Below are 69,765 nucleotides of genomic sequence, written 5' to 3' on the forward strand. Positions count from 1 at the left end.
CTCCAAATATTTACCACTGATCTATTTTGTATCATTTATCATAGAGACATTAAAATGGTGGAGAACAAGATTCATGGAATACACTTCATTTATCTTACATTGTGAGGAAGTTAGATTTTCCACATAAAATGATTTTGCAGAAAACTGAGGCTTACCACTTTTTATGCTCACACACTTCTAATATTGTCAATTATACATTTATTTAGTGTTAATTTTGAAGCATTCTGAAACATATATTTTCTGTTTTCTCAAAACCAAAATTTTTTCAATATGCTTGAACTTACGTATAAAGTTTTAAAAATTCAACCTCATTTCTTTCTTTATTTTACTTTTAAGGAAAAATTGTGCATATTTAAGGTGTACAGCATGGTGATTGGATACACCTGTACATAGTAAAATAATTGCTACAGCCAAGCTGACATATTCATCTTACCTTAGGTTTTTTAGGTGGAGCCTTTTGAAAATCTCCCTGCCCCCCTCAAATCTCATGGTGAAGGACCATGTGTGTCCACCAGGGTCAGGGTGTCCATCCTGGGACAAGAGAGAGTCACAGCATGATTATGGGGCTCCCTGTTTATAGATTCCCTACAGACCATTTCCCAAATTCTGTTACATATGCCTTCCACAGGAATACTCCTTCCGTATTCCGTTATGTCATATTTGCGTGACATACTGAAGTTAATTCTTATGGGGTCTAACTGCCAGGACTTGCTCTGCTGAGCCCCCCACTCCAGTCGACCTGATTGGGCCAGAAGATTAGAAGTCTGGGTTTCAGGAAAGCCTCAGAGTCCTCATCCGGGGTTGTGAGGAGTTAGACCGGACGATCTGCATGGCATCTTCTGCGTCTCAGGTGGGAAGGGGTGTCTTGGGACGGCTGTGCTGTTGAAATGTGGTGATCCCGCCCTGGTGGAATAATGGACGGAGGGTCTTAGGTGATGCTCATCAAAGGCACTTGAGGGACACAGATCCACCTCCGCCGTTGTCACACTTGCCAAAAAAGACTGAAGCCGAATGTGATCAAGACTCTAGATCCAACAGACCAATTTACAGAAAAGAGAGATGACAGGGAACACGTTAGATGTTACCACAGGGAGATATAACTGCAAGATCCAGACCATGGGACAAAGGAACCAAATTCCTCAACAACAGACGGTAACCCCCTCAACCCTTGCAGGAGAAAAGAGAAAAAAATGAGGGAGAAATCATAGATTAAAAACCTGGGAAGATACAAATCAACCATTGCAATATATAGAACTTTGGGGAAAAAACAACCTATTAAAATTTCTGTACGATAATCAAAGATATTCATTATATTATGGATCAGACGTTTGATGATATCAAGACATTATTATTACTACCTTGATGGGACAATATCATAGTTTTGTTCTAAAGCAATTGTGCTTATAACTTAGAAATACCTACTGAAATATTATGGATGAAATGATATATTAGCTGGGATTTGCTTCAACGTATTTGGAAGGGAAGAAAGTGGGTGAGGATATGAGTGAACACAGTTGACCACAAGTTGATAATTACTGGATCTGGGTAATGGGTATACAGGGGTTCATTATATAGATTCTCTCTACTGTTGTATAAATCTGAAAATTTCCATAATTAATGATAAGAGGAAGGTCATTTATTATACCAAAATGCTCACTTCCAAGATTTCCTTTTTTTAAAAAAAATATTGAAGTATAGTTGACTTCCAATGTTGTGTTAGTTTCTGCTGTACAGCAAAGTGATTCCATTATATATATACATATATATATATATGTATATATATATACTAGATTTCCTTTAATGAGTGGCCCCAGTGCTTGCAACTTTCAAAAAGTCCAGCACTCACCTTTGCAGGAATATAGCTCTTTGAAGGAAACCTCTGCTCACGAACACAGAATCACTAGGGCACAGCACAGGTGGATCGCTCTCTCGCTTTCTCTCACCTCTTTTTTCTCCATCATATTATTTGCCTCCCAGGGACCAGAGATTACCCATAAGCTACATGTAACCCACTGACTATTCAAGTCTGGCTCTCACTGTATGGTGGCGTTTTCTGAATTAAATTGCTGTATCAAGGTGATTTCTGCAGCAAAGTGTGACCCGTCCAGAAAATGCCTCAACTAGTGAGGGTGGTCATCGCCTCGGACGCCAAGGGGTCTGCAGAGGGAGGCTGTGCTGTGGCTCATTCTGTTGCTCAGTGAGGCAACCAAGGGCATCTTCTTTCCATCATTCTGCTCGGCCCCCAGAGCGTTGGTCCCGTCTCTTTACTGGCCTCAGCGTAGCTGCAGCAGTGCCAGGCATCCTATATAACTGTGTCCAGCGGTGAAGAGGGGAGTTTCCTCTTGGATGTCTCCTTCATGTTCACCTTGAAGACTTTCCCAGGAGTGTCCAGCAGCCTTTCCCACAGGTCCTGTCCTCTAGGACAGAGTCATGTGTCGTGCTTATATTGGTGCTGGCAGGGAGAATGAGACCCCCAGGAGTGACGTAGACGCAGCATGATTCAGCCTCTGATCCAAGGAAGGTGGGCCCTTCCTGTGTACCTGGCCATGCTGACACCTGGGCAGAAAGGGGGCTCTGCCTGCTACCACAGAGGGGGGGCAGCAGGGCCAAAGGACTTGAGTGGGCAACCAGCAGCACCTGCCTACAGGTTGACATTTCAAAACAGGACATTTCAGGCTCACGTCTGCATTTCCAGTTTCCTGTGAGAAAGGCCATCCCTGGTACCTTGGGTGAGTCCTGTATTCCTGCCAGCTGGAGAGCAGCATCTGTGGTCCTTTACGGCAGGCAGGTGCTCTCCAGGGCCCCTCGTTCCCACCATTCCTCATTCATGTCACTCTGGGGCCCTAATTATTCCCTTCATAGCATCCCATGACCCTTGAAATGTGACTTCAGCTCTTCTATCAAGGGGTGAAGGCTACTTTTCCACCCCTTAAATCTTGCCAAGGCCTTGTCACCTGCTCGGGCTCATAGAGTTGGGAGGAAGTGAAGGCATGCCAGTCTGGCCTCGTGCATGCCCGTTTGCTTTCTTGAAATCCTATTCAGCCACCCAGAGAATGAGCTGGGGCCAGCCTGAGAGGTAATGAGAGACACATGGGCCAGTCAACCCTGGTGTGCCAACTGCTACCCAGCCAACTGCCAGCCCTGTGCGTGTGGCCACTCTAGGTCAGCCAGCCTTTGGGGTACCCTCTAGCTGACTGAAGCACCTAAGTCACCTTAAGCCAATTTCAGCCGTGTCTGACCCAGATCAGCAGAACCACTCAGCTGGTCCACAGACTTGTGAGCTATACCAAACACTTATTTTAAGCTACTGAGTTTGGGGGTGGTTTGTTACTCAGCAGTAGCTAACACACACACACACACACACACACACACACTGATTTTTTTGTCAGTTACTTATATTACCTAGTCAGTTCCTGTGAGCAATTGAGTTTGGAAATCTTGGATTAGGCAGAGGTTTTCCAGCTTTACTGTGCTTAAGAATTGTTCAGGGAATTTACTTAAAATACTGATTCCTGGGTTTCACTTCTAGAAAGTTTCAGTAGATTGGATGAGCCCCAGATCCCTGCATTTTAACCAGCATGTCTGATTCTGGTACAGAAAGCCCATGAAACACACTTTGGAAACCATTTGTTCGTGAGAACACTAAAACCATAATGTAATCTCAAATATCACCTCTCCTTTAATATCAGGAGAGCGAGAGAAGAGTGGGTTTTGGCCAAAAAGGGTAAATGTTGGGCTTACTGTGAAAATTGATAAGCAAAGAGAAAGACCTCCCCTGCCCAGAGTCTCAGAGACTGCATTTTGCCCTCAGTGTTGTTTCTTGATTTACATAAAGTAATATACTGCTTCTAATTTACATAAAAGATTTCTGATCAAATGCATAAATATCAAAATCTGGATATAATTACAAGAAGTTGACTGGTGGCTGATGAATCAAACTAAGGGGGATTAGCTAGAGGCAAAGGCAGAGTGGGAGGTCATGGGGGGGAGGTTGAAATGTTGAAAACAAGTAAACAACGACAACCCGTGTACTAGTTCCTGGAAGCTCGGCAAGGCAACTTCCTGCTTTCATTCCCATTGGGTCGGTTAGGTGAACATTGGTCACCCCACCAGCGTTCACTGAGGACCTGTAATGTGCCAGACACCGTCCTTGAGTTGGCACCCAGCAGGGAAAAGGACAGATAAAAATTCTTCTCCTTGTGGAGCTTATATTCCAATGGGGTGAGGGGACACAGACGACAAACACGGTAAACAAAATTTAGATTAGATGGTATAGCGGGTTGAATTGTGTCCGCCCCCCCCCCCACCAAAAAAAAAAAGAGATACGTTCAAGCTCTAACCCTGGGTACCAGTAGAATGTAACTGTATTTGGAAATAGGGTCTTTGCAGATGTAGTCAAGTTAAGATGAAGTCAACAGCGTGAGTCCCAACCCAATGTAAATGGTATCTTTATAGGAAGAGAAGAGACACACACACGGGGAAAACTCCATGCACCGATGGAGGCAGAGATTGGAGTGATGTACCTACCAGCCGAGGAACACCAAGAATTGCTGGCAACACCAGAAGTTAAGAGTAAGGTTCTCCCACAGAGCCCTCAGAGAAAGCATGGCCCTGGCAACACCTTGATTTCAGACTTTCAGCCTCCAGGATTGTGAAGGAATAAATTTCTGTTGTTTTAAGCCATCTGGTTTGTGGTATTTTGTTATGTGGCCCTAGGAAACTAACGGAGATGAATGCTAAGAAAAATAATGCAGGGTAGGGTAGCAGGGAGTGTTGAAGGCTAGCTTTGTAGTTTAAACAGAGCCACTTGGAAGTCCTCACTAAGACCTGAGAGTGGGGAGGGACATCTCGGGGAAGAGCATCCCAGGCAGATGTAACAGCAAGTGCAAAGGCCCTGAGGTAGGAGTGTGCCCACTGGCTTGTGACTTGATCAGGCTAGGATAGGGCACCAGACAATGCAGGGACTTGTAGATCACAGTAAGGTTGAGTGAGAAAGAAAGCCACCAGAGGGTTTTGAGCAGAAAAGTGGCATGATCTTATTATTATTATTTTTTAAGTCCACATTCGTTTTTTAAAGGATCACTCAAGTGGCTGTAGGGAGACAATGCCAAAGGGCTAAGAATGGAATAGGGGAAACCAGCTAGAAGGCACTGTCTAAAATAGGCTAAAAATATTGGTGGCTTGAAGGGGGGTGTAGGTAGGGGGTAGGGTGGACTGAGGGTAGCTGTAGGGCTTTGGCTGTTTCCGAAGGTGAAGCCAAGAGGGCGTATTGGTTATGGAGACAGAGGAGGCTGGGATGACTCCAGGGGTTTTGGCCTGAGGCACTGGGAGCAAGGAGTTCCAGAATGGCGCCTAACTTGCTTGTGTGCGATTTTCTGTAGTTTATTTAACTGGACATGTTCTAATACTTGATCATAATTTCCACATGTACAATATACAGGTACTGAAAAACGTCTGAACTCAAAGAGCCACTTTTATCATCTGGCAAAAAACCTTAGTATGCAACACACGGACTTTTCATGTCGGTACAAGGTTTGAGGCGTCAAGCACTTGGTAATGTCGACTCACCTCTGACACAGACGAGGAACAGACCATTTGAAATTCGCCTCGTTCCCACATATTTAACAGGAATGGCGCCCAGGCGCTGTGGGAGTGAGGCACACAGCCTCAGGTCCCTGGCTCGGTGCCGTGAAGTCGCCTGGCCCGGGAACGCATTCCCCGGACTCAGACCAGGACGCGCGGGGGCGGGGGGGGGGGGCGCGGTCCGCGGGGTCCGGCAGGCAGTCTGGGCTGCCATGGCAAAGGCAGGCTTGCTTTGGATCTCACAGACTGCGTGGTTAGCTTTGTATTCCAAACAATACTATTGTCAGACCCGGCTCAGAGCATCCTCTGGACACGGGGAACTCAAAGAGCAGACAGCTGGGCAATTCTCCAATGCATCCTGCGAACCCGTGCCAGCTCGAACAGCCAAGGCCACGCGTCCGACACCCACGTACACGGGCTGTTTCTCTGATGGGCAGCACTGCCAAGCTTGCCTCGGGAAATCGCTCCAGTGAGCTAAGCTGAAAGTTTTAACACCCGTTTCTGCATAGAAAGTCATTTTTAAATGAAACTAAAAAAGCCTGTGAGGAAACAGGCAGATTAGGGCTCTGCCAGGGCACCCCTGGGCCCCGCTCCTGGCAGCCGCTCAGGGGCCAGTGCCGGCCGGGCGCAGGGTGTAAGACCTGCTCCTCCGGGAGGACGCCGGCGAGCACTTGTGAGGGCGCCGACACGAGGGACCGCAGCGTGACCGGCGGCACGCAGGACCCTGATGGACGGGAGGGGGCTTCGGGCATCTCTGTCCTTTCCCTGGAGCAGCGACGGGACCGCAGTGGGGGCTGTCAGTTCCCTACGCAGGTCTGGAAGGTCGGCCAGCGGAGGGCGAGGACCCCGCACGGGGGTGCAGAACGTCCACCGGCAGCGCCGGCCTCCCGTCCCTGCGCACGCGCGGCGCGGCTAGGCGGCTGCCGGTACCCCAAGGCCAGCGCGCATGTCTCCACGCCTCAGCCTTGCGCGGCGGAGGGAGGTGGGGCTGTCGGCCGCTGCCGGGCCGAGGACTGCGCGCCGCCTCGCGGCTTCTCCGTGTCCCACCGCAGACCAGTTTGGTCTAGAAAGGCCCACGAAACCGCCGCCGTCGCCGCCCCCCTCCAGCCCCTCCCTGTCGCGTATCCTTCCGTCGCGGTGCCCCCCGCGCTCCCCCGCTGCCCCCCGGCCCTCGCCGAGGAGAACCCCAGTACGCAGGCGCGGTAACCAAGGCGGCGGTGTCTAGTGAGGATTTGAAATCGGCAGCGCGTGCGCACTGGCGTTCCGGTCCCGGCAAGGGCGGCCGCGCTTCCTCCCCGCCAGCCCCCGCCCCGCTCCCTCCCCGCCCCTCATTGGAGCGGAGGCGGCGGCGCCCCCTCCTTCCCCCGCGCCCTGTCGCCGCTGAGAGTGTCTTTTCGCCGCCGCCGCCGCCGCTGCAGGAACGCGGAGCAAGCGGCGCAAGCGTGACCGAGGGCCGGGCGCACGGCGGCGGCCCTCCCGCGGGTCCCGGGCTGCGCGGCGCCTGGGCCCGCCCCCTCGGCCCTGCCGCCCGCCCCCTCCGATGGCCTCTCCCGCCGGCCCGAGTGGAACGCCGCCGCCGCGGCCCCCGCGCCCGCCCCGCGCCGCGTGAAGGGAGCCCGACAGGCCTGAGCAGCCCGCCGCGGCCTGCCCGGGCCCCTCCAGGTCGCCGCGAGCCGGGACCCCGACGGGAGCCGCCGCCCGCGAGCCGGCCTGAGCCGCGGCGCAGGCCCGCCCGCCCGTCCGTCCGCCCGGCCGCGCGCGGCCCGTCCGTCCGTCCGTGCGCGGCGCGGCCGGGGCTCGGGGCGCGGCGGGGGCGGGGCCGGGGCGGACGGGCGCGCGGGCCCGCGGGGCGGCGCGTGGATGGATCCGCGCGTGGCCTGGATCCAGCCCGAGCAGAAGGGGCCAGCCAATGCCCTGTGGATGCAGATCTGGGAGACCTCGCAGGGCGTGGGCCGCGGCGGCTCGGGCTTCGCGTCCTACTTCTGCCTCAACTCGCCGGCACTGGACACGGCAGCCGCGGCGGGGACGGCCGGGCTGGGCGGCGGCGGCCTGGCGGGGCCCGCGGTGCCCGCCGCGTCGCCCCCGCCGCCCGCGCCTGGCCCCGCCGCGCTGCCCCCCGCACTGCTGACGGCGCTCGGGCCCGCGGCTGAGGGCGCCCGGCGCCTGCACAAGTCGCCGTCTCTGTCGTCGTCGTCGTCGTCCTCGTCCAACGCCGAGTCGGGCACGGAGAGCCCCGGCTGCTCCTCGTCGTCCTCCAGCAGCGCCTCGCTCGGCCGGGCGGGAGGAGGCCGCGGCGGCGCCTTCTTCCACTTCGCCGACGGTCCTTCGACCGGCCCCGGCGCGGCCAACGGGCACCCCGGGCCGCGCGGCCCCGCGCCCGCCGGCTCCCCGCCGCAGCATCAGTTCCACCCGGGCCGCCGGAAACGCGAGAACAAGGCCAGCACGTACGGCCTCAACTACCTGCTGTCCGGCAGCCGCGCGGCCGCGCTGAGCGGAGGAGGCGGCCCCGGGCCCCAGGCGCCGCGGCCCGGCACGCCGTGGAAGAGCCGCGCGTACAGCCCGGGTATCCAGGGGTGAGTGCGCGCGGGGCGGCGCGGGGACCGGGGGCGGGGGGGGGGGGCGGCGCCCGCCCGTGGGAATCCCGGCCCGGCCGGGCGCGCCACCCTGCCGCGCGGCTCCCCGGGCAGCACCGCGGGAGCTCGGAGGTCCCCATCCGGGCTCCCGAGGGTGGATGTTGGAGGCCAACGTCCGACTCCCTGGGAGGTTGTTATTTCCATTTTAAACTTCTCTTAACAAACGAGTGAAATGTCCGGATTCTTGCACTAACAGTGTAGGAGAGGGACCGTTGAGTCCGATTTGTGCAGATGTTTTCCTTTTCTCCCTGGCGAAACTGGAAAGGAGGTCGCCTAACTTTCTCTCCATCTCCTCCCACCCCACCCCGACAGGTTAGGGACCTTTTGTCAAAGTGGGGTGCAGATAGGTGTGGAGTTTGTTACCTTGCAGAGAATTATAGTATTGCCAGGAATTTGAATTAAGTGGAAGGTAAACATTGGTTAAATGTTAACTTTGTTTCTCCGCGGAAATACATTTGAAAGAGGATTAGGTTTTTTGTAACGATACAATTTAACCAACAGCGAATTTAAAAATTACATTTTCGGGAGGGGGTTTCAATGTTACGGTTTAATTTTGTGCCGAAAGTGACAAATAGCATCATCTGCATTTTTTTTAAAACAAGTTAGTATCATTCAAAGAAAGTAAAAAAACGTTTGTAGCAAATACTTATTCTCTGGAAAGCGTCACTTCTGCTTTACGTATTTCCACATCAGCCTAAAGGGGATTAGAAGTTCCTTTTAGGGTTAGTGCAATTACAGACGCAAGGACTGGTTAAAAAGAGGGGTGTGTGTGTGTGTGTGTGTGTGTGTGTGTGTGTGTGTGTGTGTGTGTGTGTGTGTGTGTGTGTGTGTGTGTGGTGTGTGTGTTGTGTGTTGTGTGTGAGCTGTCCCAGGTGACGCTGCTCAGGTGTGAGTGCTACTTACCCAGCCCTCTTACCTTCCTGTGCTTTTCTGAGCACTGGAAACAAGATATCTGTATGTAGGTTTTATGTTGGTATTTCAGGATTTAAATCATAAACTCTCCTTGTACAATCTCATGCTGACTTAAAGGGCATCTAATGATTTTCCTGGGTGTTAGGGTTGGAAAACATTAGAGGCTTAGAAATTCCTCAATTGCTTGGTATTGAAATTATCTCTTCAAGTAACTTTTTCTTTTCATAGGTCTGTTTATTCTGCTTTGAAATGTGTTGTAAAACACTTAAGTTGATACTACTTTAGAGAGTGTATGCTACACAGTAATAGCTGCGTTCTGCAACTTGTTTCACCTGGTGTGGGTTGGAAGCATTACTTTCTTAAATTCCTTGCAGCATTGAGCATGCACTCAGCCCCAGGGAGGAGCCCAGACTCCTCTTCCCTCTCTTTCTACAGTTCTTACTTGTAGAACTTTCTAAGAAGAGGTGGTGGGGACACAGTTTCTTCCTTTCTTCTTTTCTTTCTTTCATTTATTTATTTTTTGGGCTGCATTGGGTCTTCATTGCTACACGTGGGCTTTCTCTAGTTGTGGCGAGCGGGGGCTACTCTTCGTTGTGGTGCGCGGGCTTCTCATTGCAGTGGCTCCTCTTGTTGTGGAGCACGGGCTCTAGGCACGCGGGCTTCAGTAGTTGCAGCACGCTGGCTCAGTAGTTGTGGCTCGCGGGCTCTAGAGCGCAGGCTCAGTAGTTGGTGGCGCACGGGCTTAGTTGCTCCGCGGCATGTGGGAGCTTCCCCGACCAGGGCTCAAACCCCCGTCCCCTGCATTGGCAGGCGGATTCTTAACCACTGTGCCACCAGGGAAGTCCCGGACACAGTTTCTTGATGTATGGCGTTAAACGTAAGAGTTCTTTGGGGGACCTGTAGGTTTCCAGCCTGTCTTGTAACTGGAATTGACTCTGTGTCTTAGCACTTGGAAAACAGAAGGCGCGTGGTCTTTGCTTGTAGAGCATTTTTGGGCCCAGACCGTCTGGAGTCCCGCTTCTTCCTCTCATGAGCTGCCAGCAGTGCCAGTGTGATACCCCTGTGCAAACTCCTCAGGCTCTGGAAGCTGTTTCCTCACCCATAGTTTCTAGTACGCCTCAGTACATAGGTTGCTGTCGCTTTCCTTAATAAATGAGCCTACTACCTGCCAGGTGCTGCCCTGGGATCTGGGGATGGGGTCGGCATGGGAGACACAGCCTCAGGACCCTGACTTGGAAACCTGAGTCCGGGTTGCCCGCACCTAGGGCCCATGAGCCCTGCCTGTCCAGTCTCTCTCTGCCTGTCCTCCTCACTGTCACGTGGCCTGTCGTCGTCTCTAGTGAGGTTGCTCATGAACCCCGAGGTGGTCATCACGCCTTCTTGCCCCCCTTGGACCGTTCCCGGCACGGCCAGTGGGCTTTTCTCCTCTGGCAGCAGCCTGGGTCAGGTCCCACCCCCGGGCACCTCCCTCGCCCCCCTTAGGTTAGAGGCAAAGCCTGATACCCGGCCTGCTTCCCGGGTGCTGCCCCTCTGGGCCCTGCCTGGGGTCTCCACTCCCTGTCAGGGTCCCCCGCCTCCACCCCCATCAGCCTGTTAGAAGTCAGCTCCAAGTCGTGTAGGGCTGAAGAGTGGGCTCCGAAGCGGCCAGGAGTTCTGTGTTTCGGCCCACCTAAATAGGCGGGCTGTGTTGGCCGCCCTTCCTTGCCCGCCTCTATGGGTGGCCCTGGGCCTGTCCACTCTCTACCATCCCTGCCTAGAGGAGGAGTCTGCTAGGATTGCCTGTCACTTGCCTGGAAGGGTGAATACCCTACGCTTGGTTCACTGCTCTGAATCCTAGCGGACTGCCCATCTAGAAGGGCGGAGCGGAGGAAGAGTGCCCCGGAGGGAGGCGTCGTCCTTCGTGAAAAGACATTGCCATGGGCCTGCTGGGCTTCTCCAACTGACTTTTTGGTATCAAGAGATAGCTGTGTCTGGAACTTTCTTTAGGCTTCCAGCCTACCCAGAGTGATGAGGAAGGCCACCAGAAGGTCCCTCACTTGTGGCTTAGACAGGGAAAGAACTGAGGATAAGAGATCGCCTAGGCCAGCCAGCAGAAAAAAATCTTGTTGATGAGACGTTGCTCAGCCCATCTAGTCTCAGGACAGCATTTCTGGAAAGACAGTGTCTGCAGTCCTCAAGAAAGGGTAAGCAGTTGCTGGGGGGGTGAGTAGCGTCAGCTGAACCCCACTGGGCCTTTGCCTGGTAGCCCATGTCGCAACTGGCACCATCCCTTCCTTCTTGGGGGGGTTTCTGCCCTTGGGAGCTTTGCCTGGCAGCCGCCTTGTAAGGTGGCCAACCTGTTTGCATCCTAAGACGAAGAAAAAGCAGGTGAAAGTGCACAGGAATTAGTGCGAGAACCTTCAGAGTGGAGAAGGTCAAATTCTTGTTTTGGAGCTGCCGCTGGTTCTAGTTCTTAGTCAGTTTCTTTGGTTGAGCTCTCAGTCTTGAGACTGACCCTGAGCATGTGTCCCGGCCTCTGGCTGCCGCCACTCTCTCTGGCCCTTGTCTCCTGACCCAGCAGTACTTTGTGACTTTGCCTGGGTCAGTCTCAACAGCTTCAGAAACCTTCCCAGATCAAAGGTAAAGAGAAGTCCTGCATAAGTGAGAGTGGGAGCGTGGACCTCAGATACTCTGCCGCATCCTTCCTGGTGCCTGCAGGCCCCCAGGAAGGAGATCCTGGAATGGGAGAGAACCCAGCGCCCCGGCGGATGCCTGCAGTCCGGGCCCTGCCCTGGCTTAGGTTCAGCGTTTGTCCTCTGAGGCCTGCCCGCAGTGTGCAGAGTCACACGCAGCACCCTCCCTGCAGGTCCCTTGACAGTATTTCATTTTTTTAACATCTTCTGTTCCTTCAGAGAAAATTCACTTAGCCTGAAGTTTGTGAGAAGCCGACAGATGTTGTTTTGGGGAGAGGCCAGCGTGCCCTGCTGGGCCCCGGCCTGGGTTCTTTCTAACTCCACACATGTTCTCTTTTCCCCTTTCTCCCGAGTCAGTGCCTGGAGAAGATTCAGGATCCCTCCTCTCTCCCTCTGTGCCTCCAGCCTGACGTGGCACTACCTACAGTCCAACGAATGGTCTCCCACGGCCCGTCCTTAGGGGACCAGTGGGAGGGCACAGGTGAAGGGCCAGCAGGACCCGCCATGGACCATGGCTGTCACCACTCTTGTTGCCTTTGTCTCATTCTCATGTCTTCCTGCAGACGTCCGGGGATGCACAGGAATGGTTATTGTGAGATGGTGGCACACGTGGGCCTTGTTTTCTGAGTGTTTAATCCTTGGAGGGCCCGAGGGTGACGCGCTGGGCACGAGTTTGCTGCTGCACTGACCGTTCATGAAATTAGCTCCTGCTCGGACACTCCTCCCTGTGTGAAAGTTGCATCCTTGTCCCTGCCCCTCACGCCACGGCCAGTCTCTCTGCAAAGTGAAATTGAAAATCCAGCACAAGATGGTGGCTGTGACAGTCGGGGAAAGTGATGCCTGGGTGCTGGTAAAGGAGGATGGGCAAAGCTAGCACAGCTGACGCTCGGAGACGGGGCTGCCCAGGAGGGGGAGGGGGAGGGGCGGGACGGAGCTCTGGAAGTGGAGGGTCAGGATATGAGGAGTCCTCTGAAAAGTGGGCTCTCGAATGATCTTGTGAAGAATGGCCTCCCGACTGCTCCTGCTGTGGAGGTCAGGGTGGGATAAAGCAGACGTCCTGCTGCTGTGAGCTCTGGTTGGAAAAGCAGTGCCAAGGCAGTGCCATTGTGGCCTCTTAGATGTGACACGTGGTTGTGACTTGATTGCTCCTAAACGTATTTTTAAGTGTTTTAAAGTAAACAAGTTTTTCAGAATTTAAGATCTGTTTTTCAAAGTAAAGTCTCAGACCTTCTTTTGGTTGCTGTTTAATATGAAATTTTGGCCCCCATTTTAAATGGATTCATGTAAATAGAAGGAGAGATAACAGTCATCCTTGGAAAATAAGGATTTGTGCGCCACGGTTAGGTCATTATGGTTTAAGATTTGGGTTTTGGGTTGTGAAGTAGAAGAGGGTTGTAGTAAACAAACAAAAACCTGTGATGTTCAGATTTAGAAACTTGATTTTGATGGTACAGCCAGAAGGCAGGGTCACCGGGGAGGGGTGACTGAATCTCTCACTGGAGTCATAGGAGGTTGTCATAAGCCACGGCGTCACCTGGAAATTGCCACTGGCCAGCACAGCTGTGCAGAGGCCTGCCTAGAAGACTCTGGTCAGCTTGTCAGGGATTTCTCCTCTCAGAAGGGTGCTGAGTGGGTGTGGCACCCGAGGAAGGGCAGGTGGGTGGTCTCCGTAGTCGAGACAGGTGCCCCAGACATCTGCCCCCAGTATGAACGAGCCTCCCAGTGAGGTGCTCACAGGTGCCTCTCCCCAGTGACTTGGGATTTGCACTAAAAAGGAAATATCTTATGCTAGGATTTCCATGCTGCACTGGTTTGCTGCTGCTGTGTAACCAATGTCCACAGGCTCCGTGGCTTTACAGCAGCACTCACTGATGTCTCACAGGTTCTGTGGGTCAGAGGCTGGCACTGGGGGCTGGGTTCTCTGCACAGGCACCCCGCTGGCTGAAGTCTCGGGGCTGCCCACTGTGTTCTCTGCCGGGGCTCAGGGTCCTCCTGTGAGCTCACTCCTGTTATTGGCATGATTCCATTCCTTGCAGTTATAGGACTGAGGCCCCTGACTTCTTGCTGGATGCCCGCTGGGGCCTCTCTCAGCTCCTTTAAGCCACCTGCATCCTTTGGCTCGAGGCCCTTCCATCTTCAAACCCACCTCAGGGCTTTGAATCTCTAGATGGCGCTGCCAGCTGAAGGAAGCCTTCTGCATTAAGGACTCATGGAGTTGGGTCAGGTCCACCCAAGTGACTGTCTGTGTTTAGGGCACGTAGTCATACAGCATAATCACAGGAGCAGTGACAATTTCATCACGGCCGCAGGTGCCGGGGGTCCGGGTACAGAATCTTCTGGGGGCTGCCTGCTGCGCGTGCAGGTGTTCTCTCATACGTAGACTTCTGTGCTGTGGGAACACAGGTTGTGTTTTTCTTTTCCAACACTTCTCTCCTCTGACTGGACTCCAGCCCATCACGATGACTCTTGCAGATTGTCTGTCCTCTGGCCTGGTTGTCACCCCTGAACTCAGGGACAGCCAGAGTGATCATAGCTGCGAGTGCCTTTCTGTGCCTTTCTCACGTGGACTGTTCTTAAAATATGTCATCTGAGAAGAGGTTATGTGAAAGCCATGGGGATGAACATACGGAAATTACAGTGATTGAAAAGTCCCGTTTGTGAGGTATCCTGCACTGGTCAGCTTAGGAAAGGTGCCGTTCCTGTGCTGGGGGAGGAAGGTCGGTGACTCACCCAAGTCGCCTCCGTAGTCAGTACATGGATCCCCACAGTCCATCCTTGCTTTGCAGAAGACCCTGAAGCGCAGGTTAATGGGAGTGGTGTCCTGCCCAGAAGCCCCGCCTCAGAGCTCTGTCCCTTTCTGTGGAGTCACCACTACTCTTAAAAACTGACCCCTGCTCTGCTGGGTCTCTTCGGGGGAGGATAGGCTGCGGCCTAGCCTGCATTCCCAGTGCCAAGCATGCACCAAGCCGCTGCTGAGTAAGTGTCTGGTGAGTGAGTGAATGAAAGAAGGAAAGGAAGAGAGAAGGACGCTGGCAGCTTAGAGGGGCAAGTGAGGTGCGGCCAGTCTGCAGAGTTTAAATAAACCAAATGCTAAAAATAACTTTTGCTGTTTGTCTTAGAATTTCTGCAGACTTGATTGCCAACTCTGAAGTTATTTAAATGCAGAATGAAGTGAAATCTCTTGCAGTGTATCTGCCTGCCTTCCTGAAGAGTGCGGTTAAATCAGTTTTATGCCTTGTGACAGAATGTAAAAACAAAACATTCAACAAAAATTCTATTCTCCGTTAGAAAGGCATCTCCGTTTAGTTCCAACTGGTCTTTTTCTTACTATAAAATTAATACCTGACATGAAAAGTTAGAAAACTTGGTACCTGGTGAGCGTCCTGTCATCTGTTCACACGCACGTGGCCTGGGCTTCCAAGGCCTGTGTTCCCTTTGCTGGTGGGAGGGGACGGAGGCTGGGCCCCGCCCTGGCCAGCGAGGCTCGGCTCTGAAGTTTGTCCTTCTCTGCACCGACAGGGTGGACTTGACTGAGGGCTCTGAGGTTCCCCCTGGCGGGGAGTGGCTTTGATGATCAGCACCGTGCCTTTTTATTGTGGGTTTGTGCTCTTTTTTAGTTCCCAAATCAGCTGCTCCGAACAATCATTTAAGCTCTCTGTGGTTTGAGATCAGAGTTAATTTCCTGAGTGATAACATGTGGATGTAGGTAGTTTCTATCTTTTCATGTTTGAAAGAGATTTCAGGTGATCTTAACGTTTCTGGAATCCTGGGAATCTGAAGGAATGGCTAGAATGCTAGTAGTTAAAGGGAAATGAAAAATCAAACTACTTGTGCGTTTGTTTTTCTTCCATCCCTTTAGCATCAGGAAGCATGTGCGAGGCCTTGAGCTTGCCGGCTAGCCTGCATCTCGGGTAGCCTGGCTCCTGGGTCTGGACATGGCTGTCTTCATCGAGGGTTCTCACTTCTGAGCCTCAGCGTCCCACCCGTGGAGCAGGGCCTGCCCCATTGCCCTTGCAGGGCTTATTAGAGAAAGGAGACGTGGGCTCGCTGTGTGAGTGGTCACGTGGGGGAATTAGGAGGGCTGCTCCTTTCCTTTTCTCCTCTCTTCTCTAAAGAAATGGAAACCAAACTTCTTGTTGCCAACCGGATACGGAGAACTTTTCCTCTCAGGCCAAAACTTTTCTCTTGGAGAGACTGCTGAAGACTTGCAGTTGGTGTCCTCAGGGCAGGCAGCGCGCACAGCTGGAGACAGACCCACCTGATGCGTGGAAATGCTTTCTCCTTTTGAGCCAAGGCAAACTTTTCTATTTTTAAAAATTTAAACAATGCCTGAGGCGTGTGTCCTCTAGATTTTTAAGTAAGAATCTTGTCTTCCCAGAGCTTTCAGGGTTTTCCTGATGTGTTTATCAGGTATGTGTGTGCTGCCCTGTGTAACTTGCTTAGAGTTGTTTGGGATTTTGGTCTTGTTCTCTGCAGAGTGGGAGGAGTGGATGTTATCCTATTTCTCTGAGCTCTTTGCAGCTTTTAGCACATGTTCTGTGTATAGTGCAGGAAGCAAAAGTGAGGGCCTGGGAAGGTCAGAACTAGAACAGCACCATCTGTGGAACATTCTGTGAGGATGGGGGGGGGCTCTAGTTCTGTGCTGCCCAGTATAGTAGTCGTTGGCCACGTGTGACCACTGAGCACTTGAAATGTGACTGATGGGACTGAGGAACTGGAGTTTAATTGTTTTTAATTTTAGTTGAAATTTAAATGGTCTTATGTTTGGACAGCACCGAACTGCAGTAACTTTAGATTCCTTACTTGACTCAGTCAAACTCCAACAGCAGCGAAAGCTGCACTACTCAGCGAGTCACCACTGCAAAGCTCCAGAAATTGTTTCTGCGTTTCTAGTGTAAATCCTTCTCAGAGGGCTGCTGTTTCAGTAACACATGAAGTATAAGATGGGTTCCTACGGCTCGGGGTGTCTGGTCCAGCAGGCAGGTGGTGGTTCTCTGCACCTGTGCACACGGGCTGATGACATAATCCAGCCTCTTCCCACCGGGCAGTGTCCTTGGGCAGCAGCAGCAGAGCACAGGGACTCCAGCATGGGGTCGGCCCTCTGCACGAGGTTCCTCCCTGAGTTCTCAGAGCAGGCCCATGAAACGGGTAGTTTTTCTCTTGCTTTGGAGACAGAAAAGCAAAGCCTAGACAGGCTAATGTGATCTGGCCAAAGGTGCTGCATGTGGAAATGTCAGTCTAGCTCTGACATTGGGGAGCTGCAAATAGTTCTTAAATGAAGAGCTTAAACGAAGTTCCTGAAACGAAGGAGCCGCCCCCAAGACGCGGGAATGGAAACTAGCAGCTTGCTCTGCAGACCTGGCTTTCGTGTGTCTGCTGAGGGCCATTTGCTTTTCTGCCTTCCTAGAGAGAGCAGACTGGGGGAGGGGGCCCAGGTCCTCCCATAAGGACTTTGCCAGTCAGGTGACCAATGACAGAGATGCGGGAGATGGGTGGGGGAGCGCTGGGGGACCAGAAGCCCATCCTGGTGCTGTAGTACAAGGAGTTCCTGCTTCCCCCAGACGTCCGAAGCTGCCTGGGGGCAGTCGTGGTGGAGGCAGCAGGGCTCCTGCCATCTGGGTTATTCTTAGAAGTTACACTTTATGAAAAACGAAGCATCCGATGAATCGTTGGCTTGTGTTTTTCTGGAAGACAGTGGAAAGGCCGAGAAACAGGACTGGCGAGCGTTTGCCGACTGCCTCCTTGGTGTCAGGCGCTGCCTTCGCTGCAGATCCTGCTTTCTCCCAATTCCCCCGGCCAGTAACTCGTTTTAAGTCTTGGTAGATGAAGAAGCATCTCGCCCAGGGTGCTACTAGAAGGTAAAAGAACGGGCGCCTCAGCGCAGGCCTGCTTGACAAGAAAGCCCCTGTGTTCACTGGTGCCTCCCAGGAAGGGGTTGGTGCCCCCAGAGAAAAGAGCCAGAAGCAGGAACTTGGTGAACTGGTGCGGGGGCGGGGGGCTTAGCGCCACGCAGTAAGGAGGATTTTGGTTACTGGCGTCTTTTCTAAACGTAAGCAAACGGATCAAAAAATTGAAGTATAACTCTGAAATGACTGAAATAGAAAAGAGGCTTGTGAAATGCAAAGAAATTCTGAAGTGTTGTTAGAAATTATCTCCTGTAAAAACGTGGGTGAGGAATCTGTCTAAAGAATCGGTGCCTCTCTCGAAGACTGCCTCACAAGAGACAGACGAACAAAACCTGCGTACAATATGATGGATAGAAATAAGAGTATAGAACTGAGACCAAATTCCAAAGAATGGGGACCTGTGAGAATTGTCATAGGCTAAGGCCTGGAATGAAGGGAAGCTTGCAAAATTGGTAAGAGTAAAAAGGGCCTCTTGGGATCAGAGTAAGCCCCTAGGAAGTAAGTAAAAAGCTGGGCTGGGAAGACGGCTCAGTGTTCCGGAGCCTTCCGTAGCAGCTGGATGCTTCACCTTTTCCTCTGCTCCCATCAGGTGAATGGTCCTCAGTACCTGTCATGGTGTTAATCGTCGCTGGCCCTACTGAGCCCTCGCCCCTCCCAGGAGAGGGAGGGGCTCTTGTCTCCTTACTGTGTAGCAGGGGGTGGTGTGGGAGAGGGTGTGAGGCTCACACTGCCCATAGGTGCAGAGCTGGCATGGGAGCACAGGCAGTCTGATGCCACAGCCCGTCTTCTTAACTGCTGGACCCTCGGAGCAAAGAGGGGATTGTCCAAAGAGGAATAACAATAGGAAGAAAACACTTGCTTACGTTGAGTTCCAGTCTCTAGGTCAAGAGAAATGACTACTGGCTTCTCAGGAGGGGTAGCACACGACATCATGAAGCTCCGCCCCATCCCTGTACATCTCTCGGGCACCCCGCAGATGGACCGAAGAGGAATCTGAGTAGCTTCCTGCAGAGCCAGTAGCAGGCCCTGGTCTATCACCCTGCGGCTCTCCAGTGGCTCCTTTATGAACCGGTGACAGCACGGCTCTGCGTGACACCGTGCCTCTATGGTTCTGTTTGCTTGTTGCTTTAAAATGAGAGACTGATTTGGGCTGTGCTTTATGCTGATTTTTAAATAATGATATTGTTTTTATAAAACAGATTTGTATGTATTTTTTGGTAAAAAGCAGAAAGCTTTAAAAATCACTCAACCCCACCACCCAGAAATAACCATGGACCCATTAGGTGACTGCCATTGTAGGCATCTCTCTAAGCCCTGTATGGACGGACACATGCATTGATCAACAGAAATACTTGTATTACAATTTATGTTCTCCTTAAATACAATTTACTAAATTATTAATTTTGCTTGAAAGCAAAAGTAGTGTTCAACTTCAAAAAGAAATAATAGTTTCTAAGAGATGTTGCTGAGACTAAGAATATAAAGAAGATTAAAAACCTTATGTGGCTAAGTGCAAAGAAAAGTTAAAGTTTTAATGAAATCACTTCAGTTTGTCTGCTGCCATGTAGGTTAGCGATGTTAGCCCTTGCTATGGACTGAGTTGTCTCCACTCAGATCGTAGGTTGAAGCCACAATGTGGTGGCATTAGGAGGTGCGGCCTTTGGGAGGTGATGGGTTTAGATGAGGTCATGGGTGGGGCCTCATCATGGGATTAGTGCCCTTATGAGAAAGACCAGAGAGTTCACTCGTTCTCTCTCCACCATGTGAGGCCACATTGAGAAGTCGGCAGTCTGTGAGCCAGGAAGAGGGCCCTCCCCATAACCCGGCCTTGCTGGCACCTGGATCTTGAACTTCCAGCTTCCAGAACTGTGAGACATAAATGTCTGTTGTTTAAGGCGCCCAGTCTGTGGTATCCCTTTGCAGCAGCCCAAGCAGACTAAGACAACCCTTTATGTAGCCTCCCAGCTCCTGATTTGCATTATGTTGTTTGTCTGCCACCATGAGTTAGGCATTTGTATTTTGTTCTGCAATTATGATCACTACCATTTGTTGAGCTCTTACTGAGTGCTAGACCCCATTCTAAATACTTTGTTTGTATTCATTAAATCCTCCTGACAGTGCCACGTGAGGGGGCGCCATCAGCATCCTCATGTTTCACATGAGGAGACTGAAGCCCAGAGCAGCTGAGGGTCCCGCAGGGTTTCGTAGCGGATCCTGCCATCCTGCCTTGGCCCTGAACACTACAGTTTGCAGTCGATTAGTCTGGGTTCTGTCTTTGCGTAGACTTCATGCTGTGTGCCAGGCTCTCACCGGGACGCCGGCAGCTTTCCACGTTCTGGTGGACATCTTCGGCAGGGCTCCAAGGGCCGTACTGCCTGGCCCCCCTGCGGGATGGGCTCTGTGCACAGCCCTTCACTCCACTCTGACCGGCCCGGCCTGGTAGCCCTCAGCCCGCTCCACGGGTCCATGCGGCCCTGCTGCGTTCCATCTGTGCTGCGTGCTGGGAGTCGAGTTTGTACAGGAGAGCTCATGAGCTCCGCGTTCCCCGAAGCCTGCTGGGTGCCTGGAGAACGGGGTCCCCGCTTCACGACCTTGGCATGCTCCCCGATGTCTCTGGCTGCGAATGTTGTCAGAGATCTGGGGCGAGACTGATCCCGCTTCAGGGAGGTGGTTTCTTCTGGATGCCCGCCTGGTCGCGCCTTCCTCTTGTGCTCACCTGGTCCTTTCCGCAGCGTTGGCCCTGCATCAGCCCTTCCTGGACCGCAACTGCCCTTCCACCCGCAGGCCGGGCTCTGCCTTGACCTCAGGGGCTGGTCCCCTGTCGGGCCTTTGGCGCGGCCCTGCTTTCATCTTCCACCTTTTCCACGTGGACGGCTTGACTCTCTTTTCCTCTCTGTCCGTCTTCCTTAAACGGGCCCTTCTCAGGTGTTGGCACAGTGGCTTCGCTGTCCTCTCCTGCAGCTCCTTGCCCTCTTTTCACCCTGTGTTTACGACCACGTTCTCACTGAGGTTTTCTGTAGCACGAAGCGTGGGGGTGGGTTTTCCTGATCCCGGCTGGCGTCTGCTCCCACACTGGGGTCCTTGTTCTCATGATGTCCGGGGCCCCTTTCTCTTCCTCTTTGTCTGCTGTGCCACGTTCATGGGTTGCCATCTCTGCTGATGCGACCTGAGGGTGTTCTGAGCCCGCCGACATCCCCTAAAACTTTCCCTCTCAGGTCAGGCTGCAGGTTTGAGGGGCTGCCGCGTCTTTGGCCGACCTTCTGGGACCTGTCGGCCCCCATGTGGAAAGTCGAGTCTTGGGGCGAGTCCGTGGGCCACCTTGTTGGGGGCCTGAAGTCTGTTCCCTGAATTAGTTCAGCCTCTTAGGGCCCAGCTCATCTGGCCCGGTCCTTTCATGGCCTCGGGGTCCTCAGAAGCCTGGTGTCGTGTGCTCTGAAGTCAGCCCAGGGAACAGAAGACCCTCGCTGCTGGTGTGTCAGACTCAGGCTCCCCCTGTCCTCTAGGCCCTGCTGACTTCCTCTCAGGGCCTCCAGGTTCGTCCCCTGATCTTTGCACATCTGGCTGCTTCTTGCCCTTCTGTCTTGGCTCCAGTATCAGCTCTTTGGGAGGCTGTCCCTGACCATACGATTTAAAGTAGCCATAAAGACAGCCGTGACCACCATTTGGAATCTCTGCGTAGTGTGCTTATACTTGGGGTTGATCTTGGTTATTTACTTTGCTCCCTTCTCCGTGCCTCTAACCCAGCTCAGCAAGCACGGGGGACTTACTGATTCTGTCTTGCTCACTCTATAGCCTGTGTCAGAGCACCACCTGGTCCATCGTGGCTTGGCGGTAAATAACTGTGCAGTGATGACTTGCGTCTGCCTTGTGTACTTCAATATTGACTTAAACCTTTGGATCCGTTAAGTTCTTTGCTTTGCCCTCCCTTCCTCCCTGCCTTTCTATTTTTGCTAGTTTTCCAGCACTGTTATGTTGTCCTTTTTCTTAACATTTTTTTCTGGTCATCATGGTGGGGTCTTGGGAGGTTGATGTGTGCTCTTCCTGCCATCTTGAGCCAGAACCCTGGAGCCTGGCCTGTCTCCTGAGACTTGAAGAGGTAGACACGCCTAGTTCATGCTGAGCAGAATTGGTACAAATGATTTACGGCCTCCTTTACACTGGATGGAGGCATTCCTGCTGATTGAATGAAAAGTAAACATTTGATAATTAAAAGTTATGTTTTTATTTTTCTAATACTGTAGGTCAAGCTTTGATATATATGCAAATATTGGATACAGGGACGTTTAGTAGCTTTAATTACAGCAGACGCTCAGATATGCTGACACTCGGGCGTGTGGGGAGACCTGGCGTTCGTGTGGCCATGCGCACTGGCACCTGGCGATGACGAGCGCCCACTCTGGTCACATCTGCAGGCCGCACGGGACTGGACACAGGCTTAACGAGTGCTTTGCCACTCTTGGTCACGTGGAAGGTGATTGGCATGCCCTCCGTCAGGTGCGTTACACACATGGGCTCTCCTGTCCTGAGGGTCATTGGGATGACTTATCCCGCCAGGACAGTGTCTTGGGGAGAGGCTGCGCACGTCTCGCATCACCTGGCCTCACCGTCTCGCATCATCTAGCATCACCACCGAGGGGTCAGGGCCAGGGAGGGAGCAGCTAGTGCCGTGGAAGTGGAGCTGAGGCCCCAGAAGTCTGCAGGAGGCAGATGGGAGGGGCAGTCGATGGGGTGTGGAGCTCCGGGGCGCACTCTGAGCAGCGTGAGCACAGACACACTGCAGACGTTTGTGCCAGGAAGTCTCACACCAGACGTGAGGCTCGGGCTGGTTGTCCAGCCTCTGAGCATATGTAAAACGGGAGGTGGTGGTGGTTCTCAGGATCATCCTCGTGAAGCGTGTCGTACGCTGACTGGACAGAGCAGGCAGGTGGTACGTGTCAGTTACTTATCATCATAATAGGAATACTGGTAGGATAGTACCACTGATGAATTTTAAGTTTCTAAGTCTGAATATAGCCTCAGAATCCTACTCAACACAGCTGTCTGACAGCAGTGCCGTCAATGGGCGCTGGGACAGTGGGGAAGCCCGTTAGCTGTCCCTGGTGTGGTGTGGCCAGAGAGGGTTGGGGTACTTGAGAGAACACCCCCTTCCTCACAGGTCTCTGGGTTCAGTCATCTACATCTGCAGGGGTTTTTCTGGGATTGTAGGCTAGCTTTTTCAGGAGCCCTGTCTTTTGAGGGGGGCGTGTATGCTAAACCAGTGAATTGGGGTGGCACTAGAACCAGAACTTTAGGGGTGAAGGGGCCTTTAGCCTTGCTGCACCTTGGAGCTGAGCAGAGTCACATGAGTAGTTCCTGGGCCCCCAGGGTGCCGGGCATGGGCCGAGCCAAAGGGAAAGCCCACGCGGGTTTGGCCTTAATGTAAAGGCCAAAGACAGCCAGTCTCAAAGAAGACTTAAGCACAGCGATGTCTGCCCTTTGATCTTTGGAGTAAAGTCAGTGTCAGTAAAGCTGACGTGATGACACTTTTTCTTGGCTATGATTATAAAAGCAATAAAGTACTTACTGAAGAAACTTGGAAAATACAGAAAGGAAACTACCCATAATTTTCCTGTTGTTAACACTTTTCTGTTCTTAACAAAGCATATGTCTCTCTTATTTTCAATGCTACTTTAAATGTGTCATTTTTTTTTTTTTTTTTAATGGTACACGGGCCTCTCACTGCCGTGGCCTCTCCCATTGCAGAGCACAGGCTCTGGACGCGCAGGCGCAGCGGCCATGGCTCACGGGCCCAGCCGCTCCGCGGCATGTGGGATCTTCCCGGACCGGGGCATGAACCCGCGTCCCCTGCATCGGCAGGCGGACTCTCAACCACTGCGCCACCAGGGAAGCCCTAAATGTGTCATTTTTGTTTGTTTGTTTAAATCTAACTCTAGATAAGTGATTCCTCCTGTCTTAAAAAGCTCTTTTAGGGCTTCCCTGCTGGCGCAGTGGTTGAGAGTCCGCCGGCCGAGGCAGGGGGTGCGGGTTCGTGCCCCGGTCCGGGAGGGTCCCACATGCCGCGGAGCGGCTGGGCCCGTGAGCCATGGCCGCTGAGCCTGCGCGTCCGGAGCCTGTGCTCCGCAACAGGAGAGGCCACGACAGTGAGAGGCACGCAAAAAAAAAAAAAAAACTCTTTTAAACAATTTTTACAGATGGAATTGATGTATATTACTTCCTAAATAACTAGGGAGAGATGTTTACAACTTTTCACTTTTTGTAAACAGCCCATAGTGCATATGTCTGCATGCTTCTGTATGTTGGGCCACTTCCTGAGTGTGGCTTCACAGCCCTGTGGCTGAACGTCAAGATCGAGAGCTGCACAGCTCTGGGTTTGAGTCCTGGTCGTGGAATCTTGGGCCATTTACCATCTGTCTAATGAATAGTTTTCTTAAAATCTGTAAAATCTTAAAATCTGTAAAATGGAGAAAATACTGAATAATACTTGCCTCAAGGACTATTTGGGAGACTAAGGAAAATGCTGGTAATATGGATGGTATTGTGTAGTGTCTCAGGGTAGTCATCTTTTCAGGCTCTCACACATACTGCTTCCCAAAAGATTATCCAGCTCACCTTCACGAGGGTAAGCATCTCTGGAAATTAGGACAGAGGATATAGCTGTTTTCATCTCAAAAATGATCCAGCTACTTGAGCTAGCGAGCAAGGCCAGGCCATCCTGCTTTCAGACTTGCCGGTTCCCTCCGAGCACCGTGGCCTGCAGGGGTCTGTGCTGTGGCTGTCCGGCGAGGCTGCGTGGCCGGTGGCCTGAAGCAGTGCACGGGGCCCAGCCAAGTGCCTTCTTGGCACCCCTGTGTCCCAGCGGCCCTCCCGGCCATGAGCTCCTCCAGATTGGGGGTCCTGGAGTGCACTGTGGGTTCCGTAGGACACCAGTGTTGGGGGGCTGAGGCCCACTGGTCGTTCTTGCCCATGATGGGTTGAGGATGTACCGCGTGAGTGGGGTGCTTCCCTCTAGGTTGCTCCAGCTCCCGGCTCTTTTGCGGGTCTGAGCCCTTTCTTTCCTGGGCTGGCCGTGGCCTGGGCCGGGTGCAGTAGCGCCCCCAGCCCGGCTCCCGCTGCCGCCTCTTGTCTGTCACTCAGCTCTCAGGCCCCTCCCTGTGCAGCAGCTTCTCTGAGGGCCTCCCTCTCCCCTTAACATTTTAGAGGCTCTTTAGAGGCTCTCTCCCTCTAGAGAAGGAGCTGCGCACAGGTGGGGCGCTGCAGGAGCGGAGAGAGGCTGAGGTGCAGACCCCGCGGGCAGGCTGATGGGGGCGCTGGAAGGAACGCTCTGGAAACACACAGGCTTTCTGCTTTGCAGTTTCAGTCAGCTTCCTCACACTTTTGAACTTAGATTATAAACAACCTTTGAAGGTCTGATTCAAGACTTTCTAAATAGTGGTACAGACATTAATTGGCCTGTAACATAATTAAAAATAAATAAAATGATTTATAATTAGCTCATTAACTGTGTCAGGAAATGGGAGTTTTAAAAAGGATCATCTGGGCTTCCCTGGTGGCGCAGTGGTTGAGAGTCTGCCTGCCGATGCAGGGTACGCGGGTTCGTGCCCCGGTCCAGGAAGATCCCACATGCCGCGGAGCGGCTGGGCCCGTGAGCCATGGCCGCTGAGCCTGCGTGTCCGGAGCCTGTGCTCTGCAACGGGAGAGGCCACAACAGTGAGAGGCCCGCGTACCGCAAAAAAAAAAAAAAAAAAAAAAAAAAGGATCGTCCATCCCCAAAATAGAAGTGATTCAGTCACTCGCTGCAGGTCTCACTGGTCGCTGCCCGGCAGAGCCCTTCTTTGCAGCTGGTGGAGAGGCAGCTGCTAACTCGGGCCGCCTGGTCCCCCGGGGCGCTCGGACTCCGCTGTCTTAGTGTAAGTGCATCCATGTGGGCTTGAAAATCTACCGTAAAACTCCAGTAGTTATAACTCCAAATACTTTCCCCAAGCCGTTGCTTTTGGCAAAAATGCAGACAGTGAGCACTGTGGAGCTGAGGGGAGGGAGCTCCAGCTTCTGAGAAACCGCTGGCTTTTCAAGGCTTTTGAGGGTTTTAAGAAGACTTGGAAGGAGTGGGAGAGGGAGAGAATAAATTAACAGTTGAAGTGAGTTTCTAGTGTTTTCTGTGGCATTTTACATTGTAATCAAAAAGCCTGGTTTTCCACAAGCACTTGGAGTTGAGCAGGTTCCTGGAGGGTGTGGAGGGGAGGCGTGACTCAGGGCAGCAGTAGGGCGGGGCCCTGGGGACGGTGGGCTGGGAGAGTCGGATGAGTTAATACTTGAGAGCACAGCTCTTACCTCCAGGACTGGGTGCTGACACGTCTCGTAACCACGTTGGAGGAGGTTGCGTTCATTCATCTGGCTCTTCTGTTCTTTAAAGCAGTGAATGAAATCTGACCTCTGACCATGGCTTTCCTTAGAAAAAGCTGTGGGGATTTCAGATCTAGGGGAACAGGCCACCCTCTGTGCTTCCCCCTTGCAGACCCGCGTCAGTAACTGCTTGGCTTGTTAGCTTTGCCCCTTTTCTGTCCACACTGTTTTATTTTAAATGTACTTCACTGTCCTCGCTTCTGGTCCCTTGTGTCATCGTGTCTCTTTCCTGCTGTAGTGCGTCTGCCTGTCCTCCTTGTTTGCGTACAGAGACGTCACCGTGGAACAACCTGCAGGTGGCGCTGGGCTGGGAATGGGAGAGGGAGCAGCTGTGCCTGGGGCTGGACACCGAGGCTCCCAGGCCAGGAGGCAGGGAAAAGCCGGCAGTGGGTGCCCCCTGCAGAACCAGCCAGCCTTCCCCGGCTTCCGTTCAGATTTAGACAGAGTCGGGGACCCTGCAACCCTGCCAGCCCAGCTTCTGAAATCGAATATCATCCTCCTGAAATGGGTCATCTCTTTTCATGAATAGCTTTATTAGCTATGAAAGTAGATAGTTTGGTTCTCTAACTTAACAATCCATGTTTTGCTCTTTAAAAAAGCTCATTGAGTTGGATTTCATAAATGTTCACAGCAACCATATACCAGCTGCTGAGACAGATACGGAAACATTGCTGATCTTGATAAGTTGGGACCAAAAGCAAAAATTAATTTGGGACATGTACTAAAAATTGAAAAGTCAGTCATTACCTTTTGAATGGGTTTGGCCTCTTACAAGAGAGCGATTGTAAATGAGAAATGTCTTTTTTCATTTTCAGTGAACTTTATTTTCTAGTATCTAGATTAAAAGCATGCTTGGTAATAATGTTCAGAAGTTTGTTTTCCAGTAGTTTCATGATGAAAACTAAAATGCACTGAAAACTCTGGTCTCACCATTTTCATCTTTCTTAAAATAGCCAGGAAGTGAATCAGTTCAGCGTTTGCTCCACTGCGTTGTATCAATTTGAGATTCTTCCAGATTGACTCTCAGAGTTGCGTGTGGTCTGTATGGGCCAGTAGCCAAGGCTAGAGTGTCTCAGAATCCACTGCTCGGAGACAAGGCATCAGGCGCGCGGCGCTTTCCTGCCTCCGCTGCCCGCAGGGTTCCTTTTGCACACAGACAGCAGACCTTTCCCACCGTGCCCCACCTGATGAGACCACTTGAGAGGCTCAAGCCACCACCACACAAAGCCATCCAGAGCGCCGCTCCTTGCCGGCCTTATCCCTTTAGGGCCCACGGTGGTGTGGGCACTCGGGTCCTCAGCTTAGGATGAGGGCTGCGTTGTGCGGAGGTTTCCAGAGTTCGCTCTCGGCCTCGTGGCTGCAAAGTGGCCGCACGGGCCTCACATGCCAGTGGGTCCTCTCTGTTGCTCTTGCTGCCCTCTCCCCACAAGATGCCTTGTGGTCAGCTTCTGATTCCCATATTTCTTTGGATTTGAGGTGCTATTACTTGCAAAAACCCAACCCATTCGAAGTTGTCTTTTTCTTACAGGGCAGAAATATTGGGTTGGCCAAAAAGTTCGTTCGGTATTAAGTGAGAGACGCCTTTTTCATTTTCACCAAGAACTTTATTGAACAACATATTCATTAACCGAGCGAACTTTGTGGCCAGCCCCATATAAACTTCATCTAGACAACTTCCTGCAGATCAGCCAACCTAAAGAGATGCACTGTTATGAAATGTACCATGAAGAAAGAAAAATATTTAGTTTTGCATTGATTTGATGCTCAGCCATTGATTGAAAGATGTATCCCAATTTTAGACATGTTGAAATGTTAAGGAAAAAAGAGTACATTTTCGTGATGATGAAAGAATAGCCTTGCTCAATTCCACAATTACATCAGTTACTTTGGAAAATGCTCTAATCAGGCACCATTGTTACAAACATCTTGTCGGGCTCTTAAATCCTAGTTTCGTAAATGGAGCAGTGAGTATGTGTTTAAATTATATCAAGAACTATAATGCTTGCTTTTGACAGACATGGCTCTTATTTGTCCACATTTAGCCCTAAGATTCTAAAACGTTTACTTAGAGAACCTTTGAGAGCCCCAGGACCAGGGTGTGTTTTTATCCCTTGTCTCCCATTGGAAGGTGTGTGGGCAGGGTGCACTCTCCCCAGGCCCCCAGGCGAGGCCTGTGCCCCCTGGGGAAGCCGCCCCTCATTCCTGGACGGTGGCGACTCACGGGATGGAAGGAGTGAGGGTTGCAGAGACAACGTGCGGTCCTGGGGCCGCCTGCTCTGCCTGTGTTGAGCGTAGCGTTGCTCGGCCACCGGGGTGGAGACGAGGGAGCGGAGGGTGTAGCAGCCACGCCTCAGGTGCCCGGTAGCCGCTTGCAGAACGTTGTGTTGTCACAGGAGTCCTGTCCGCAGCCTGTGCCTCCCCACTCCGCATGGATTTTAGGGCCTGGCAGAGGTGTCGGCACCAGGTACACTGAGGGGCTTGGAAACCTCGCTGCTGTTTAGGGGCGGGATGGGAAGAGTGGCGTCAGGGCTTAGAAGCCTGACCAACTTGATGTTCTTTTCTTTAAATTAAGCGATCAATATTCACTGTTAAAATTAGGAGATGAATACAAGCAAAAAGAATTTAAAAATTACAAGTAATCTTGTTATCTAGAAATATAGTTGACTTTTTTGTGTTGTATTTAATGTTTTGTTGTTTCCAAATGTTAAATATAATCACTGGTGTAATGAATATCCTCTCGGGCAGTTGTTTTCCCTCTAAAATGTATCATCTTTTCTCCTCTTCACTTTTAAATTTATGCATATGATGAGTACATTCTTGTAAAAACCCAGAATTCCAGCAGCGCCCGCGTGTGGAGTAGGAGGTGGCCATTCTCACCAGCTCATCCGTCACCTGCAGGAGGAGGCCTGGCCGCCTTGGCACGTGGCCTCTTAGACCTTCTCCTGGGTTACGTGCATGCGGGGCATGTCTGTCACCTGTCTGTCACAGAGCCTCCCCTTGCTCTTCTTGGTGGGCGGACGGCGCCCGTCCTGACCCACGGCCCTGCTGCGAGCGTGTGTGTGGGGGTCTGGAGCCCAGGTGTCCAGGCGTGGGGTTCCGGGCTCAGCGAGGGATGCCTTTCTCTTGAGATACGTTGTCAGCTGATCCCAGAGCGTGAGGTCCAGCCCGAGAGAGGCCTGGTCTTTCTGAACAAGTCCTTCCTGCTTCTGACATGTGCACTTGACGTTCGCTTTTTAATTTGTTTACACTCCGCATGTCTTTCGTTAGAATTTCTTGGTAATTATTTGACTCTCTCAGTCTTTGCGTTGCGATTGTCATTTTTGTGTTGGAGTCTGGAAAGGCCTCCTTCAAGTTCGAGGTAGCTGATGATTTCCCTTGCTTTTTTCCCCTGACTTCTTCTATCTGATGTTTTCATTTAGTAATTTAACTCTGCGTCTGTGTTATGTTTTCAAATGTAGAACAAGGCAGGAAGCTAACTTCATTGGTTTTCCGCTGCTGTGTCAGGATTAGGCTTGGCTACAAAGAGTGAAAGTAACAGAGTGATGGTGCCCTGATCCCAGGGTACCAGCCGACCTTCTCCCTCTGCTGCATTTCTCAGCCTTGCGGGGATCACGGTTCTGGAGGCCGGCCACAGGCCAGCACGCTGGGACTAGGGAAGGGGAAGGGGAAAGGGCTGTGGGAGCTCTCCCCTTAGGAAACCCTCCGAGAAGGTCTCCCCAGGGCCTTCTGCTGGGGCCTGGCAGGTGCTCCCTGGCCTCTTAAGTGGCCTGGGCCCTCCAGGCGATCGTTGTTCCTGCTGGTTTTGAGATACCACCTCTCTGACCCGTGATGGAGGAATTTTTCCATGGTGGTCACAGCATAGAAATTTCCTTGGAAGATTTGGAGGCTGAAAGCTAGTGGAGTGACGTGAGCTCTGGGAGATGCGGTGACTAAATTGTGAGCCATGGAGGAGACTTGGGTGTGGTTTTATGTAGACGTCTTGTCATCTGTGAGCTTCCTCTGAGGTTCTGATATGTGAGAAGAGTAACTGTCCTCGTTTTCAAGTAGAAAAGATCAAAACTTTTCACAGACATAATTCAGCAAAGCGCTTTGGAGAACCAGGCGCGTGTGTCTGTTCAGTGCCGCAGGCGATGGCCGCACGCGCGGCCACTGGCACTTGCTGCGGAGGCGTGTTGTCCTGACCATCATGGGTCGCTTCTTAAAGTGAGGAAACTACGTGTAATGTGGTACTGAATAAATAATCCCAGCTGCTTTATTTATCACCGTTTACATTTTTTTAAAAGGACAGTTGGCCATTTAAGTAATTTCTGCTAACAAAGCAAGTTATCCGGTACAGGGGTAAACTGTTTCTTGGGTGTTGATTTTTGATGACATTGTACAGGGAAGGTAGATCTTAAGTGACAAAGTCATAAGCAAAATATGCATTTTATCAAAACTTGATTCATCCCACACATACTGGTTGAATGCTCACCGTAAGCAAGCGATGTTCGGCGCTGAGATCAGGGCCCTGGAGGTCACCTTCCCTGGACAGAGCCCGGGGCGGGTCACCACACCGGCTGGAGGGCGGGGCGCTGCTTCTCCCGCCTGCAGGCTCTGTTGGGCTGCCCCAACCCACAACTGCACTGCCTGCCCCACCCTTCCCAGCCCTCTGTGCTTCCTCTCTCCTCTCTGCGTTCCTTCCACCAAGAGCCTGAGCCGGAGGAGGCAGCAGCAGGGCTCTTTGGATCTGCCCGGGCCTCTTGATGGTCGTTAGACCTTCTCGTGTCTTTCTGCTGCACCAGTGGTGCATCACCCTCCAGAGCCACGCGGTCCTCAGGTGGCCCCAGTGGTCGCGCAGTGCCTCCCGGTCCCTGCTTGCCTCGAGTAAGAGCCTGCAGGGGCTGGGCCAGAGCCACCCTGTCCAACCAGGCCGCCAGCAGGATCCCTTCCATTCCCAGAAGGCAAAGCAAAAATACTCTTCCTAATATTTGTTACAGCCGTTGCTAATTTTTAGATGCAGTTTAATACAAATTTCCGGTAGGCGTTTCATTAGTGTATCTTACTGGTGGAACCCAACTCTGAAATCAGGAGGCGTGTGCTCTGCGGGCACTCCACTCTGGGATGTAGGCGCGCCGCGGCCTCGCTACTCATCTCTCCTGAATCAGGAGGGAGGCGTGCTTGCCTGTCACAGAGAAGGGGCGCCCTTCTCTGTGACAGGCAAGTCAACAGACATCTGACGAGACTGAAACTGTCACACTGGGCCGTGTCCGTGCCTCCTGGGAAGCTGACGGGCGACTTTTCATGTTGCTCTTTCACGTGTGACAGTTCTCTCCACCCTGCAGGCGCAGACTGGCAGTGACATTTTGGCAAATCGGAGTGGCCTGTCTCCTAGATGCTTTAATGTGTTACATTTGTGGGGTGTGGATAGGGTTTTGCCACACCAGGTTTGCTGTCCTTCTTCCGTGTCTCTGGGCCAGTTGCTTAGGTGCTCTAGGCCCATATCCTTATCTGACGTCTCCATGCTTCTGTACTCCTGGTGTTAGCAGAGCAGCGCTGAGCTGCAGGAGAGCGTGTGCTCTTAGTGCTTTGATGGACTGACTTCTCAGCGAGGTGACGGCTGGTCCAGTGGCACATGCTGTTGCCCCGAGGAGCCCTGTGCTGTCTCCTGACAGCTGCCCGGTGACAGTGTTACTGTCACTTGTTAACAGGGGGAGGTCCCCGGTGTGGTCACTAACGTGACACATCTGGTCCTGCTGACGACGTTGCCGAGCGCTGGGAACCATCGGCCACGCCGCGGACGTGACATGCCTGCTGAGCTGCTGGAAGAGATGCAGTTAAAGGCTTAGGATGTAGTCGGCACTGGGTAGTTGTTGAGATGTTAGAAGCTCGACCTGGTAAATCGTGGAGTTGGTAGATATTTTGGAAAAATTACTGCATTTTAATGTTGCATGACTTTCTACCTTTTTGGGCTTACTAAAAACGGGACTCATGGCTGAATCAGCAGCATGCTTGGGGTGAAGTTTTGCGTGATTTTTTTTAAAAAATTAAACGTGATAATGTCAGGGCTCCAATCAGTGATGGCCTCACTGACCTTGCAGATGCACCGTGAACAAGCGTGTCGGGAGTTTATTTCCTGTGTGTGTCCCATGTGTGCTGTCAGCGGCTTCGAGTAGCTTTTAAACTGAGTGTCAGGATGGTCACTTCAAGTGAGTAGTGGGGGTGGCAGTCCTGAAGGTGAGAGAGTGAGGTTGGCCTCAAACAAGAGCCGAGGGCAGGTGAGATGTTAGACCTCCTGTCCTTACCTTTGTCGTTTGGCACTGGAAGGTCCTGTTAAGTGTTGTCTGCTGTCGGGTGGACTGTCTTGCTAGCTGTTGAGCTAACTAACATGGTAGTATTATTGAACAAATTTCATTTTGTCTTCTCTTTTCCGTGCTGATAATCAAACTTAGAACGGAAGCAGCTAGCTTTGACTTGAGGTAATTCCTAGGATCGCGTTATTTGCTTGCCCGTCTTTAAATCCCTGAAAGTAACCGAGGGCGGCCTGTGCTTCCTTCCTGGGTCTGCGGCCCAGATCCTCAGCTGAGACTTAACTCCCCGTCGCCGCCGCCGGGGACTGGCGGAGACGTGAGTTTTGGGGCAGGGGTGTGAGGCAGCTTCTGGAGCCCGCTCCTTTCTCCTGAAACCATTGCTTTTTGGACCTTTGTTAGGAAAGACCGAGAGGGAGAGAGGGCCGAACTGACTCGTGTCCCTGCACACCTTGGTGCTGGCCTCCTTGCGGGAATCGTGAGGGGGCTGCTCCAGTGCTGAGTTGAGTGGGGCTCTCTGCCCGAGAGATGTGGTCGTGGGCCCTGGGTGCGGGGTCTAGGGTGTTGTCCGCTGGTGGGCCAGGCAGACCTGGCTGTCGAGACTTGGGGCCGCCAGGCTCCCGAGGACACACGTCTTCCTGGCCTGGCCTGTCTCAGAACCTTTAGTGAGGGTGCCCACGGGTGCAGAGCACAGCCCGGACAGGGTGAGAAACCCACTGGGTTTCCCTGCGCTGCCTCAGTTGGGATCACCCTCCATCTTTCACGGATGGAGCTCTCTCAGTTCGTTCATGTAAAGTCCCTGAAATGTTTCTTTTGAATAAGCCTTTAAATGCCAATTGAAAGTTTTGATATTTATATCAACAAAATTTGCTCGTGTTACTCTGTGGTGCTAAACCGTACCGTGGAATTTCATCCACCACAGAGTGTTCATTTCATTCTATACTTTCAGAGGGAACAAGAAACTGGATTTTAAGTGGGCAGAAATATATTTTAGTGTCATGCTGCTCTAACAGCAGAATAAGTGTGGTTAAGCTTAATTGTAACTCTAGTTTGTTTCTGTTTTGTCCACTAGACTTCATGAGGAAATAATTGACTTTTATAACTTCATGTCCCCTTGTCCTGAAGAAGCAGCCATGAGAAGAGAGGTGGTGAAAAGGATCGAAACTGTGGTTAAAGATCTTTGGCCGACGGCTGATGTGGGTATACCCTTTGCACTTCTGTGTCGCTACAAGTTCATGTCAGCACCCTGTGGCCGCCTGTGTCTGTGGATCAGTGCAGACGTGGCTGAGGCCATGCTTCCAGGTTCCAGGGGGTCCTGAGATGGGTGGCCGCCCTTACCGAGGAGCTGGTTAGAGATGCACGCGCCCTGCCCCTGCCCAGTGAGAAACCCTGGGCCTGCCCAGGTGGGATCTCTGCCGAACTTTGGTGGTTCTGACACCTTCAAGTGTGAGGACCATCAGCCCGAGGGAATTCCTTTTTGGAACAGTGTGGTTATTCTTCCTGGTTTAAGTTTACCTTAAGATGAGAAGTTTTACCTCTTCCCTGTGTCACGCATCCTAGTGTGTGTTTCATTTTGTGAAACTACACACTACTTTTCCAGAGAGCGAACGCGTGTACGTTGAGATGCGGTCCGTGGGCACTTGGAGTGTGGGGCCAGCGGGAGATGGCCCTCTGGCCGGCCCCGGGCTTCCCCTCCAGGGCACAGTGACACACAGCACTTCCGGCTTTGCACTTCGGTGCCCTGGGACAGAGCCCTGCCCTGTACCTTCCACGGGCTTGAGCCGCGGGGCTCTCATCTCAGCAGGCCCTGGCTTTGTGGGCTGTGGGCGAGGCCAGGAATTGTTACGCCCCGTTAGTGCTGAGTTGTTGAAGATTCCTTTCCGGGGCTGGCGTTTACCTTACAGACCGAGAGGAGTTTGTTTGACCGCTGGGCCCTTGCAGTGTTGCTGCGTGAGAAGGGGCGGGGCAGGGCCGTCCGCGTGGCCGCGTCTGAGACGCTCCCTCTCTGTTGCAGGTGCAGATATTTGGCAGCTTCAGCACGGGCCTCTATCTTCCCACCAGGTGAGGCCCAGCTGCACCGCCGCGCGGAGGACCAGGGTTGGGTCTGCATAGCCGGGTGGGTGTCTGCACGCGTGTTAAGGTTAAAGTAGGTTCCTTGCATTCAGAGCTAAGGCTAGAGACGCGAGCGAAAGGAAGAGACGGTGGAGCACGGAGGGGAGATTGCAGGAAATAAAAATTTAATGACCGTTATGGTAACTGACTGCTTTGCATTCTTCCTCTTGCACTTAATGTGGTGGGATGCAGAGCGCTGGCTCCTAGGAGCGGGGGGAAGTGAGAGCCATGGGAGGAAGCGCGGTAGAAGACGGTCTGAAACTTTTGGATTTGTTTTTGAAAAGTTCATCTTATGTTTTAATGAAGATTCAAGCAAACTTCTACTTGAACAGTATTTTGTAAGGATTTTTATTGGATAGAAAAACGTCAAAGAAGTTTGCATTCTAAAGCCGTTCTCCAGTGTACCCTTGTCAAGGACGCTTCAGTATCTTAGTTTTATGTGCATCGTTTTATTAAAAGCTTATATTCTCCCAAGCCACTGTTAACGCTTGGAGGCTAAAGAGGCCACAGTCTCAGGATTTGGGTTGGCGTTGGCAGGGCCAGCGGGGAGCTGGGCAGATTCGAGGTGTCCAGGAGCCTGGGCCAGTGCAGCCGTGAGGGCCTCGGTTGCCTCGGGGTGCGGGAGACTCCGTCAGCGTTTGCTTTCTGCCTCTGTTACGAGTGGCTCGTCAGCTGCGCTCTCTCACCAAGCGGGAGGGGCTTCCCGGCACGCCGTCTGCCTCTCGGAGGACCTGCGGGCCTGTGCCGGGGTGCGGGTCAGCCGGCCATGTGTGCCGCTGTGTGGGGAGGCGAGCAGGGCTCACACTCGCTTTTCTCCCACCCAGCGACATCGACTTAGTGGTCTTTGGAAAATGGGAGCGCCCTCCGCTGCAGCTGTTGGAGCAGGCCCTGCGGAAACACAGCGTGGCCGAGCCGGGCTCCATCAAGGTCCTCGACAAGGCGACGGTAAGCGCGGGTTCTGGGCCCCGGGCCCGTGCAGGGGCTCTGTGCGCCTGCAGGCAGCCTGCGTCCCGTGGGGTTAGCTGATGTGGCCAGCGGTTTCTGGCTGCGTGTTTGAAGACTTCCCTACTTGTAGTGTAAACGCGCTTGTATTTTTTTGTGGTTAGGAGTTGAAGCTGAGAATGTTTAGACACCATCTGAAGTACAAGTTGTGAGAGCACCAAACTGTTCCTGCTCTAAAATGCATGATGGGGTCGTCTCTTGTGAGGCCGCGTAAGGAAAAGATATTAATACCCGAAACGAGACAGATTCAGAGGCTGCCTTTTGTGGAGAATGTGGCAGAATGATTAGACTGTGGCATTTATCACGTAGAAAAGGATTACCATTTGCCAAGTTACACTTCAGAGAGAGAAGCTTGCCTGTTCCTTTCATCGTTCCAAAATTGTACACACGTGAAAACTGTGCTTCCCTCGGGAGAAGATGGAAGATGAGGCGGCTTTGGAAGCGCGGGCCCAGGTTTACCCTGGTCCAGGGCCGCCCACAGCCCAGGAGCTCCGTGTTACCTGCCTGTTGTGAGCAGGTTATCAGAGTCTCGGCTCTGCCCTTCTGTGGCTCTGCCGTTTGTCCTGTCGTGTTGGCCCCTCGAGAGTGCACGGTGGGTGGCCGGTGGTCTCTGACCAGGTGTCCTTGTTTAGGTGTAGAGCAGCTGAGGAGCCTCAGCCTGAATGTCTTGGGTTCCAGAACTTTCTGGAGGACAGACCATGCGCTGAATAGATGCTGCAGGAGCTGCATGGTCAGGTGGCCTCATTGCTGTCACACACCTCCTCAGCTGCTGGAGGCCTGTCGTAGGCCTCCACGAGTGTCAGCTGTTGCCAGGCAGTGCTCTCTGCCGGGCAGCCTCACCGGCATCTCATCACGGGCCCTGAGCCCAGCGTGAGAGCTGTGTTTAAGGTGGAAACTGGTCTATTTTGAACAACCACCACAAAATAAGTATTGCAGTGTTACTACTAATCTCCAGAATCTGGGGCTTCAACACATGAGCGAGGGTGGGGGGGGAGAGAGAGAGAGAGAGAGAGAGGGGGAGAGAGGGGGAGAGAGAGAGAGAGAGAGAGAGAGGGAGGGAGGGAGGGAGGGAGGGAGGGAGGGAGGGAGGGAGAGAGAGAGAGCGCGAGAGGGAGAGAGAGAGAGAGGGGGGGAGAGAGAGAGAGAGAGAGAGGGAGAGAGAGAGAGAGAGAGAGGGAGGGAGGGAGGGGGAGAGAGAGAGAGAGAGCGAGAGGGAGAGAGAGAGAGAGGGAGAGAGAGAGAGAGGGAGAGAGAGAGAGAGGGAGGGAGAGAGAGGGAGGGAGGGAGAGAGAGAGAGGGAGGGAGGGAGAGAGAGGGAGAGAGGGAGTGTGTGTGTGTGTGTGTGTGTGTGTGTGTGTGTGTGTGTGTGTGTGTGTAAGGCAGGAGGGTGCCAGGAGTGATTTGGGGAGAAAAGGCTGTGCGTATAGAAGAGGCTTCATAGCTGTGTCCAGAGGTGCCGGGGAAGATGCTGGCTCCTGAGGAGTTTACCACGTCCGGGAGGTGTGGGCCCTTGACCATAGGCTCCTTCTGAAGCAGTTTTGATCGGTTCTTTGGGAAAGTGTTTTGTTTCCTCTGCCTCCTTGGACCTTGCCCTGCCTGGTGGTGGAGGTGATCTCCAGGAGAGACTGTCACCACCTGCTGGCCTGTCCCTCTCACACGTGTCCTGGGCAGTTTGCCCCCAGGTGTATATGTTTTAGAGCCCAGAGCAGGTGTGCACTGAAGAGCGTGTTCCTCTGTTGACTTCCAGACATTTTAAACCTTTCGTGAGACCCCGATTGTTTTGGCGGAAGGAACGTCCTTTTTGTTCCTTGGGGGCTGCCTTTTTCCTGGAAGAACAGTTTTGTGTGGGGCAGGTGTGGTCTGAATGGTTGCTTGGACAGCTTTTATGAGGCCGGTTTTGGGTGCCTTTTGGTGATGATTCTTGTTACTGAGAGCATTTACAGAATAGCCTTTTACTTGATTTTCAGGGAAAAAAAATGTTTTTAAGTTAAATTTTCTTAAAGAATGAAAACCCACAATAGAGTTGTTTGGAAAAACAATATCAGTACAAAATATAATTTAAAAAACAGCTTTGAAGTTACTTTGAACGCTTTCAGAAATTCTAGCAAATGTGATTTGGGGACCAAAAGCTCTGCCCATCCCCAGGCCCTCATGGGGGGACAGGGCCTTAGCTGGCTTCCCCTCGCGGTAGGCAGGCTTGGGGAGCACAGGTCCTACAGAGAACCCGTGGTTGATGCTCGGTCACCAGCGAGGCGCCGGGTCAGGCCGGCAGGGCAGCAGAGATGAGCGCTAGCTGTTGTCGGATGGGGGGGCGGCCTTGGGGGCTCATGGGGTTGATGCTGGGCAAGTCCCTTTTCTTCTCATCTTTACAATCTGGGGTTCATGATCTCTAAGCCCCTTCTGTGTATAAGGAGAAAAACCCTCTGTACAACTTGGGAAACATCTGATGCCTGACCGTGGAAGACGTTGCCTATTAAAGCACAATTTTCTGTTTTCTAAAGCACAATTAAATCCTTGCAGGTGCCGATAATAAAACTCACAGACCAGGAGACGGAAGTGAAAGTCGACATCAGCTTTAACATGGAGACTGGGGTCCGGGCAGCAGAGTTCATCAAGAATTACATGAAGGTGCTGTCTCAGCAAGTTAGCACAGTAAAAACCAGGGGTGATAATCTTTAATGACAAAGACTGTAGCAGTTGAATTTATCCTACAGTACTATTTCCAGAGACACTTCGAAACTACAGAGCTGTTTTGCAGATTTGCCTTCCTTGGCTAACCATTTCATACACTCGAGCATTATTTTAGAGCACTTTGTTGAAATATTCTTTCTAGTTATTACAAAATGACCATCCCTGTAGCTCAGCGTGCCTGATTGCAAGTTGAGTACATCATAGTGGAGTGTATGTAGATTTACTTACTTTGGGTGGTCTTAGTGCCTAAGGATGGGACGCATTCACTGGACTCTGACCAGGTGTGTGGTGCAGTTAAATGGAGAGTCCTTTCCTCCTGTTGCCGTGGAGGTGGCGAGGCGACCCCAGCCCCATCATCTGGACCCTGCCTCTGCCCACAGTTTCGGGACCACGTGCTCCCCTTCCCTCTGCACCATCCCGCTTGCCTGAAGGGTCATTTCTACCCCAGCAGAGCAGGAAAAGCAGCAGGAGCTTCCACATCCCTCCACCCACTTCTCAGCCCTTCTGCCCTCCACCCTTCGCCCTGCGTTTGGCGATGCTGCCTTCTGCTGGCCTCCTGCTGCCCCCCTTGCCCCTCTCACGGGTGCTTCTGAGTGCTGGCGTTTGCGCACTGCCGCACACCCACCCGCAGAGCCCTGCGCTGGGCGCCGGCGAGCGGGGAGACACTGGGAGGAGAGGCTCATTCTCTCCCCAGCCCCACTGGGCTTGGGGTCTCCATGCAGGCTCCCCACCTCACCCCTGCTGAGCCATAACCTGGGGGGGGGGGCCCAGCGTGGCCCTGACGAGCCCCTCACATAATTCATTCTCAGGCCCCTACGGTGTGAGGATGATTGGCCTTGAGCCTTCCGAGGGGCAAGAGGATGAAGGGAGCTTCCTGTCTGCCATGTGGAATTTGCTGTGTGAGAAGCCTTCAAAGCTACAGAGTCTAACCAGATGATGTTTTTCTTTTGGAATTTGCAGAAATATTCATTGCTGCCTTACTTGATTTTAGTACTGAAACAGTTCCTCCTGCAGAGGGACCTGAATGAAGTTTTTACAGGTGGAATTAGCTCGTACAGCCTAATTTTAATGGCCATCAGCTTTCTGCAGGTGAGTGTGCTTTCTCTCGAGAACCCCTGACCCTGAGGCTTCCGTGGGAGTGCCCTTCCTTGACGCTCTTACCGGCTGCTTCATGGGTCCCAGCTCCTCGCTGTCCCTTCGGTATTCTGTTTGGTGTGGTAGAAATTGACTTCTAGTCTTCATCATAAAACTCTGTTTTGATCAATACTATTTCCTTTGCTCCTTCGTAGCTTATTTTTGTATCCGATTTAACTGTTGGAGAGAGGGCTTATCTCGTTCTGTCAATCGGGTGTATATTGATCTAACCTTGAAGGAAACACTCTTTATATTTAGAAAAATTTCATGCCTTGAGGGACAGTGAAACACTATTTTTCTCCGTTCTTGACTATGATTTATACTGCAAAATTTGTCTCAGAAAAATAGTTGGCTACCACAGAAGGTAAAAAAATACTGAAGAGGGCTTTCTTTTCTGAGTGATGAAAAGTCAGTATTTTGTCTTTAATTATCTGTTGTGCTTATTTTGTTGAGTACCATGGAAAAATCAATCAAGAGAGAACCTTCCTAAGTATTAAATGCTGTGATAAACTATACTTATACTACTTTTTAGACATATATTCTCTAAGTTAACGGAGACATGAATTGCCCCGTTTAAATTTACTGGAATGAAGGACTGCGCCTGTGTTCTAGCTGCACAGCACCGTCCTCCATATTTATCAGCAGGTTTGCATTTGTGGTTTTATGTCCAGAATTTGGTCATTTTTCTCAGTGTCATTAGTACAGCTGACGGTAGGATTGCTGGTCACAGCGCCTTTCACCATGTTGATTTCCTTGGCATGTTTTTGCAGAGGTGCTGTAAGAACAGTGAAAATGGAGTTCCGCGCCCATTTTCTTACCGTTCTAATGACACTGCCTTGGCCTCCCCTTTCACCTCGGAGATGCTGCCCTTGTAGCCGTTCTTCCCGAGTTTTTGGACATTATTTTTTTTTTTTTTTACAGTACGCGGGCCTCTCACTGTCGTGGCCTCTCCCATTCCGGAGCACAGGCTCCGGACGCGCAGGCTCAGCGGCCATGGCTCACGGGCCCAGCCGCTCCGCGGCATGTGGGATCTTCCCGGACCGGGTCACGAACCCGTGTCCCCTGCATCGGCAGGCGGACTCTCAACCATTGCGCCACCAGGGAAGCCCCGGACATTATTTTGAACAGAGCACGACGTTGTGCGCTTAATTTATCTCCTCCTGTTTTCCTGATTGAAACTCTTCCAGTAGCCTTGTAACGGACCACTGCCCACTTCTGTGGTGCGGGGCTCCCCGTCTGAAGTGACCATGGAGGCCGCACCTGGCCGGGGCGGGGTTGCCGCTATCCCCTGCCCGCCCCTCGGTGCCTTGCCCGCCCTGCCTCAAAGCCGTGACTGCTGTAGCGTCTGTGTTCATTTCACGGCTCACTGAGGTCAGGAGGCCCAGCCTTGCCCCGGGTGGGCTCTCAGCTGGATGATTTTTGACTAAGGCCAGGAAAATAAGGAAGGGAGAAGGTAAGGCAAAAGTAAGAATGCAGCATTGTGCCTTTGTAAGGTCTTCCGAACCCTGAAAACACCTGCAGGCTTTGGAAACCGTATTTCCTTGAGGAGCCCTGTGCTATAAACATTTTCAGCCCTTGTGCTTCTGCTGGGACTCGGACTTCTACGTCCTTTCGAACTTGACCGTCCTTTCTTGATTGCTGCTGTCCAGTGTGACTTGCTGTGTGAGGGCAGTGCTGTCTGCTCGGTCCAGCAGCATGGCCATGTGTGCTTACGGGGCGCTGGCAGTGTGGCTATAGCAGACCAGCAAACTGAATGTTTAGTTTGTTTGTTTTAATTCGTTTAAATATAAACACTCACGTACGGCTCGTGGCCGTCACAGTGGGCAGTGCAGGTCCCTGTTGCTCACATTCGTGAGCCTCTTAAATTAGTGACACTTGGGTGGGGTCAGTAGACAGGGGCTTGGAGCTTCAGAATAAATCCATTACCTGCTTCAAGAAAGCGTGGTGTGGAGCCGAGGCTGACGCGCACCCGTATGCCCGGGCAGGGCTGTGAATGTACTGTAAATATCAGGATGCGGTGCTGATGCGGTGCTCACTACCACACACAGTTAACATTAACCGTCTCACGTTGCCCTGTGGTACTGTTCAGTCTCACACTGCCCCCTGTTGGCTGTATTTCAGAACAATGGAATTGAGATTAGAATCCGTGAAAGCACCTCCACCATCTGGGTGACTCTAAATTGTGCAGAATGTGGTCCACTTATTTATCAGTGTTGGGGAATTTGCAGTTCATCAGATGTCTGTGTAGGAGGTAGCTATATGGGTTACAGATTTCAGAGAATTAAAGTATAATATAAAAATTCAGAGGAGAAACTTTTATTTCTTTTGAGCACTCTTGATTGGCAAAAGATATCCAGGCTCTGTTGGTGCCTCCTGGCTGCCTCTGCGAGTGTCCTCACGGTGCTGGTGCGCAAGGGAGGGCCACCGACTGTGCGCGCCCTTGGCAGGCTAGCCAAGGCCGCCTCGCGCAGCTGTCCCTAGAGAGTGACCAGAATCCGAACAAACCGTGGATGCCTTGCTTTTACAGTTGCATCCAAGAATTGATGCCCGGAGAGCTGATGAAAACCTTGGAATGCTTCTTGTAGAATTTTTTGAACTCTACGGAAGAAATTTTAATTACTTGAAAACTGGTATTAGAATAAAAGAAGGAGGTGCCTATATCGCCAAAGAGGAGATCATGAAAGCCATGACCAGCGGGTACAGGCCGTCGATGCTGTGCATTGAGGACCCCCTGCTGCCTGGTAAGGACCCTCGCCTTGCACTCGCCCCAGCATGGAGGCATCGCGCGCCAGCCGGGTGTGGAGGGGCATCCACAGGCCCCCGCCCGCCCCCCCCCCACACACACACTGAGCCGAGGGCATGTGATCTGATGTAGGTTCCTCCTGTACTAACAGAGTCAATGGTGGCACGTTCAGAATTCATTCTTAATGCTTCTAATTAACGTACTGTAAAGTTGCAACTTTGTTTACTTTCTGTAATCAGAAGAACATAGAAAGTGAGAATTAAGAAAAAAAATTTATTTTTTCTGAATAGAAAAGTGTTACGTATCCATCATAAACCATCTGCTTCCCGGAAGTTTGTCACATAGAAAAGTGAAGTATGCCACAATCCCCTCCCTTTTGATGTGTTTTTCTCCAGTTTTCCATACGTGGATATTAACATCGATTGTTGCCTCCTTATTAATTGAATGGCGTCACATAACACCAACAGACTGCAGCTTGTCATTTTATTTAAACAATGCACGCAAGACCCTTTTCCTCTGTGCATGGGGAATGTTCGTTGTAAGGGCTTCCTCCTTGCAGACCCCGAGGCAGGTTAGGATGCTTTACACCCACACCTTTGGTGACCGTCTTTTAAATCTTTGCCGATCTGATGAGACCGTGCAGTACACGTTGTCACGTACCTTACAGTTCTTTAATGATGAGTGAGGTTAAACACATGGTTACTATCAATTGCACAAAATGTTTATCGAGCATTTATTAGGTGACACAGTGTACTTACTGTTGGTGATAAAGTCAGTGACAGACAAGTGACAGGAAGGGTGGTGGAGATTGTTAGCTCCAGGTCCACTGCCCTTTGTGTTACTTTTTGTGTGAGCTCATGTGCTTTGTCCATCTGTCTGCTGGCCTGTCCTCACTGACTTTGTAAGGTCCTCTGTGCGTCAGGGAAGCCTTTCTTTGTTGACATGCTGTACTTTTGTCTCTTGTGTCTGTATTTGGTATTTTTTATTGTTTTGCTCCTGTATATGTTTTCCAACATCCTCAAATTTATGATTTCTGTTTTGTTTTGTGGCTTCTGGGGTATGAAATTTATGTCTTAAAAATCTTTTGAAAGACTCTCCTCTGTGATCTGTAAGCGCTGTAGTCCACACAGGTGCTTACCCCTCAGCCCAGTAGGACAGGTTTCTCTCACCGGTTTGTCTGTTTGGATCAGTTAAATGGCAGGCAATTCCTTGGTCTTCAGTGTTTGCTGAAATATAACTGAAAAATGAAAACCCACAGTTACTGGGTTACATTATTATTAAACCTGGAAAGGAGACAATTCCAGTACTTAAGGCTATATCTCCTAAAAAACACCCTCACCTGAATTGTGAAGGGCGAGTTACGTGTCAAAATTAAACTTGGAAACCCTGCCATTCTTAACAAAAGTCAGCTCCTTGCCTGTGGCTCTTGCCGACTTCAGTGGCGGCTTCGTCTTTATTTGCCATCCACCCAAGAGTTTGGCCTGGCACCTTCTGTCCTCGAGGGTTTGCTCCTTCAGGCCCCCTCGGTGCTGACAGGTGCGGGGCTCAGGCTGACCTGTCCTCTCGGGCAGGCCCTGGCCGTCTGGTTAAGGTTGTGCCTTGGCTCCATTGCGCTTCCTGCCATCCGGGGGGTGACCCTACCGTTTGAGGAGCTGTCACTCCGTCTCCATGAATGACGGCTCCTTTAACGGACATGGATCCTGATCTGATGGTGAGAGGGGCCCTCGGGCTGCAACGCCCCCAGCTGCCCACGGCGGTGGACGCTGTGCACTTCCTGGCGCCCGATCCAGCTGTGCTGGGAGGTCTGGAGGGTGTTTCAGGGCTGGGAGCCTGTGTGGGAAAGGCTCACGCGAGAGGACCACGCGGCTGGGTCGCAGCTCCCACGGCAACCTTTCTGTTTCAGGGAACGACGTGGGCCGGAGCTCCTACGGGGCCATGCAAGTGAAGCAGGTGTTCGACTACGCCTACATCGTGCTCAGCCACGCCGTGTCGCCGCTCGCCAGGTCCTATCCCAACAGAGATTCCGAAAGGTAGCCCTGTCCTGGGTGCCGCAGCCTCTGCTGCACCGGCGCCCTGGCCTCTATCGTTTGTTGACGGGTGTGCCACCCTATCTTGGGAGAACTGGGAAATACTGGTAAAGGAAGGCCTTTCAGGAGTTCAGGATGGTCAGCGTGCTCAAGGGTGGAAAATTTTTTATTTAGGGAGTTAACATTTTCTCAGGGTGTTAGTTTTGGGGAGCTCATTTCTGGCTTTTAAAGCTGTGGCACGTGGTGCTTTTTCTCAGGCCGTCTCCAAAATGTGGGTGCTCAGCTCCGAGGGACACGTCTGCCCCCCGCCCTGGCCCCTTCCTGCACACTTGTCCCCCATTCCCCGTTTTGAGTGTGCACTCTCGTGGTGTATGCTTTGATTGGCGATGAGCAATATTTCTTTCTGAGCCCAGATGCTGCTGCTGTGGTGGAGGTGGAGGGACTTGGGGGGAGGGGAGAGGGGAGTTGAGAGGAAGGCTGAGGTGATGGTCACCAGTGGTCACCGCAGCACGACCGCCACCTCCATCCTCGGCAGGTGATGGAGGCAGTGGCCTCTGAGGCCTGGCCCCAGCGGTGGTGGCACAGGGCTCTGCGGCCTCAGACCACTCAGCGTTTGCAGGCAGAGCTTTGGGCCCGTGCTGGGCTCTCGCTGTCTCGCCCGAGTGCTGGGAAACGGGACCCCTGTGGTCACTGGGGCTGGGGAGGGCGGGCTTCCCTACTCGGCCCCGGGCTTCAGCGGTCTTTTGTAGATAGACGTAGGTCCAAGGATGTCTGCCTAAGAGCACCCATTTTTTCTGTACTGTGATTGCAAAGTATGTTTGGGCTCAAACCCCGGAAGTCATACAGATTTGTAAAATTATTTCAGCTCTTTGCCCGCCTTTCGCTTAGTGAGGTTCTGTGTTAAAATGTAAAGTAGCTGCTGGGAAGGACTGTTGACTGCCCGTGTCCTCCTGCTGCAGCACCTTAGGGAGGATCATCAAGGTGACCCAGGAGGTGATCGACTACCGGGCGTGGATCAAGGAGAAGTGGGGCGGCCGGGCCCACGCGCCGCCAGACGCCGGTGAGAGGCCAGCCCAGGGCCGTTGCTGCGCCGCCTGACCCGTCGGTGCAGCAGTGTCTCTTTGTCCCTTGGTGGTAAACTGTTCACTCCAGGGGCACCGCGCTTTCTGTGAGAGTTTCATTTAAAACTGTTAAGGTTAGGCCAGTGCTGTACAGTAGAAATAACGTGTGTGCCACACGTGCAGTTCTAAAGCTCCTGGTAACGGCATTGCCAGCGTGGAAAGAAGCAGGTGAAATTAATTTTGATAATATATTTTATTCAACTTCTGGTGTTCAGAATATTAACATTTGAACAGGTAGTCAATATACAGAGTTACTGAGATTTTTTTTTCGGTACTGTGCCCTTGAAATCCAGTGTGTTTTTATACCTAGAGCACATCGTGATCAGGGTTTGTGCAATTTCCAGATGAAACTGTACATCCACGTTGTTCCAGGCCTATTTAAATGTTCTCCAGTAACTGAAGTGTAATTTTAAAAATTATTCGAAACGAAGTAAATTAGAAATGCGGTTTGTCAGGCCCCTGAGCAGCGTTTAAGGCGCGGCGGGGCCCTCGGGCTGAGGTGCGTGACAGCTCTGTCTTCCCTCCACAGACGACAGGATTAAGACCACCGAGCGGACGGGCACGTGCGAGGGGGAGCAGCCTCCGCGCCGGGACCCCGAGTCGCCCTGCGGCCCACGCCTGGCCCTGTCCCTGCCCAGCCCCCAGCTCCTGTCCTCCGGCTCGTCTGCCTCCTCTGTGTCCTCGCTCTCCGGAAGCGACATCGTGAGTGTTTCTGCTGGGGGTGTGTGTGTGTGTGTGGAAAACGCCCGCAGCAGTGAGTTTAAACTCTGCCCCCCTCGCTTTATCGCTTGCTCTGTGTGCCTGAGGCCACCCCACGTGCGCGCCCAGCGGTCCCCGCTGTGCCTAGAGCCTCAGGTGGCGGGCACAAGGCCCCTCGGGAGCGGTGGGCCCGTGCAGCGTGGCTGCCGTGGGTCGTGTCTCACCCACTTCCTGGGAGATAAGACCTTGCAGTCTGGGCGTCTCTTCTGCATCTCCTTTACGTTCTTCTTCGCTTACATTCTTCTGCCCAGGTCTTATGACTCGGGGGAGACCTGGGCAGACTGGGGCTGCCCACATCCCAGGACCCTGGGGGCTCACCCTTGGCCGCTCCCGTCGATGTTAGGGGCACGGGCCTCAGGTGCAGCCATCCTCTTGTCACCCCCAGGATTCGGACACGCCCCCCGGCCCGACGCCCGGCGTGCGCCAGTTCAGCCTCCAGGTGCCTGCCCCTCTGCCAGCCAGCCTGCCTGCCGCCCTGCCCGTGCCGAGCGGCAGACCTCAGTCGGCCACGCCCAGGACGCTGGTCATGGCAACTAACACCCAGGTACGTGGCTGGTGACAGCCCCGGGACCAGCTCCCAGCTGCTGCCTGCGCTGTAGGACTGGCTGATACGGTAGAACTTAGAGAAGCAACTTTAAAAGTCTCTGGAAGTTCCACTTCCGTCTTGTAGGAAATTCTCATCTTCTGTGGGTGGATAGGATGTAATCGTTGTTCAAGGGACGTCCGTGCAGTTGAGGCCCGCCAGGCCCTGTGTTTGCAGCGAGGGCACTCTTGGTTCCCGGGCACCGAGGTGGCTTTTCTGCAAGCGTGAGGCCACCTCCCTGGGGCCATGCTGAGAGAGGGACTCCGCTGCCGTCCCTGGGCAGAGACGGACACTGTCCTTGCTCTCCCCTAGATTCTCAGTGTTTACACTCTTACTAAGTTTTGATATAAACTTTGACTTCTCCACGTTATCCATTAGGCAGTATTTACAGGTTCTTTTTCTATTTGAATATGTCCTCTTTTAAAAAATTTAGACAAAATTAGAGCGTAAAAGTTAATTTTAAATATTTTAAATTTGTACCTACTTCGCAAATATACATCAATTACACGTATATACAACCCGTCCCGTTAATTGACTTCTAAAGTGGAACCCGTTTCTACGGTGTGGGGTATGATCTGAGCGTAAAGCAACGCGGATGCGTGCGAACGTATTGCCGAGTTCCTCTGCGTTGCTTGGCTCTCCATCCAGGCGGGGCGTTCTCGGGACACGCCTCAGGCCGCGGGGACTGAGGGCAGCGGGCCCAGGATGCGTGGAGGCGGCCGTCAGCATAGCACCCCCAGAAACCTTCAGTTGCTGCGTAAGCGTGAAATGAAGAGGCAGGTGCCTGTGCTGTGAAAGTAAACTGCCACAAATGATGAACTTGGCTCTAACCTTTCCTCGGGCTCAGCTCCTCGAGAGCTGCGTGCCGATCCGTGCTGCCCGTGCTCTCCCTCCAGGATGCTGGGGATGTCGGGGGGATGGTCAGGGCCACATGCTGTGCCGGGTCCCATCTGTCACCCGCACGGACAGTGAGTGAGGCAGAAGCTAAGGTCATTCAAGTTTTAAGACGAGGCTCAAAGCCCATTTTCTCATTGTATTCCCATACTTCAAACATTACTTCCAGTGGGGTAACTAAGGGAAATCCCACTTGAAAACCTCACGTGTACAGTCTCCCCTGCCCACTCGGGGTGCAGTGGGGACTTAGAGCTGGGGCCGCAGAGCCCCCACGGAGGAGAGGCCGCGGGTGTGCTCAGGCCCCGGGGTGGGGGGGGAGGAGGTGTGAGGAAGGGGCACTGTGTGTGCCCTGCAGCCCCCGAGCGCACCCCTGAGGCCCCAGCTCCTGCTGCAGCCGCTGCCCCGGTGGCCCCGGTCACGCTCCAGAGGTCTTTGGGGCAAATGCATCCACTTCCAAGACGAGAGAAGTGAAGTTGTTGAGAGTGGAGGGGCTCCCGCCAGCACCTCTGCCCCGTGACGGGCCAGTGATGAAAAGACGGAAGCGTTGGGGACTCTGACGAGAGCGGGGAGGGTGTCCACCCCGTCTGTGGGCCTTCGCTCGGGCCAGCCTCACGCCTGTCATCTGCCTTGCTGAGGGCTCTTTCTGGAGACCAGGGGGTACAGGTATTTTGATGCCTGTAATGTTTTTGAGTTGTTTGGTCTTCGGTGAATATTAAAACCTCACGACTTGGGTGACTGGACATACTTCACATCGTCGTTGCTGTTTCAGAGTATAGAATGTGTCCGATTCAAAATAAGATGTTGTAGTCGGGCACAAGCTAAGCGGCCTGTTTGCAAATGGCACCCTCGTCGGCGCCCATGGTAAGGACGGGCTGGTTTAGCCTGTGTTGCGTTGGTGCCTCATGGACGTCTCTGCTCGTTCTCTCCCAGACCAGGTTTACTATACCTCCACCAACGCTCGGGGTGGCCCCCGTGCCCTGTAGACCAGCTGGCATCGAAGGAGCTCCGGCGCTGAAAGCTGTCCACCACGTGTCTTCCCCGGCCGTCCCATCTGCGCCGCCCAACGTGCTCTCCAGCCCTCACCTGTATCACAAGGTATGAGTCCTGTCCGCCCGGGTCCTGGGTTCCCACCAAGCAGGTTTGTGATAGCCCGGTGCTTAATGCTTTCTCCACCAGAGAGGGAATTCCACAGAGATTCTTTTTTTTTTTTTTCTTTGATCATTCAGCTTCATGTTTGCTTTCCCTTGTAACAAACAAAACTTTACAAGTGTTAAGAAATTATTTTAAAATTTCGTATAGTTTAATTCATCATGCATCTCTTTTTTCTATTGAATTTGTTAGCATAAAAATTATGTTTGAAGCGAAGAATATTTTGATTTCCCATTTTTCTGTTAATTTACACGCTAAAAGAACTTTGGTTTTCAAGAAGCAGATGATGAAACCAGGAACGATCACGCCGTGAGCAGTGTTGTCTTCCCACAGTTTCACTCCCTCCCTGTTCTTTGCCGTGGGTGCCCTGGGCAGAGGGCCTGGCAGGGCCTGCGTGCGATTGGTTTTCTAGTGACCGGGGTGGGGTGGTCCCTGTAAATGCATTTGTCCATTGCCCTGTGGCTGCTCTAAGTCCAGATCCCACACATTAGAAACTTGGTATCAGGAAGACAGGTCGTTGTTAAGGTGCCAGGATGTTGGAAAGAACCATGACCGTGTCCAGGCGTGGGGGTCGGGGTGCGAGGCCCGAAGGCCAACGTGCCCAGGCTGACGGCGCTTGTCCGCCTCCGCGCTGGTCAGCGCTCTCTGTTGCTTGTCTAATCACATTTGCCGGTAAGTTTTGATCCCTGAGGGTTGGCTCTTTGGACCTATGTCACTGAGTCCTGCTTATCTTTTTCATTTAGAGTTAAGTAATAGAACGTTCCTTCCTGGATTTATCCATCCTGTCGCTACCTGGCTTGCTACGCTGATCTGTTAGAAATACTCAGGATGAAATTACAACTTTGCAGAGGGCAAAAGTGCTCTTCCTTAATAATAGCATTTTGGCTTTCCTTCTTAACCCCCTTCTGCTGGTTTTGCTCTGAAACCTTCCTGAGACCAGGCATGTCTTCCCTGGTCTGCTGTGCGTGGGGCTTGGCGGCCTGGGAGCAGCCTGCACATACCCCACTGACACGGAACCTGCTCGTGTGTTTCCAGAATGTCACGGTCGAAGTCTGGGGGAGAAAGTGAGAGGGACCCTCTTATCTCTGTGGACACGTAGAAGCAGCTAGAAGTGAGGTTCCAGACGTATCTGGGTATGAACACGTGTGGTTTGAAACAGGCCCACAGTTCTCGTGTTGCCAAAGCTCTGGGTCAGGGGTGGTTCTCCGTGTCTGGAGGTAGCAACAGGAGTCCCTGTGAGGCGTGAGCGGAGGCTCGCTGTCGGTCCCGTCGTGTCTGGGGTCACGTGCACACGCGCAGCGGGCCACCGTGCGCAGCCTGCAGCCCTGCCCGCGGGCCCGCCGCCCTTCAGACCCCCCAGCGGGGTCGTGCCTCCTTCTCGCTCGGGCTCCCAGCCCACGGAGGCGGCGGGTCTCCACGTGGGCCCTGTCCAGGATGGCCTCCAACCCTGTGTCCCTCTTGGTCCCCTCAGCAGCACAGCGGCATGAAACTGTCCATGAAGGGCTCCCACAGCCACGGCCAAGGCGGCAGCTACAGTGCGGTGGGCAGCGGAGGGGTGCGGCCTCCCGTGGGCAACCGGGGGCACCACCAGTATAACCGCGCCGGCTGGAGGAGGAGAAAACACACACACACGAGGGACAGCCTGCCCGTCAGTCTCAGCAGATAATACTCCTGGTGGCGCCACCCGGCCCACACCTCCCAGACTGGAGCTGGGTGGCCTTGGCGCCCCCGGGACCTGAGACCAGCACCCAGCACGCCAGCCGGGCCCCCGGCGCCCTCGGCTGCTCGCTCTGCATGTTCCTTGTGCGGTGGCCACGTCCGTCATGAAGAACGGCTCCCGTGCTCGTCTGTGGAGCCTCACTGGACGTGGACGCTGCCTTCTGCCTTCCCAGGAGTCTCCCTTCAGTGCTGGACCAGGAGCTGCGGGGACGGACGGGGCCTTGGCCTTTCTCGGTACCGTGTCTGTCCTTTGCGTTGGTACTTCATTCCACGTTGTCAGAGCAACGGAGATCGAACCCCGTTATTTGTTGGGAGGTCATCCTTGTTTTACTGCCCTCACATTTTGTTTCAAATTTCAGAACTGTTTTTCTATGTAAATATTGGAAATTTATGATTTGTGCAATAACTCAGATATTTTTTATTTAATTTCATATTTTCACATAAGTTATATTTAAGGGAGAAGGGAATTTTTTTAAACGAGCTTAGATCCTTTCCCGAGTTGCATTTTCTAAGTTGGGTTCATCCTGTCGGCTGGTTGTCTGATGAGCGTTGTTACGAACACCGCGAACGAGGGGCTTGGGGTTTATTTTTATGTTCCTTCTTTTGGTCAGACGTGAGGCCTCTCAGTTCGTGGTGAAGGAGCTGAGTCTCCCCCTCACCCGCCCCCCCAGCGGGTTTCCGAAGGGGTTTGGCTCCGAAGCCTTCTGACCAGCTGCCCGCCGGCTCTGCCGTCCGGCCTGTCTGTTGTCTTGCTCTGACCGTGGAGTTTTAATGTTTTGGGTTTGGTTCTTTTAAACTAGACGACAGACCCAGCATTTAGAGTGCCAGAGTGTATAACTTTCTGTGGGGAGGAAAGGTGGTCACATGATGAAATCTTAAGCAAATGTGAACTTTGAAACGCCTCAGTTTTAGTAACATAGCCTGTAAATGATGGGTCTGGTGAACAGCGTCACGGACAATGGTACCCAGTTTTAGGAATGTGGAGAAAGGAATTATGTTGATTCCATTGTGGAATCTGTAGCAGTATGCATTCGTTCTGTTAAGAGCAAATATAGGAGAAGCACTTGAGCTGCTCAGTGCGCTGTGGAGGGGTTTTTAACACATCACAGGAGAGCACAGCCCAGTGTCGGGCCCCGGAGTGGCTGGCGCCCGGCTTGAGAAGCATACAGGCATACTATGCAAGTGTATTCTGCCATGACAGCCACTGTCTTTGTTACCCATTTTTGAACACTAATATACCCATCCTGCCTCACCCTGAGTTTTTGGAGCACCACAGGCGTCCTGGGAGTTAGGTGCCTCTTCTAGGTCATCCGACTCCCATTTTTAAAATGGGAGTCCTGGCCCTGCTGACGCTACAGGTGGGATGGTCTTTGAAGGCCACTAGCAGAGAAGGTTGGGACGAGAAGCTTACTGCCGTGACCCCAGTGACATGCAGAAGCGGGGCGTCCTCAAGTGGGGTCTGAGTGTAGAGAGCTTCACTGCATCTGCGGGCCCCCTGGAAGCAGGACTGGCCCCCGTGCATTGAGAGTGGCCAGCCGCGCCTGCAGGGCTCCCTGGGAGGCTCTCAGAGCCGAGCAGCACACTTTGTCTGCAGTTCTTGATGATCGGAGGTTATCAAAAGTATTTAAAGATATTTAAATCATGAACCTATTGATAAAGAAATATTTATAAAGACTGATCCGTAGGCCTGTACTAATCTCTACGCGTTAGCAATATTGACTGTAACCCTCCTCCAAGGAAACGCTGCGGGGGACTGCGGGGTACCGTGGGAGCGCCCTCGGGTGTGCCTCGGGACCCTCAGTCCCTGACCCGGGCGCCAGGCTCCAGCCCCGTCACGGTGAACCAATGAATTGGCCCGGCTGCCTGTGGCCACACGCCGCGGGCCTGACAACAGGATATCATGTTTCGATTTTTTGTGTGTGTGGACAACAATGTGGAAGCTAAAATTGACATATTTTTATGTAAAGTTTTTCTATTCTTTGATTTTTAATAAACTTTGGAAACCAGGAGGTGTCGCGTTTGAGTGTGTCTTTCCTTGCGGGGTTTATGTTACGTTATGGCTCCTGCAGCTTATGTCCTTGACCTCTCTAAGTTCGGAGGGCGGGCCATCGTGTTACCACTGGTTCGGTGAACTCAGAACCTGGTGAGGTTGCAGGCTGAGCGCAGGAGAACCAGACCCGCCACAGGCTAGGCTGGCAGGGTGCGCCAAAGCCACTTAAATGCTGCTCTTTGTGCGCGGTGTGACACTGTACTGACTTCCCGACCACTCATCTGTTTCTTCCACGGCTCTCTGAGGTCAACATTATTATCACTTCAAAATAACGCATTTTAAACCACCGAACATCACGGTGCGGCTTAATGTAGCTGATGATTAGGATTTATAAGGAAACGTATGACATTTCTTACCAGCGAGTGACCGAGCCGCTTGTCCCGGGCTGCGAGGCCCGCGAGTGGGGTGCTCCGGGACCCGGTTGGTAGAGCCTGGCGTGCCGTAAGGCTGGTGTCACGGGCCCAGTGCTCCTGCGGGTCCTTCCACCTTCCGAGGGTGCCCTGGGCAGGTGCTGTCTGGAGATGCCAGGCCTGCTCCTCAGGCACCCACGTTCCAGTGAGGCCGCAGGAGACCTCCGAGAGCAGCCGACGCCGAGGGCCTCAGCAGGGCAGGATGCCGTGGCTGGAGGTGAAGAGTGACGGGCGTGTTTTTCTTAACAGGACCGCCTGGGGCGGCCTGGAGCCCGGGGCCTGAGTGGCGCCAGGGAGCTGGGTGCATCAGGGGCACAGCAGGAGGCCTGATGGCCGAGGCGGGGTGCAGGAGCTAGATAGGAGGGCGGTGGGCTGGGCGAGCGCCTGGAGGCCGCGAGGGGAGGTGGGAGGCTCTCCGTGCCACACTGCGGCCACCTCTGGGGGATGGTGCTGGGATGGTCTAGGCGAGAGAGGACGGCTGCTCGGGGCACTGGACGGGCTGCAGTGCGGGTTTAGGATCCGGGGTCGGCCTGGAGGTGGAGCTGGTAAGGCCGCCTGGTGGACGGGGTGATGGGCGGGGGGCGGGGTCGCCCTTGGCCGCCTCGGGGTTTCTGCCCACGGCTCTCCGCAGGAGCTCGGATGGTGTGACCGCAGATACTTGAGGCCTCCCCGAGGAGCAGGGGCTGAACAGGCCAGTTAGTTGCACCGGGAGCCTGGAAGCCGGGGGCGTGGAGACTGCGGTTACCTGAAGTGTAAGCAGGGCCTCGGGGAGCTCAGCGGGGAGGCGGTACCTGTGCTGTCCCGGCGGGGCCCTGCGTCCTCCCGGGACTTGGCGAGCCAGCGTCGGCTGTTGTGAGGGTCCCACTGCAGCTCAGCCTCAGTGTGACCCTCTGCCCGTCCAGCACGTTGTCTCAGGGCCCATCAGCGCTGACTCCCAGGCTTCCAGATAAACCCCTCGCGGCCACGTCTCCAGGACTTCCCTTTTCATTTATTTATTTATTTATTTGTTTGAGATCCGTGGCTTGTGGGATCTTAGTTCCCTGAGCAGGGATTGAACCTGGGCCCTCGGCAGTGAAAGCGTGGAGCCCTAACCACTGGACCACCAGGGAATTCCCTCCAGGATTTCCTCTTCGAGTTGCTGCAGGGTTTCTCGTGCCCTGTCTTATCCCCGTTCGAGGTGCGTGGCACGTGGGCCCCAGACAGCCTGTGTGCACGGTGGCGGTGACATTGGTAATCCAGACACACGCACACGTTTTTGTTTCAGTCACCTTGTGATGATTTTTTAAAACGTATTCTTTATTTTTCTAGTGAAGTATAGTTGACTTACGATATTAGTTTCAGGTGTGCAGCATAGTATTTCAGTATTTTTGTAGCTTATCCTCCATTTAAAGTTATTATGAAATATTGGCTGCATTCACCCCCTGTGATGATTTGATGAAACTTTGTGATGTTTATCGTTACACTTCAGAACTTGCAAAGCTCTTGCCAATCTTTAGGCGACTTAGATGACCAGAGCAAGCTGATTACAGTGGATAGTGGCTACCATGAAGCACAGAACCCCAAACACCCCACCCTTGGGGCTACTTCCCATTGGTTAAGGGCGACTCAAGGATAGGTTTCATTACTGTGTTTCCTTGGCTGCGTGCGGGCAGGGCGGTTCCCCAGCAGTTGATGAGGAAGGCACCCTGGCCACACCGGCTGGCGTCATTCGCTGTCGGTCTCCCAGCATCACAGGGTCCTGGAGAAGGACCAATTCATGATTCACAGGCCCCAGAGTGGGCAAGATGGATAAACCCGGTGTTCGTTAGTGGGGTTTTCAGAAGGTAGGGTGAGTTCTGCTTTCATTGGACCGCATGCCAGCCCGGAGCGCCTCAAGGTCTCCCGTGATCCCCCGAGAGACTGCTGACTTCAGGCGGGACCCTTCGCCTCACACTGGTGTTGAGGGCCAGCCCGAAGCCCCCTGGGTTGATGTGTTCAAATGGTTATGAGAAAACCACCTGGACTTGGTTTTCATGGCCAGTGTTTATGTCGTAAGATAGTGGCCCTCATAAAGACGGATTCTGGAAAGTGCGCTCTCATCCCGCCCTCTGGTCCTTTCGGCTCCTTCCTGACGGACCCCATCTTCCTCTGCCCCTGGCGCCTCCTTTCTCATCCAGCTTCAAGCGCACTCAGGCCCTCGTGGTCAGATCCCTCACCGTTGTCTCTCAATTGCATTCTCCCGGCAAGACCCGCACCCCTCGGCCCTTCGCGCAGGGGAAGGAACAGCGGGGGCGGGGGTGGGGGTCCACTAAGGCCGGGGCCGAGGGCCCCGCAGAGACGAGGCTGACGTTCTAAGTACTTAGTGGGCCCGGATCACCCTGTGACGCCACCAGCGCCGTGGCTTTGCATGCCTCCACGCTGGGCACAGGTGACGTCCCATCCGCAGGTGAGTGAGGGGAGGTGCAGAGGTTAAGGAACTCGGCCAGGGTCACTTAACAGGTGTGGGGTGAGATGGGACACAACTCCCTGTACCCTCAGGGCTCAGGTGGTCCTTCCCACTTTCTTAGCAAGGAGGGTCTCGACCCCTACTTGGTTCAAATCCACACCCCACCTCCCTGCTTCCCTGCTCCCCTCCTTCCCCTCTCAGACATGGCCTTGCCTCCTGGGTCAGAAAGCAAGCCGGGGCCCCAGGGTGCTTGCAGCACCGGCCCTGCTCCTTCGCCGACGTTGTAAATAAACACAGGAAGTGCAGCCCGGCCTTTGCTGGGCCCACTTGTCCTGTCCTCTGTCTCAGACCCCTGCTCCTGTCTCCCACCAGCCTCCAAACCCTTCAGGTCTCCCCCGTCTCCTCCCTCTCTGGAGGCTCCTGGCCTCTTCTGGAACCAGCTGCCTGCATGGCTCTCTCCACCCTCTGCCTCCCCTCTGGGCTCGCATCCCTGCGACTCTGTGAAACCTCGGGGCAACCTCAGCTCTGCTTCTCTTGGGCTGGGCTCCCAGGACGCCCTCACCTCCTTGGCCTCCTCGACGACATTTTATCCGCATTTTCCCCGTCTCCCAGCTCTGCTTGTACCCTGGCTGGATTCCCCAGGAGCAACTCCCAAGGCCACACTGGTCTCTCCTCCACCTGTGACCTCACCTGCTTCCAGGGTGGCTGCCCTCAGCCTTCCTCGATCATCCTACCTCATCCACTGGGCATCTGTTGGCCTCTAAATCTGCTACCTACAACTCCTCAGGACCTAGACCCATCCCTTCCTTCTCAACCTGACTGCCTGGGACTGCCCTACCCGCCTCACCCTCCCTGCTCTCCCTGTCGTCCTGCCCTGGGCCCGCCCTAATCCCCGCCCCCTCCCGGACGCCCCGCCCTCACCCCGCCCCTCTCCCGGACGCCCCGCTCTGGGCCCGCCCTCTCCTCCCCCTCCCCCGGCCCTTCCCTCCCCCTCCCCTCCCCCTCTCCCTCTCCTGGACGCCACTCCAGGGGTGAGCCTTCAGTCCATCCTCCAACTTCCCTCCACGGAGCACCATTTTTCAAAAACACAACCTCAACCCTGTCTCTGCTTCTCAAATCCCGGCATGTCGCTCCGGGGTCCTCAGGACGGCCTTCCCCAACATCAGGCTTTATAGTACTGAATAGTTCCTTCCCAGTTTTATCTCTCTGCGTGTACTGCCTGAATTGTTACTGAATTGTTACTTACCTCCTTTTTTTTAACGCAGGTCCATTTATGTAGGAAGGAAAAGATACCCCTTCTTAAGTGGTTTGGGGCTGAGACTTGCAGGTCATACAAATGCTGCGGGGCTGGCCAGAGCCCTGTATCCTGTGACCGGAATTGGGAGCTTCTTGGGGTTCTGCACCCCCAAACGCGCCTGGTCCAGAGAGGAACAGGGAGGAAGCCAGTCACCTCTCATTTCCTGTTTGCCTCCTCATTCTCAGTTAGGGGACACTGGCCAGCCCGGGCGCTGGGGCACTGGCTTCACCACAGCCCCGCATAAGTTTCCCTTAGAGCTCGGCCTGAGCCTTCAAGAGCCCTGGACAGTCCTGGCTGGCTGGTAGGACCACCCTGGCTCCCCTGTAGGGGGCCGGGCAGCCCTTTTGAAGAGAAGGCTGCCCTTTCCGATGACCTCTGAACACTTGTCTCTCAAATGGTCTGTACTGAAGGACTTGTGAGTTGTTTATTTTTTAATATCTGGTCAGCCATTACCAATAGTCATGTAAAATACAATAAAAAATGAGTTCGTAGGAAAAGAAAAGTGGAAAAACAAAACCCTGCTTATAAATATACAGATTAAAAGCTCATGTGGTTCGTTACTGGATCCGTCAGACCAAAGCTGTGCTGTCAGGTGTTCGGGTGTCTAAATGTTCCCATCCATGTTCATACCTCCCTATGTGGCCGTGGGGCCTGGGCTTTGGGGACCCAACTTGTCCCTCACCTTGCTCTGAACCGCGGCTCCCACCTGTCCTCAGGTCTCTCCACGGCCCTCCTGGGGAGCATTTATCCTTTGGGAAGGCCAATGACACTTATTTAACACACGACTTGTGGTGTTTCCTTCTTGTGGGTGGCCATCAAGTGCCCACGTTACACCACTGCTCTTGACAAAAGTGATTGGAAGACCTGTGTGGGTGTCTACATGGAGGCTGGCTGCCTGAGCCCCACCTGTAGGGATCTGAATTAACTGTGTAGATGGAGCCTGTGCCCACCAGCTTTAAGCCTCAGGGGATTCTCCTGTAGGGTCAGGATGAGACCCATTGCCCAGAGCATCATGTGTCCTATTTCTACGACCACCTCACCAAAAGGAATACATGTTACTTTGCCGCCACGTACATATGACTCTACAAGTTAAATGAACCACTGCCCATGTTTATATGTGGGATCGATTCTGTTCTATCCTGCTCTAGCTCATTACAAACAAACAAAGAAAAGGGGAAGAGGAAGGGCTTCCCTGGTGGTGCAGTGGTTTGAGAGTCCGCCTGCCGATGCAGGGGACACGGGTTCGTGCCCCGGTCCGGGAAGATCCCACATGCCACGGAGCGGCTGGGCCCGTGAGCCATGGCCGCTGAGCCTGCGCGTCCGGAGCCTGTGCTCCGCAATAGGAGAGGCCACAACAGTGAGAGGCCCACGTACCGCAAAAAAAAAAAAGGGGGGGGGAGGAAGGGGAGGGATAAATTGGGAGATTGGAATTGACATATACACACTACTATATATAAAATCGATAGCTAATAAAGACCTACTATATAGCACAGGGAACTCTACTCAATACTCTGTAATGACCTATATGGGAAAAGAATCTAAAAAGAGTGGGTATATATATATATATATATATATATATATATATAACTGGTTCACTTTCCTGTATAGCAGAAACTAACACAACACTGTAAATCAACTATACTCCAATAAAAAATTAAAAAATAAAAACAAAACAGAGTGCTGGTGGCCTCACCCACTGCATCTCTCTCGCCAGCCCTGATGGTCTGGACCCATCATTTGAAGCACAAGACCCTGGAGCCCAGAAAGGACACGAGCTGCCTCGGTCGAGGAGGGTGGGAAGCCAGCGGAGTGCAGCTCCTTCCTGGGGTCCCTGAGCCAGACCAGCATCCCCTGTGCTGCTTTCAAGAGAAACTGTCTGGGTGGGGTCTGAGGGGCTTGGCCCTTTGAGAAGCATCTCATTGGCTGGAGGTGACACTGTGGTCACAGTCTAAATGCTGCTGAATTCTGTTTGGGGTGCAAAACAAAGAGCAGTTGGGAGTTTTTTTGGCTTCCCTCCCTCCTCATGTCCTGAATTTCCAGCTCGCTCTGAAGGTGTAGAAGTCCAGGTAGGTCTGGTGCAGGGCAGGGGGGCCTTCCTGAGTGTGGGAGGCCATGACACCCCTGGCCTCCACCTGTGTGTCCCAGGTCCCTCTTCGGCATAGGGAAATGTTGGCTGTGGTTGGGGGTGACTGGGTCCTCCTCTTCTCTGTGCACTTATTCCAGGGCCGGCTCCTCTGTCCACACCCAGCGGCTCCCTCCTCTGCTTGGAGCCTCCTGGAGGGTCAGAAGGGCTGTCTGCACCTTGCTGGGTCCCGTAATTGTCATCGGTCAGTCAGTCAACTTGCTTTCTGATATTTACTATATTTACTATGCCATGGTAAGAAGGCTGTTACTTGACTTTTTCAAATTTATCTTCTTTACTCAGTAGATCGTGAGCTTTCTGAGGTGTGTGAGTGTGTGTGCGTGCCTGTGTGTGTCCCTCACAGCCTCAGTGCCAGGCGGGACATCGCGAAACTGCTTGCTGAGATCTCACCGGTTTATGGGGAGGTGCACATGCTTCTTCCCTGCTTCTGTTGTTACACAGGGAGGAAAGAAGCAAATAGACAGCAAAGCTTCAGTGAGTTTAAAAAAAAGCTTTTATGTGGAAAAATGCAGCAGGAAATAAATAGTAAGACTCCAGGTTCATTTTAGGAAAATTGGAGTCTAGATGCACACTAGAAGTTGAAAGAATGTCAGGTCCTCCCTTTAGCTGTAACACGTCTCACTGCGGTGTTGCCTGTCCTGGGGAGTTTTGTTTGGTTCTTTGATACCCTGCCTGCCAGCTAGTCGAACGGGAGGAAGAAAAGCGGGAGCCACAGTGAAGCCGGACAATTGTCAACGTTTTGTTTGGCCGCGTTGTTCCATCTCACCCCATCCCATCTCCAAGTTCCGGGGTGGGGTGTCTACTGGCGGCCAATCTGCCTCCCTCACAGGTGCTCCAGACCTTCCTGCCGTCCTGCCGCCGCCGCCTGCCCGGCGAGGGGACCTCTGTGCGACGACCGGGGTCTGGGCGGGCCTCGCTGTCGTCCCCGGCCCGGGACTGTCCCCTGGGGGCTGCTTTGCCGGCCCTTCGCAAGGCCTGAGGGAGCCTCGCCCCGCGGAGGAGGGAGGGGCGCTGATGGCTCAAAGCCGACGCCCCGGCCCAGCACCCCCGCGGCCCCTCCCTCCCTCCCTCCCTCCGCCCGGCGACCCCGCGGCCCCTCCCTCCCTCCGCCCGGCGGGAGGGTCCCTTTACCGACGGAGGACGGCCCCCTGCGGCGGGCTGTGAGCTCAGTTAATATTTGGAAAGAAACCACGTGCCCAGGTCTTACAAAAGCACAGGGAAGCGGGGCAGCAGCTCTTTTCTTCTACCGCGACCAAGAGAGGTTTGGGATCTCCCAGCAGTGACAGTGCGGGTGGGACCGCGGCCGCTCCTGCCTCTCCGGGGATGCCCGTCGGGTCCGACAGGGGGCGCCCCGAATTGCCGAAATCAGGCGTCCACCCTCCGTGCAGACCCGATGGCGTGTCTGGCCCGGGCAGGGGGTTGGTGGCCCTGCCGTCCACAGGTCCCCGACGGCGACGATGTGCTGCGAGGGAGACCGGGAGCGGGGAGCTGCCGCAGGACAGCGGCTGGACCTCGGGGAGGGATCCGTAGTGGAGACGGCGCTCAGCCCCGCAGGAGCAGAGCGGGGAGCATCTCCTGGGGGGAGAAGAGTTTCCCACGCAGAGAGGGGGCACTGGCCCTGGGGGTGGCGTGGCCCTGGGGAGCCCGTGGGCAGTGCGGGTGGACAGAGGTCTCTGGAGCTGCGGCCGCCACCGCGGGGAGGGGAGGGTCACTCGGCCCCATTGGAGGGACTGCTAGTGGCCCCGACCTGCAGCCAAGGACGCTGGGGGCTGGTAACTCGGGGGGTTGTTAGGTTGACGGCCCCGTTCTGAGAACAGCCACGTCGGCAAACACTCTGCAAATAGATGCTCAGAGCCTGAGCTGGTGGAAGAAATAGTTCTTATTCTCTCTCTGCTTTTCCTTCAGGGACCTCCGCCTCTCTCTGCCTATTTAAGTTCTGGGGCGCATTGGAGGCCCTGTTCCCACAGGCCTGGTGCCTCCGTGGGGCCGGGGCCTCCCAGCCCCTTCCCCTCCCCAGCAGGCACAGCCCGCCCCCCACCGGTCCACCAGAGGGATTCCAGGAAGTCCTGCTTTCTTCTCAGAAACCCAGCTCGTCCCGGAATCCAGGTTTTTTTGTGTATCTGACAGTTTGAAGCAAACAACTATGAAAGCTAGTTTTTAATATACAGTGTTTGTGTTTTTATTTTATTTTTTAAATATTTATTTAGGCCACACCGCCTGGCATGTGGGATCTTGGTTCCCCGACCAGGGCTGGAACCCGGGCCCCCGGCAGGCAGCAGAAGCTTAGAGTCTTAACCACTGGACCACCAGGGAAGTCCCTATGAAAGCTATCTTACTTCACAAATGTCCAACTTCTTCTTGCTCTTGGTGACGTTATGGAAGTCACAGCCCAGGCTGGCCTCTCGGCCTCCCCCTGCCGGCCTCATTCCTCCCTCCCCCACTTCAGGACGAAGGGGGGCGCAGCACCCAGGACCCCGGGGTTGCATGGCAGTTGGGGGGGTGACCCAGGAGAGAGGGAGAGGGGGAGGGGGAGTTGACCCTGTAAGTGGCGGGAGTGAGTGTGGCCTGACCCTTTGTCTGAACCAAGCTTCTTTTGAGGCTTCCCACCTGTGGCCAAAGTGCCGCCCTCGAGGACCAGCACGCTGGGGACACCGGTTCCCTTGGCCTGGGGGCTCCTTGGATGACAAAGGGCAGGGTGGGGTCTGTGTGGCCAGCGCACCCCACAGGCAGTGAGCTCAGGTGACGCTGGAATCCACAGGGTGAGTTCCAGACATCCGAGATGCTGGTGCCCAGCCCGAGGGCCTCTGGTTGGGAGGGGCCGGGAGGGGCTCCCACCCCGCTTCTGTCACTGGCTGGAAGGAGATGTGTCTTCACGGTGGCTCAAAACCAGCTTCAGGGAGACTATCCTAACCAGGCAGAGCCTAGGTGGACCAAAGCATCGTTGTCACTCAAATCCCTACTTGCGAAAAGTCCGCTGGACTCAGTGATCATAGTCATCGTCACACGAGAAATTCACGTTACGTTTATCAGCGAAGGGACAGAAGGATTGTCAGGTGCTTCACCCTCATTCCAAGGGTGGTCACCGTTTGAAGGGTGATGGGGAATGCCCTCCTGAACTCTGTTCCCCAATCACGTTAACAGAGTGTCTCACCCATGGGGTCAAAAAGAATTTGAAGACATCGTCACTAAAAAGTCCTGAACAGGGGGGGCTTCCCTGGTGGCGCAGTGGTTGAGAGTCCGCCTGCCGATGCAGGGGACACGGGTTCGTGCCCCGGTCCGGGAAGATCCCACATGCCGCGGAGCGGCTGGGCCCGTGAGCCATGGCCGCTGAGCCTGCGCGTCCCGAGCCTGTGCTCCGCAATGGGAGAGGCCACAACAATGAGAGGCCCGCGTACCGCAAAAAAAAAAAAAAAAAAAAAGTCCTGAACAGGGATCACACAACCATTTCAAACACATAGCTTGATATAAAAAAGTCAGGCTCAGAGAAATCCACCCCAACTTTCTATTACAAACATAGTAAAAGCTTTTATTTGGAAATTTCACACAAATGCAACATTTATTATCTCCATATACTGTATTTCATTGTAAAATTATAATGATATACAAAAGGGAAAAACTTTTTTGCCACACTTCTTGTCGATGCCCCCAGTATTTTCCAGTTTACCCAAACGTACTATAAAAATACAGTGAAGTAATAGTTTCTGTGGACTCAGAATTTGCTCTGATTATCACCAGTATTGGGAATCCCTGTCCTAGAGGGCAGTGAGTTTTGTGGTCACAGCTTCGTAAGAGTTTTTATGTTAGCCTTATATTTATACTGCTTTTATTATAAAAATCTACAACTGATGTGGGATAAAAACTAATGAAGCTATGAAGCATGTTTACTTTTCACTACCTGTGAGATTGCTGTTCAAGGCTCTAATCACAGGACCCGGGTGGGTGAGAGCTTCTTTTCCATCCAAAGAAGAAACCTTCTGAGGTTCCATCATGTTAGAAGCCCAGTCGGTGCCTCACATCCACAGAAACACAGGGGGTTAAATTGGGCAGGTCCGGACATGTGGTTCATCTGGGGGGCTGGATCCTGGTGGCCGTGGCTTTGGCAATAAAAGCTCTGGAGCTGGGCTCTGCGGAGAGCATCTCCCAGCAGGATCAGCCGTGACAGGGCTTTTAGACGCACAGGCTCAGTATACAGGGAAAGGCTCGCTCAGCAGGGTGAGCACATCCTTCCAAAAGCTGTGGTCCTTGACCATCCTAGGGGGGTCACCTCTAAGCCCCTATGTCCTGCCTGATGAGGGGGTCTTCGGTTATCTGGGGCTTTGGGCCCTGGTAGATTGTCGGGCTGGCAGTGTGATTCCTGGGGTCCTTGGTTCACGCTGTAATCAGTTTGACCTCTAGAGGGTCCAGAGACTGAGGATCCAAGGTCAACCCCCAGGGAAACCTGGGACACAAGGCCCAGGTAAGCTTCCCTGGTTGGCGATACTTCACACTGTGGTCCCCTGTCACTGCTGGGAGGGTTCAGCACTGTCTGTACAGCTCCGTGGACACTACAGCTGGAGGCTTATGCGTTGTCTGCCCTGGACTCTCTCAGGAGCCCTTGCCTTTGCCGATTTTGGTCTGTATCCTTTTGCTCTCGTAAATTCAGCTTTTCCAGGTTCCATGTGTCCTTCCAGCAAATCACTGAACCTCAAGGTGGTTTTGAGGACCGCTGTGACACGTGGGGACCCTTCTGCTTGTTGTCATTTTCAAATAGGAAGAGGCGGGTGAGGGAGGAGATTCAGCACAAACACACTGACATCCATGTTGCTGGGACACAGGGATTTCCTGGGGGTCCAGCCATCTCCTCCAGAGACACAACCACTAATTGTCTTGGTGAGGGAGGCCCAGCTCCAGGGACGGGGGCTCTGGAGGTGAAGTGCAGGGGTCTCACTGTCATCAGGGGCTATCCGTGGGCCTCCTCTTCAGTGACAGGCACAGGTGCAAGCCCACCACGCTCAGTGCTTGTACGGAGCTTCCTGAGTGGGGAATCTCTGCGTGCTGATGCAGTTTGAGCTCTGTATCTGGTGCCGACACTGGCCCAGGTGAGACGGCAGTTGGAGTGCAGTCTGTGGGTCGAGATGCTGGAGAAGCACAGCCCCTGCTTCTCAGCTTGTGGAGGATAAAATCTGGGGGCGGGGCAAGGTGGTCCTGTGCCCCAGATCATGCTGGGCTGGCTGCCCAGTGCTGGGCACACAGTGGTGGTCTGAGGAATGGCCCCAAGATGCTGTGTCCGTTTCCTGAGGCAGCTGTGACAAAGCACCACAGACGGGGCAGCTAGACAACAGAGCTTTATTGTCTCTCAGTCCTGGAGGCCGGAAGTCCGGGATCCCGGTGTGGGCAGGGTGCATTTCTCTCCGGTCCAGGCCTCTCTCCAGCTTCAGGTGGTCTGCTGGCAACCCTTGGCTCAGAAGCGTCACCTGGATGTCTGCCTTCATGTTCAAGTGGTGTCTCTCTTCATGTCCATCCCTGTGTCCAAACTTCTTTTTTTGATAAGAACACCTGTCAGACTAGGGGCCTGCCCTCCTCCGGTCTGACCTCATTTTACTAGTTTCATCTGCAGCGACTTTATTTCCAAATAAGTTCACATTCCGAGGTTCTGGAGGTCAGGGTTTAACATATGATTTGGGGGAGGGAATATTATTCAGCCCATAACAGCTGCCCATGTCCTAATTCCCAGAACCTGAGCATGTTACCATGCACGGTGAAGGGCGCTTTGCAGATGTGATTAAATTAAGTATCTTACAATGGGGAGATTATTCTGGATTGTTTGGGTAGGTCCTGCATATAATTGCAAGTGTTCTCCTGAGAGGAAGGCAGAGGGAGATTTGAGTACAGAAGAGGAGAAGGCAATGCAGTGATAGGAGCAAGGGTTGGAGTGATGTGGCCACAAGCGGAGGGATGCTAGTGGTACCTGAAGCTGGAAGAGGCAAGGAATCTCTCTCCCCAGAACCTCCAGAAGGGGCCAGCCCTACCGACCCTCAGCGTTAGCCCCCGACACTGATTTTGGGCTTCAAAACTGTAAGAGAATAAATTTGTGTTGTTTGCAGGCACCAAGTTTGTGGTCATTTGTTACAGCAGCTGTAGGAACTGATACGGCACCACTTCCTCTTCCTGAGGCAGAAGGAAGGGCCCTGGAGCTGCGTACCTGCTCCTTTAAATTGGTTTTTCCATTCGGTTGGTTCAGAGGAGGACATGAGAGACTGATAGAGTCAGTGAAAGAAGGTTCTAGAATGAGCTTGGTTCACTTAGGTGAGAAGTGTGCCATGTCCTGAGGGGTAATATAAAGCTCTAGCCTTGGGGATGCTTCCACCGCCTCACAGAAATCCCTACAACTGGTCAACATCCACAAGTTAGCACGCGGCTTGCCTGGTCTTCACCAGCAGTCACGAGGGGGTCACAGCCGTGTGTGTCCTGTGTCCTCCGGAGGGCCGGCCTCGGGCTGCTCTGATTTGACTCTGCAAGGACACAGGACCTGCCTCTGCCTTGCTTCCCAGCCTCGCGGGGTTTTCTCCTCACTCGCTCAGACATGGCGCCACCACGTGGATGGAGCGATCAGGGCGTGTCCTGGGCACGGAGGCAAGTCCCAGGGGAGCAGAGAGGAACTGCCCTCCGGCCGCCCCTCAGCGTCTAGGAGACGGTACCGAGAACAAGGGAATCACCCTTGTGTCCAGACTGGCTCTTCCCAGGGTCTTAGAAGTGCTTTTAGATACAAGGCAGCGAGTCTGCTGCTGGTTTATGTTGTGACATCAGCACTTCTCTGCACGCGCACAGCTGTGAACAGACCCGCACCCCCTGCCCTCTAACCGCCCGCCTTCACTGCCGGGGCAGAGACCGGCTTGCTTTCCCCGAGCCTCTGGGTGGATGCTAAGGGCGGGGCCGGGGGCTTTGGCAGAGCTGGCTCACGTGTGCTTCGTCTCTGACCACTTGTCACCCAGCACTGCTGCGGTGGCCGAGCTGGAGGTGAGCTAAGCTGGGTAGTGTGTGGGGCTTCACCCCGACGGGACGCTCTGAGAGCCAGATGCTTAGCCGCTGTGAGCCCCTAACACTGTCTGCCTGGGGTTTTGGGGGACTTGTGTGGGATCTCCACAGGGCCACCCCATCTCAGGGATTTGCTTGGAGGGCTCACAGGACTCAGCATGCGATCGTACTTGTGGTTCAGAATTATTCCAGCAAAAGGATACGAAGCGAAACCAGCAAAGAGAAGAGGTGCACGGGGTGCAGTCCAGAAGGGACCAGGCATGAGCTGCCAGGAGCCCCTCCCGGCGGAGCCCCACGGTGGGCGGGGGAGGCCTTAATTCCTTCAGGGAGGAGCTGAGATAGCGCGCGAGAAGTGCTGTCCTCCAGGGAAGCTCAGCTGTCCCTGGTGCCCAGGGCTTTTCCTGGGGGCTGGTCACGTGGGCACCCACTGCCCAGCAGGGCTGGAAATTTCAGACCCCAGAAGGAAGCAGCTCTTGCTGGCATGGTCTGGACACAGTGAGCCCCTCTGGTCCGTGAAGGGTGGTGGGACCCTGCAGCCCGGGACGCGGGGAGAAGCAGGCGCGGTGCCTCGTCCCCGCCCTCAGGAGAGTTGTTTGTGTGGGAACGTACCTGCAGGGGCCGAGCGGGCAGGGCACGTGCCGTTGGGCTCCTTCTGGTCCTTCCGAGCTCAGCAGGCATCACCGGCACTTAATCCTGAATCTTAATCCCTGACCTCCCCCCCAAACCCCCGGCATGGTGGGTGCTCAGCAGATATTCGTCAGGAAGGGAGGGAATGAAGGAGGGAGAGGGCTGGCTTCCAGAACACTCCGTGGGGCTGTTCCTCCACCCGTGCACCTTGGCAGAATCCCTCAGCCCCACGAAGCCCGGCTCTGGCCCGGCCCCAGCTGGATGGGGAGTTTCAGACCACACTCGACTCACCGGCCCCCTCTGCCTGATGTGGGAGCCCTGAAGCAGGGCTTTAGAAGCCTTTTACGTTGCTTTCTCCACGGCTGCGTCCTGAACGCTGCCCAGCACACAGATGCTCAGAGCGCCAGTCCTCTGTGACTAGAGGCAGGTGTGTCCCCATTGGCTCAGCTCGGACCCCAGCTTCCCTGGAGCCTGGGGGAGAAGGGAGCATGCCTTCACGAACCAGAGGTCCCGTGGGGTGGGGCTGTCCCGGGGAGAATTGTGCTCTGTGTGTGTAACATCTGGCCGTCCTCTGCGGTCAGTGTGCCTGGGCTGATTTCTGCCTTGAGCTTTCGCCTCTTTGTTCCCGGAGGCGGGAGCCAGCAGCCCTGGGGACAGGAGTCGGGAGTGGGGGAGGTCAGCAGCTGCAGGAGGGCCGGCCAGTCGTCATCTCTGCCAGCAGGAGACCTGCAATCCCATCTTCCCTGTTCCTCAGCCAGAGGCTGAAGCCACGGCCGGCCAGCGCTGGGCTCTGTCCTCTCTGGAGCGGGTGCTGCCGTCCGTTGCATGAGCTCGCAGGCCCGGGCCTCCCTCTGCCTCGTCATCTGCCCTCCAGCTTCTCCGTGGTCCCGTTCCATGGGCTTTGGTGCCACGGGGCTCCTCTGGCCGCTTTAGACTGTCCCGTCCTGCAAGGGTGACCCCCCCGCTGGGCCAGACCCCCTGCCCCTTGGGACCGACTCTGGCCCTCCCAGCACGTGTGTCTGCCCGGGAGCCTGGGATTTTGATGGGCTCCTCGGGATGCTTCGGGCTACACAGAATCTTCTCTGCACGAGGGGCCTGGCTGAGGGCAACCTGCGGCGGGGCTGTGTCCTCCCAGAGGAAGGGGCATCTCCTCCTAGTTGTCACAGAGGCGTGTGTGGCCTAGCAGGGCAGGGGGACCCAAGCACAGCCGGGTGGCGTTTGGATGGTGCTCTGTGGCCCGGATCCTGGGCTGTTCCTGCCGGCTCTGGTGCAGCCACAGCACTAAGGGTGCAAGAGGTAGGGGCCTTGGCGCTGCTGGGGGCTCTCAGAACTCTCCCTCAGCACTTGCCAGCCCCGGGGAGGCATGCCTTCAGTCCCGACGTTGCTGAGGGTGGTGACTGGAGGCACCCGCAAAGAGACGGGAAGGTCAAGCCTGGGCTGGTGACCACGGCCATGAGGACTGGTTGTGAGGCTGACCAGTGTACCTGTGGGTCCAGGGGACTGGGTGGGAGCTCATGCTGGCTTCACCACGAGGCCCAGGTTCTTTCCCTGTGCTGGGAGCTCTTCTCCTTGTCTGTCTGCAAAGCTCTACTGAGTCTCCAAGAGCCACCCGATGTCACCTCCGCTGTGAAGGGACTTGCCCCAGCCGGACTCTCACAGACAGAATTAGTGACTTTGAGAAGAAATGCACCCTCAATCCCACCTTCCTGGGACAGCATCACACAGTAACGACTCAAGCTGGGAAAGGCGTGGATGATGGAATTGAGGGAACCGTGTATATGTGTGTGTACACACGTGTGCGCCTGTGTGCGTGTATATGTGTGTTTACCTACACACATGCAGGAAAACACACCCTTAGACTTAACGCAGATGCTTCTAGGCAGTCACCCAGGGGCCTGCGATGGGGCCTCTTGATTTTATTCTCTTATAATTACATTTTTTTTCCCCGAAACAATTTCCAGTTAAATTTCTGTTTGACAAGGTACCAAGTGAAACCCATCTAACCCAGAAAATGACAGGAACACGTTTACTCTTTCCAATTTAACCTTTTCATCTTGACTTAACCTTTCCCTTCTTGACATAAATGAAGAAATTAGGGCTCTTGACTGATCGATTTAAGGAGATTGCAGAGGCGCTGCTTGGGAGAACGAACAGGACCTTTAGCTCCCCTGGGCCATGGAAAGAAGGTGCTCGGTGTTTGGGGTCTCAGACCCCTGAGAAGAGGCAACCCAGCCAAAAGCACAGCCCTGCTCGTGGCCCCATAGGACACGCGGGCAGTCTCCATGGAGGCTGCTAGGCGCCAGGCGCAGCTCCGAGCACCAGGGAAGGGACGGTTTATCTAATGCTCACAGATACTAGGACATGGGCACTGGAGTTGTCAGCAGTGTGTGGGGGGAGAGAGGAGGGAAGTGTGCGTGAACCGCTCCCCTCCTGGCTGGCAGCAAGCCAGGCTGGACTCCGGCTCCGTGGCTGCTCCCGTGGCCCCCTGGAACACCCCTCCCCCTCCCCCAGCATAGCAGCACCCACAGGGCGGGCGAGGGATGCCGCCAGCCAAACTTGGTGCTCCATCAGGGTTGAAGGCTCGGTGAGCCAGTGGTCCAGACAAATGAGGGCATGTGCACAGTAATTCACTAGAGGCCATGCTGTTGTCCTAGGGCTGCCCTGACAGCACCACAGGCTGGGAGTGCTGAGACAGCAGACAGTGATCTTTTCATATCTGGAGCCGGAAGCCTGAGATCAAGGTGTCAGCAGGCCCACGCTGTCCCTGAAGGTTCCAGGGCGGGAGCCCTCCTGCCTCTTCCAGCTTCTCACGGCGGCTGGCAATTCTCACGTTCCTTGCCTTGTGGAAGCATCGCTTCGTCTTCACATGACCGTCTTTCCTCTGTGTCTGTGTCCAAATTTCCCTCCTCTTATAAGTACACCAGCTTTGGATGAGTTTAATTTATCTAACATCTGTCAAGACCCTATTTCCAATTATTGTCCTATTCTGATGTTCCTGGTGGACCTGGATTTTTGGAGGACACTGTTTCAACCCAGTACACCAACCAACTACTCGCTCACCCCCGTCCTGGTCAGCCTGGCTGCCACAACAGAGTACCACAGCTTACTCTGCGCCTTAAACAGCAGATGTTTATTTCTCACGGTCCTGGAGGCCAGATGTCCAAGATGAGGGTACCAGCAGATTTGGCTCCCGGGAGGCCTCTGTTCCTGGTTTGTACACGGCCATCCTCTCGCTGTGTCCTCATGTGTCCTTTCCTTGGTGTGTGCCCATGGAGGGAGATCTCTGTCTTCCTCTTCCTGGGAGGGCACTAATCCTGTAATAGTAAGAACATTTTGCATTCTCTTACAAGTTCATCACTAAAGGGATGTCGCCTACAAGCTTAAATTACACATCATGGCCCACCTCTGGGAACCCTGCCTCCCATGTAATGAGCATGAAGCTGAAATACCTTTGTTTAGCTCACAGGAAACGTCC

At 53.5% G+C, this 69,765-nt stretch overlaps 1 protein-coding gene across 2 annotated transcripts; it reads left to right on the forward strand.

The window, feature by feature from the left end:
* Positions 1 to 7,443: 7,443 nt before the first annotated feature.
* On the forward strand, positions 7,444 to 52,333 carry TENT4A (terminal nucleotidyltransferase 4A). Of its 2 annotated transcripts, none has more exons than XM_060146852.1 (13): positions 7,444 to 8,156; positions 33,463 to 33,586; positions 34,405 to 34,451; positions 35,327 to 35,447; positions 38,025 to 38,132; positions 39,156 to 39,284; positions 41,857 to 42,070; positions 43,976 to 44,102; positions 45,059 to 45,159; positions 45,750 to 45,922; positions 46,365 to 46,523; positions 48,387 to 48,551; positions 50,077 to 52,333. In XM_060146852.1, exons 1-13 carry the CDS (start codon positions 7,444 to 7,446, stop codon positions 50,269 to 50,271), a joined length of 2,376 nt encoding a protein of 791 aa, XP_060002835.1. In that variant the 3' UTR covers positions 50,272 to 52,333. The 2 variants fall into 2 exon arrangements, with proteins under 2 accessions (XP_060002835.1, XP_060002837.1); XM_060146854.1 differs by having other exon boundaries at positions 50,080 to 52,333.
* The last annotated feature ends 17,432 nt before the right edge of the window (positions 52,334 to 69,765 follow it).

Source organism: Lagenorhynchus albirostris, chromosome 3, assembly GCF_949774975.1.
Source record: "Lagenorhynchus albirostris chromosome 3, mLagAlb1.1, whole genome shotgun sequence".
Taxonomy (NCBI): Eukaryota; Metazoa; Chordata; class Mammalia; order Artiodactyla; family Delphinidae; genus Lagenorhynchus; species Lagenorhynchus albirostris.

What these genes read in the sequence shown, in the direction of transcription:
- TENT4A (XM_060146852.1), top strand. Translation starts at nt 7,444, where the DNA reads ATGGATCCGCGCGTGGCCTGGATCCAGCCCGAGCAGAAGGGGCCAGCC. An exon ending in GGCCTCTATCTTCCCACCAG is followed by an intron (nt 34,452 to 35,326) that starts GTGAGGCCCAGC and finishes TCTCCCACCCAG; the next exon opens with CGACATCGACTTAGTGGTCT. An exon ending in AGGTCCTCGACAAGGCGACG is followed by an intron (nt 35,448 to 38,024) that starts GTAAGCGCGGGT and finishes AAATCCTTGCAG; the next exon opens with GTGCCGATAATAAAACTCAC.